Here is a 72,089-nt window from a genome sequence, read left to right as displayed (position 1 = left end):
ATGAAGTGATGAAAATAGTGGATATTGTGGTATTTTGATTGATAAATTAAATAAAAATTTTTATGAAAAATATTTTAAAATGAATTTCAAGTATTTTAAAGGGATTTAATATCATATTAAATTATTATCCTTTTAATAATTTTTTTTTTCAAATTTAATCAAAAGAATTTAGTTTTTCATGAATCTTTCAAATTGTCTTGTTAATAACTTCAAATATTGTCACAATCACCAACATTGCTCAAAGGTTAATCATGAATTAGGTAAGCTTTTTTATGTTTCTTCGCAATATGGTTCTTTAAGATTTAGAATCTGTTTGGAATGGTTTTCTTGTGGATTTCTTCTTTGGATGACGAATATTTGGCTACTGTTTTCTTGTTATTTTATCATTTGTTTTTTAAAACTTTTATGATGGAAAGTTTTTTTTTTTCAACAAAAGTTGTAAAATTATTTTTTATAATAAGAGTTGTTAAATTATTTTCTTATAATAGTGTGCAATGGTATGAAAAAGGGTGCTTGAATCTTTTATATAAGAAACTATAGAAAAATCATCAAGCATAATTAAAATATCATGTATATTTTCAATTATTACATTTATAGCATTAGTCTTCTAATCTTATAATTCTTCACGTGATTAAGTTTTACAATAAATTCAACAGTACATTTTATCCATTTATGGAGCTGCTTCCCCCATTGTTTGATTTTCACTTGTTAGTAGTGCTCTTATATATATATATATATAACTTTCTAAGAAAAATTTAATTATCTACTAATTTATAATATCAAAAGTTTTCATTTTTAACTCATAATTTTTTAACATACAACATAATTTTTACTACAAATAAGATAAAATTTAAATCATATTAATTTATTATTATACTTACAATATTTCGTTATTAATTCTTCTATAAAAAAAAACTCAACTTAAACAAAAAATATTTTAATGTTGGAAAATTAATTTATTATCTTATCAAATAATAAATTTACGGCGGGGGTTATGCCTGTAGGGCTTGATCCGACATTGTGCTTTTGAAACTCCGATTTGTGACGGAATAAGCAGAAACAAAAAAAAATTTGTAACCTCCGAAAAAATGGAGTTTAGCGAAAAGGAATTATGGTTAAGCTTTTATTCCAAACAGTTAGGGTAACTAGTTTCTGCTTATTCAGACGGAGAAAGGAGAAAATAAGCCTAATCAAACGAGGCCTTAGAGTTGCAAATGGAACTCCTTTATCAATCCTCGTAAGTTCCCAATCATTTGATAATGAAATAAAAAGAATTAAGACATCTAAGTAGGGGTGTTAACGAGTCGAATCGAGTTGAGTAGTAGCATTGTTGAGTTGAGCTTGTTTAGCTCATACTGAAGTCGAACTCGAGCTTTGAGCTCATTTAATGAGCTCGAATTTTATTCGTTGTATAAAAATTTAAGCTCGAGCTCGGCTTGATTGAAAAGCACGAACTTGACTCATTTATGACGTCCGGACTTTTGTTATCATAAAAAATTCTTAAGAAAAGAGTATATTAAAAATTTTAAAAAATATATTTTAAAATCGAGTAGCTCGATGAACTAACAAGTCAAGTAGGACTGAGCTCGAATTCGTGCTCATTTAGTAAATGAGCTCGATTATAGGTTCCAGCTTGAAACTTGATAAGCTCGGTAGCGAGTCGAGTTCGAGCAAACTCGACTCACTTACACCCTACATATACCTCATCCCCTTATCTAACCTCTATCAAAACCAATTTATTCACAATTTTGTTGAACTTAGGTGTTCCACCATCAAACAACCTTTAAGAGATTCTAGATTAAATAATAATTTCATCAAATGTACCTAATATGTTGAGAGCTTCTTATACATATCTGGTAGAACCTGCATCAAATCTAGTGTTCTTCAATGTTGCCACTATGTAAGCCATGCTTTGACAATGTCAAATGCTTTTGAGTTTTATGATTAACTATGAAGAATTATAACTCTAATTCCTTAGAAATATCAGAGATGTCACCGCTCATCTTTTCATCATAGGAAAATTCAAACACCATAAAGAGGATCCTTACTCCCTTCTAACCTTGTAACCACTTTACCACAAAATTCTATTGACAATTAAGTCTACATTTTTTTTTTTGTAGTACAAAAAGTAGACTGCATAATTCAACAATTGATAACAAGTGAATTATTTTAGGCCTATGTGGTGATGAATATTTTGAGCACGCGTGTTGCGTCAGATGAAGCGATGTTTAAAGCCTAGAAACTTTATAGTGCATAAGAAGAAGGATGACTATGATATTAGATTCGTTGATTCGTTCTTTTTTCTTTTCTATAAGTTAAAGGATAGCATTGATCACAGTGATATCATTTTAATCTTCTCTAACTTGGTGATTAAATGCATATGACTTATATTTGAGTATTATATCACATGCTTTAAGAAATTTAGGGTCTGTTTGGGGCAGTTTTCTGATTGTTTTAATTTTCAAATAATAACCATAATTTTATTTGGCAACTACTTTCTCACGGCATTTTAGAAACTTCTATGGTGAAAATTTGCTATCTACAACTATAGTAGCGATGTTTTTTTCTTCATAACAATTTTATAAAACGTTGCAGCCATCCTAAAGAAACTCTAAAGCTTATATTTTTTCTTGAATCAAATAAGGGTTTGTTTGTGACGACTGCAAAATTTTATAAAGTTTGTTATAAAATTGTTGTAGGGAAAGTAATTTAACTACTTGGTTGCAAAAAAAAAAAAAAACTTTTCACCATATAATTTTTTTAAAAAATAATTAGAATGCAACTTGAAAGTAATAGACACACGAAGTTGTAGTTTCTATCTAAAAAAAAAAGTCGTAAGAAAGATGTCCCAAACAAACCTTCAATGCATGTCATCACATGAACTTAGGTCAATCAAGCAACCACAGGCTAATGTGATTGGTTCTTGACACATGCTAATAAGAATATTGGATAAGGGGATATTAGAATATAAATGCATGTCATACTTAATATTAAAAGCAATAATGATCAAAATGGTCCTCTGACTATTTACAAAGGATCAAAATGGTTCCTCAATATTTAAAAATCCTATTTTAGTCCCTTGACTTTTTAAAAAGGGCCTAAAGAATCCCCAGAGGAATTAAGTTAGTATATATATATATATATATCCTGAGGCTTATTATGTGTCAAAACATTTTTGGTGGTAGAGAGATGGAGAGTTTAACGTCCCAACATTCTATGAAGATCCAACACACACAAATAAGAGAGATGAGTGCAACAATCATAAGAGATCCGATTTTTTTTACATGAAAAATCCATGAAATATGAAAACCATGGGGCCCTATCTAGTGAAAATGAATTCATTAGTGTTTATCTTTGATTACAAATGATGCACTTCCTTGGGGGAATGCATTTGCACATTGTAGCAAATATACATCATATAAAGCATATTACATGGTTGGAGTTAAAAGAACCCAATGCATGAGAGCTATTCGTAAGAGATCTTAGGCTTGCTCAATTAGTCGGTTGGATCATAGTCAGGCGATGATGATTAGATGGACCGTAGTCGGGTGATGGTGGTTAGATGGATCATAGTTGGGTGACTAAGGAATGAGTGAACATAATTGAGCTAATGAGGGGGGGGGGGGGGGGGGTGGGGGGGCGGGGGGAGAAAAAGGACCGTAGGAGACAAAGGTTAAGGGGATCGTAGTTGGCGGGTGATGGAGGTCAGAAGGACCATATTCAATTAGAGATGGTGGTTGGAAGGATTGTAGTTGGGTGACTGAGGTGGAACAAATGCAGTCGAGCAATAGTGATTAGAAGAACCATATGCAGTGGGAAACAGAGTTCGGAAGGACCATAATTGGACAACAGTGCTTGGAGGGACCGTATTCAAGTGATGGTGGTCCGAATGACCGTAGTCGACTAGTAACAAAGGTCAAAAGGATCGTTGTCGGGCGATGAATGATTTTAGACAGGAACCTGAGATCAAAGTGACCATAGTTGGCTAGTGATGGAGATTGGAAGAACCATGTTTAGTAGATAACTGTAGTCGAAGAGACTGTAGTCAGGCAATGGAGGTTTGAGGGACCATAATAGGGCCATAGTGGTTTGAGGATTATAATTAGTAGACGATGGATGTCAGAGGGATTGTATCCAAATAATGGAGTTCGGAAGGACCATAGTTGATGGGTGATGGTGGTTGATTGGATCTTATTTGAGATAATGTTATCAGAGAGATCTTAGTCGAGTGATAGTAGTCGAAAAGACCATTGTTGGGTGATAGTGGTTGGAGAGACCATAATTAGATGCTGGAGGTCAGAGGGACAATAATCGGGTGACAAATGTTAGATGGTTTCTAGTAAGGAGATGTAGGTTGGAGGGACTATTATTGGGCAACAAAGGCCAGATGTATCGTAGTCAGGCAATAGTGGATTGAGGATCGTAGTTGGTGGGTGATTGTGGTCTGAGGACTGTAGTCATCAAGTAATTGTGGTAGTTGGTGAGTAGGGGTTGAAAGATCGTAGTCAGGCCATGGTTTTCAGAAGGACCATTGCCGACCAAAGATGGTGGTCGAAAGAAGATAATTAGGTAAAGGTGGTCGGTGGGATCATAGTCCACAAGTGATGGAGGTCAGAAGTGTGTTATTTGTCATCTGAATTTCAGGTAACTTTTTTTCTTATAATGATAATTAATTTTGAGTTTAATAGTAATTATAAATATAAAATATTGAATGGTATAAAAAATAACCAAGGCTTCGAGTCTAAGGAGTGAAAAACAAAGTATTGGTTATTTCTCTGCATGCACTGTGGCATTGGTCTTTGCAACACCCCAGCATGGTTCTCTCAGGAAAAATGAAAAAAAAAAAAAAATTGGTCTAATGTTGTAGCACTGCTATGGTGTTAGGTCGAGACCTGAGAGATTTTGGTAGAATCTAGAAGATTCTCTATGGGCGTTGTGGTGCTTAGGATTTGTGTGTCAATGTGCAACACCAAATTAAAGAATTTTAAATATTAAAAAAATATGTATTATATATATATATATATATATATATATATATATAATTCTAAATACTAAGCACCAAAGCACCCCAATTCCTCCACATCCCCCATTTCTCATGTAGCTTACCTTGGAAGAAGAGAGGGCCATAGGAGACAAAGGTTAAGGGGATCGTAGTTGGAGGGTGATGGAAGACAAAAGGACCATATTCGATTAGAGATGGTGGTTAGAAGGATTGTAGTTGGGTGACTGAGGTGGAACAAATGTAGTCGGACAATAGTGGTCAGAAGGACCATATGCAGCGGGAAACGGAGTTCGGAAGGACCTTAATTGGGCAACAGTGCTTGGAGGGACCATATTCAAGCGATGGTGGTTCGAAGGACCGTAGTCTACTGATAACAAAGGTCAAAAGGATCATTTTCGGGCGGTGAATGATTTTAGACAGGAACCTAAGATTAGAGTGACCATAGTTGGCTTGTGATGGAGGTCGGAAGAACCATGTTCAGTAGATAACTGTAGTCGAAGGGACTGTAGTCAGGCAATAGAGGTTTGAGGGACCATAATAGGGCCATAGTGGTTTAAGGATTATAATTAGTGGACGATGGATGTCAGAGGGACTGTAGCCAGATAATGGAGTTCAAAAGGACCATAGTTGGCGGGTGATGGTGGCTGATTGGACCTTTTTTGAGATATTGTTATCAGAGAGATCTTAGTTGAGTGATAGTAGTTGAAAAGACCATAGTTGGGTGACAGTGGTTGGAGAGACCATAATTAGGTGATGTAGGTCGGAGGGATAGTAGTCGGGTGATAAATGTTAAATGGTTTGTAGTAAGGAGATGCAGGTTGGAGGGACTATTATCGGGCAACAAAGGTCGGAGGTATTGTAGTCAGGCAATAGTGATCTAAGCCACGAGTAGGTCGTTGAGCCGAGCCACAAGTAGCTCGTCTAACGCTCGGTTCATTTGCAGCCATTTATGACTCATATTGATCCCTTCGATCATGAAGCATTCATTAAATATTTAAGTGGATTATTGACATCATAATTAGGTGATATTTGGCTCGTTGGATTTGTCTTGTCGAGCCGCTCGATTCGACTATAAGCATGCTATATTTAGAGATCATTTGGTAATCTAATTGGTGTATTGAAACTTCCAAAGATGTTTTAGTACATTAATTTGGGCCCATTTGAGCTTGGATTGGACCATTTTGAATGTCGCTGGATTCATCTCATCGAGACTTTCAGTTTGACTATAAGTTTACTAAACTCAGACTTTGGATGTTCCCAAAGATAATTTTGAAAATTTCCAATTTAAATATGCGTGAAGATTCATGCTTGATCAAGGTGATAAAAAGTATCACGTCCGATAAAAAAAAAGGTTGGATAAAGCTAATGATAATGAGATGATCCGTCTAACCAAAATGGCTAAGCTCAAATATGCAAATGTGTGGCCATAGATTGCAGAATTTTAGCTCTCATACTCTTTTTCTCCAGAAATATCCCAATTGGTGGTTGGAATTTTCTTTATCATTGTGATCATTTCAGAACCTTCTTTCTCCAGTGGGCTCTTCTCCACTCTTTGGCTAGTGGTAGGAAGTGGACTTGCCACTGCGTGTACCTTCTTCTCTCCCATTCTCTCTCGTTTCTCTCTCCCTATATCTGCTTTATGGCACGTTGACAAGGTGCATGTGAACTTGTGAAGGATAGGTAATGGAGTTCTTAATGGTAAATCAGTATGCCTCCACCTCTTAATTTGCATGGAGAGACTAATCAATTTTCACGTGAGCCAAGCAAATGCACATATGCAAGTTGCTTAAATTAGAAGCTCACATGCACGCAGACCAAACTTTAATTAATTGGTCCACTACTTCAGTGGCTATTTTCAATAGCTACTTTTTTTTTCTGGAACGGGGGTATATATATATCCGCTGTCACCCCGTCAAAAGAAGCGCATGGTGGCGTAACTAATCCCTCGGTGGGCTTACCAGCAAACAACCCTACAGGTTCAGAGCCGCACAGTTATTTTCTCTCCATTTAAGGAGTCACACTGCATGAGAGAGGAATCGAATATGAGCTGGGAGGTTTCCAACCATACTCGCCCACCAACTCAGCTAAACTCGGTGGGGATAATAGCTACATTTGAATATCAGTGGTGGTACAAACATGCATAAGTTGGTAAGTGTTTTTTGGCCGAATCAGTGCATGATAAGTGACAACCACAACAACATCAGCCTAATTTTTCTTTCCATCTTTGTTCCAACTTGCTGATCTGCTTTAACTCGGCCTTGCTTTGTCACAAGCCACGCAAAGGCAGATAAGCAACCCTTTAAGAGTTTATATTTTTATTTATCTTTTTGAATTAGTCAGTTTTTCTGATCAAGAGCTAAATTTGTGCGTTAGTAGAGCTGAATTATTAGCATAAGGGTCTGTATGGGACAGTTTTAATTTTTTGTTGGTTTACTTTTCAGACATTAATCTCAATTTCGTTTGGCTATTATTTTTTTACAACTTTTTAACTGATTTTTAAAAATTTATGTGGTGAAAAGCAAATTTTGTAGCCAAAATGATGAAGTTATTTTTTTGAGAACAACTTCACAATCAACTTTATAAAATGCTATGGCCGTCTCAAACAAATTCTAAATTTATATCTTGACAATTAGATGATTTAAATTTGATGATTTTGAACTTTTTTTATGTTGAATTAGTTGTAAATTAGAACCGATTAATGCTTCGTTTGGGATAATTTTTTTACTATTTTTTTAATGCAGTTTTATAGTATAAAATTTTTTTAAATTTAAAAATTTTATACAAAAAAATTATTTTAAAAAACAGTATGAAAAAAGTCTCAAATGAAGCCTTATAAGTATCCCTATGAGTACAACCAAAAGCTACTCTTGTTTAAAAATGAAGAAATTTCTAACTAAATTTTAAATTTTAATCCATGAAATTTCAAAGAAAATCTTTGAAATTTAAGATTTATTTTGATTAAAATTTGATCAAAAAGGAATTTTCAAAGGAAATTGTCGATTTCAGAAGTGCCTAATCATGGAGAAATTATTCTGTACGGTCACCCGACGGTATAGAGATGAATCATGATGCACCACATCACTCGGTACACAGTGGTACACAACATCGATACACAAAAAAATAATGATATGACGCATCTTGATTCGCCTATGAACACCGTCCGATAATCGCACAGAATAATTTCTCCTAATCATCAAATCAATTGATCTAAATTCAGAAGCACGTGAATTACTTTAAGCATAAAAGCAGATATTCCCACCTAATTCATGGGAAGATAGTCAGTATGTTAATCAGTCATAACAGCTTACACATTTCCACGAAGATTTTTTGTTTCTAAATTCAAGGAAAAATATTACTTTATTTATTTATTTCTAAATTCAAAGTAGAAGTTGTATAAATAAATAAATATAAAAAAACAAAAAAAATGGGAAAAGTAATATTCAAAGGTCAAACTGATAATCTACAAATATCTAAGAATTTAATACAAATATCTAAAAATTTATTGCAAATTCAAAGGGTGACATCTCTAACAAAATGTTATGTTTATGTTTAATGAATAATAGTTATTTATCTCTGAATGAGAGAAATAAAATTTTAAATGTATAGAGTTCCAACATATATACGCCTGAAATCAACTCGAAAATCCTATAAGATTTGAAATTAAATAATTAGAAACACAATTAATTAAGGGTATTAAAATTAATTTGTTATCAAGATAAGTATAACCTAACTAACATAGGCTATCCACAATTTAGTTAGTTTGGTTCTTATCACTGGAAAAATTAAGATTTCATTTGGGATAACTTTATTACTGTTTTTTAAAGTAAATTTTTTGTACAAAAAATTATAATTTTAAAAAATTTTGTATGAAAAAGCTAATTTAGAAAATAATAATAATGCTGGCCCAAATAAAGCATAAATATAGCCTTACAGTCCTTAAACTATAATCTTCTCCAACATCATGATCAAGTAAATAATTAAAACCTAATCTAATATAAAAACAATTATTAAAAAAAAAACATAGATGATTATATTCTTGGGGTAAAAAGCAAAAATGAATACATAAACATCATTTTTTTTTTTTAACTATTATTTATATTAGATTAGGTTAGGATTAGATTTTTATTATTTATTTGATGATGAGGTTGAGGAAGAAGGACTTCAAGGAAATGCATAATTTTCCCCGTGATAATAAGTAAACTGATTGAATTATGGATAGCCTAGATTAGTGAGGTTACATTTATTTTGATAACAAATTAGTTATAATACCCTTAATTGTTATATTTCTAGGAAGGAGGAGAGTTATTCTTGAGCTTCTTGGAAGAGAGAGAGAGAGAGGGGAAGGGAGGAGAGTGAGAGAACTTGCACAAGAATTTAATATTTCTTTATTCATGGGCACTTTTACAACGGTCCCTCATACAACAATATATACACCTATATATAGCTACAGACCTTGATATGGTGTCTTGCAAGGCAAACATATCCTAAATCTAGACAAATATCTAACAATCACCATATTGGTCGAGATTTTACAAAACTGAGAAAGTAACTTCTATTCATAATGAACAACATAAGAAAACATTTCATCGGACAACCTATTTCTCCTCTACCTGTTTCCATGAACTCGTAGATTGCCCAAACAAGTCTACTGCTAGCTCTTTAAAGGATAATGCTTAAAGCTTTTAAATTTGATCTTATTACTATATTATTAATTTTTCTATTTGGTTGGATGTATGCAGAGCAAAGTAAAATCAATGTATTATGAGCTCCATTCTCTCCTCCATTGACAACCATGGCAGAATTACTGGATTTCTATCTAACAATATCCATTTTCGTCCATATTTTACAAAATAGAGAAAGCATCTTCTGTTCACAATGAACAACATAAGAAAACATACCATTGGACGATTTATTTCTCATCTACATATTTCCACGATTCCGAAACTATAGCGATTCAACCAGCTCTATGCACTAACTCAACGAGCAAACCTGCCGAGTCAATCCAAATTCCGCTCACGTGCGACCTTCACTGTATGTTTCGATCAAGAATTCCAGCTCACGCTCCCAAGCATTAGACCACGTGAGCTTACACCCTTCACTGTTCCTCCCAAAATTTGCACGCTTGTGTCTTGTGCTGCGCTAGCTCCCGTGCTTGTGCGAACCTGTCATTCAGACCTTTACTGATTTCTTGAACAAACAACAACAAAATGTTGTCTTCTTTGACGATAGCAACAATATCTCCATTGATTTACTCGAGCCCAGTAACAACACCTCCACATGTTTCTCTGGATCGATAGCCACCACCTATTATATCGAGCGCCAACACGTCTTCTGCAGCCTGCCTAAACTGAGAGTTTCATAGTTGCCTCCTTCTTGAGTAATCAGCGATTCGTGCCTGTGTCCCAATCACACTTCGCTCCCATCCGCAAGAATCCGCTTCTACCAGCCCGAAATGATACCTCCATAAAAATGGTTTGCCTGGTAGTTAAGATCTCATAGCCCATATGCTTATTGCGATTCGACCTGATCTTGCTTGATGTCATGATCTGCATCTTACCTACTGCGTTTAAGTGGCCACACTTAAGTTTCACCGCATCAAGATTCAAAACTTGCTTGTACTCCCACTTATGTGCCAAACCAATCGATTGTGATCCCACCACTCACGAGCCCGTCCGTCTGTTAGGCTCGCCTTTCCACTCCGGCTCCAGTACCCAACACAACTTGCATAGCCTGACCCTTCACCTCCTTGCGTGCGAGAATTATCACGTTGACCCGACTCCACTGCCCTGCTCGTGCATCTACCCATGGCAACCCATACTCACCCATCAACGACACCCGCGGACGACACCAACCAATCCCCTCTCCTACTTGTTAGCTCTTCTCCGAACACCCATGCTGGCTTGCATGCGAGCCTCTTGTTTGTTAACCTAGACCACCAGCCAGACTCCATTTTTTGCACGTAGCTCTTGAACACCCGTCTCTGCATGATCTAGGCCGCTTGGGCCCGAATGCCTTGCCCGTGTGTTCGGCCTGGCCGAATGAAGCCGCTCTATTCGATCAAGGCACCATGTCGCTCTGTGCATGCCGTACCTCCTCTCTCCCTTTCTTGATTATAAGATCACCTTCTTCCTTCCATAATATTTTCTCAACGAAGCTCTGATATCACTTGTTATGTTTTCAGGAAGGAGGATAACTCTTCTTGAGCTTCTTGGAAGAGAGAGATGGGGAGGGAGGAGTGGGAGAGAACTTGTATAGGAATTTTATATTCCTTTATTCATGGGCACTTTTACAGTTGTCCCTCATACAACAATCTATACACCTATAACAATATCTAACACAAATCTTGTATGATGTTTGAGTTGTTTAACAACACCTAAGTGTTTCAATTGATTTTTATTAATTTGATGTTTTATATTACTACTCATCTAGAGAAGAATAACTATTATTCATCGATGTTCAAGCATACTCTTCTTTATAAAGGTAAAGAAGGAGAAGATGAAGAGGCTTAATGTTGTCACTCTGAATCTATCAATCAAGGGAAAAGATGAGGAGATTTCTCTACTATCATCCATGAATTGATGAAGGAGGTGATATGAGAGGTTTCTTTGAAGTGAAGGGGGATGCAAACTGGGAGAAGGATTGATGACTATGAATGAAATAATACTTGATGCACTAGCTCTCCTCTCCCCTTAAAATAAAGAAAAGAGGCGACCAGGGAGTACATGAGATATCGAGGTTCATTGTGGGAGGAAATGGTGTGGAACTACAACATTCACGTGTGTGTGTGTGTGTGTGAGAGAGAGAGAGAGAGAGAGAGAGAGAGAGAGAGAGAGAGAGAGAGAGAGAGAGTTATGTCAGTCCAAGTGGCACTCTCCTCTTCCATGTCCTAGCTCCACCACAATGTTCAACACTCATTGAATTGCAATACGACCTTTAAGCCTTAACGAATATTTAAGTAGAAGCTAAGTATGATATAGAATAATTTTTACATATTTTACATACAAAATACATAAAATAAAATTAAAAGCTAAAAAAACAAACTAAAATCTCTCTAGAAAAAAAAAAGAGAGATAATTTTTAGTTTTATGAATTATGCAACTCACCTTGATCCGTTAATTGGAAGCTTTGGTTATAAGCCAAAAGGTCTTAGGTTCAAAGCTTACATATTGCTTGAATTTGTTTTAATTGCCCTAAATGTTCCAAAAAAAAAAAAAATCAAAATTTGTTGGTCAAGCAGGCTACATGATAATCTAAATACAAGTCTACTGCTCGCTCTTTAAAGGGTGATGATGACAACTTTTAAATTTGGTCCCAAAGTAATCTTATTACTATATTATTAATTTTTCTGTTTGCTTGGGTATATGCAGAATAAAGTAAAATTAATATATTATGAGCTCCATTCTCTCCTCCATTGACAGCCATGGAGGAATTATGGGAGTTCGCCAAAGAAGCACGTGGAAGATGCTAGGATTTACGGGATTTTGCCGAAGATGCGAGAGAGTTATGGGATTTTTCCAAAGAAGCACAAGGAAGGGAGAAATATAATTACCTTCATTGCCAGAGATCGATGAGGAATAGAACATTTGGGAGTTAGTTCTTCCATGGCTTTCGATCCGAGAGGAAGGTAATGTCGTCGAAGCTCTTTCGTGCCTTCCTATCAGAGATGAAGGGAATGTCTGTGAGCGAGCTCTTCTGTGCCTTATGATCCAAGAGGAAGGGAATGTTGTTGAAGCTCTTTCGTTCCTTCCGATCCAAGAGGAAGGCAACATCGTTGAACCGTCCTCTTCTGATCCAAACTACAATGAACTCAAAGTGAACTCTTCAGTGCCTTCTCTCGGAATTCTCTCTCAGGCATGCGGTGATTTCCTTTTTATCTCAAAACGAGCGATTTTACTTTATGCGATAATTGAATTGCATTGGAGAATTTCTAATACATTGGTATTTCACTTTGCTTTACATTATGCCCAATCAAACATCACAAAGTAAAAAAAAAGCAATGCATTTCTTGTATATTGCATTCCTTTTTGCTCCAACTAAACAACCCCTTAATATTAACCCATTCTTCACCTTGAGCTTCCTATTAAAGGAATGCTATTCTTCGCGTTTGCATAATTCAAATGACTATAATTTTGTTATAATTTTTTGAAAATTAGCTAAACAATAATTTTTAATCACATATTTTTTAATTAAAATAGAGAAAATGATCAAATTGAACCATTAATTTTTTTGATGGATCAAAATAATCTCAGACTACATAAAAGTATCAATTTTGTCCTTTGAGTCTTTAAATATGGATCAAATTAATTATTCTACTTGATCATTTAAGTCCCTAAATAAAAAAAATCAAAGGACTAAAATAAGAGTTTTAAATAGTTGAGAGTCTTTTTTATCCTTCTTAAATAATCAAAAGATCATTTGATTATTTTCTAAAAATATATTTGTAAGCATTTTTTTCTTTTTTTTTTTTTGAAAGAAATATATCATCAATGATGTGATAAAAAATTTAAAACCTGTTTTATAAAAAATGAAAAAAAAAAATATTTTTAATCATAAATAATTTTAATCGTTTTTTTTTAAATATTTGATTAAATAATAAAAAGAATACAAAAGGTCACGAAATTCAAGAACCAATAAAGTAACTGAGATTGGATTTTATTTAGGTGAGGCCTTTTTCATGCTATAAATTGGACTGTAGACAGCTGCAAAAAGCCAACTTACGGAAGTGACCTGCAGCTGTAGAAGAAGAGCCATCTTAGATCATTAAATGCCCAAATAGGATGACCTCTTCCTTAAAAATTCATATTGATCAAACGAAACATAAGTTGTCATCATTTTTATTGTTTATTGAAGCAACTTTTCAGTATAAAAATTAAATTTTTTGTATTAAAAAGCTGCTTCAAAAAATAGTAAAAAAGCTGTCCCAAATGAAACATAAGTTAGGTTCGAGTCTAAAGTCATAATCTGATTGGCCTAAAAAATCAAAAACTTATCCAATTATCATTCAAATTTAGGTTAAACTTATTGTGGTTGCATTAAATGGGTCTTGTCGATATAAAAAAGTTTATGCTTTATAATAAATGGGTCGATCGTGTAGGCTAATTTGGATCAAGCCAAGCCTGGGTCGAATATTTGGACCTATATGATAAACGGTTCGGATTTTGAATTAATTATGAGGCAAACTTGTATCCAACCAAACTGAATGGGAGAAAACGCCGGACGCAACTCTATGTCCGAAGACGAATCAGGTGCATCCACATCAGCAGTACCGAGCCACGATACCGAACAAAGAGGTGACATGATACATTCTGGTTGATCTCACGTATGGACATCATTGGGTTTTTTCTCTCTTCTTCATCTATAAATTGAACCTTTTAGTAATTTAGCTCTTATGCAGCAAAGGAAACCAGTCGCATCAACTCATTGGCTCCTTTATAAAAAGAAAAGAGGTGAAGACAAGATATCAGGTAGAACCCAGCTTTCTGCAACATTTGGTATCTTCCTCATCATTGTATCCTTTCCATTATCCTTTTTGCTACTTCTATGACAAGCCACCTCGCTATTTCTTCTGCAAAAAAAAAAACTGGTTCATGGATTTGATTGTGAGATTCTTTCCTTCTAAAAGAGATGCATGATTTGTTTGAATTAACTGCTTCAGTGATCCTTCTCTTCATTTAGAATTTCTTTGCGCAGTGATGATAACATGTAATGAAAGAAACTTACAGTAAACGAAGAACATATTTCTTCATTTAGAACAGATTCAGTATTTTATAGTTGTTATGCCAAATGATTTTAATGATTTTTACGTTTTAGTTCTCACAAATTCTACTGAATATGGATTTACAAAATTTAGCAAATCCTACTTGTAGCCAAACAGCTCCTGAATGGCAGTAAGGTTTCGTTGACACAACTTTTTTGTTGCTTCTTAAAGCAGAATTTTTGTACTTAAAAAGCTGTTTTAAGAAGCAACAAGAATGTTGCCTAAAAACTAACTGAAAAATCGTCATGACATTCTTTAAATTTTGCAAGAACAAAGCTATAATTCAAGTGTTGGAAGAGAAAGAAGTGAAGAAATCTGTTTATGATGTCCTTAGGTCTATGCTTCATATATGAGGCGAAGTTAAGTGAAAAGAGGCTTATGCTTCATTTAGGATGACTTTTTTATTGCTTTTTAAAGCAATTTTTTAACATAAAATTTTATTGAAAGTAATGAAAATGCAGTGGTCAAAAGATGTCCCAAACAAAGCCTTAGTATCTACTGTGAATGCATTTTTTTACTCTTAATTTTATATTTTTCTAGTCTGCATATTAAATTTTGATTTTTCTTCTCTTCTCCAGAGAAATAGTAAAACAAAATTGACCATTGAATTTTTTGTATCCAGAAATTTCATAGAAGAAAAGTTCTAGACGTGGATTCTTAGAAATTTATGTAAAATTAAGAAATTGTTTTGTTTTTTATTGATTTAATAAATAGGAGTTGGAGCAGGAAGAAACAACAATAAGCAGCTTTTGTTTTTTTTATTCTGAATCATTTTTTTCTAAAAAGCAAGGTTGACCCAGAAAACTAATAGGAAGAAAAGGGAGATTTATGATCTGCTGATTCGATCAGGATGAATCAGATGATATAATAAATACTAATTTTATTAAAAATAATAAAATTAGCATAATAAGACTAGGCCACTTCAAATCAGAAATTGTTAAATGCATCGGTCAATAGAAGGAAGTTCGTGGATTCTTCTCTGTATCTACAGTTACTCTTTATGTTGTTAAAATGAATGAAAATTTTTGAAAGAGCAAAATCTTTTGCCATACAAAGTCTAAATCAGATGAGTGATAATAAGCAAACATATTTAGGCTTCGGAAGAAAACGGAAAATTATGAACTTGGGCTCACAATTGTAGTCCTCATAGGCGTCGAGTTAACAAACAGGGATGGAGACGCCAGACAGAGACGAAACCTGTTCACGCGAACGAAATAACGGGTAGTGAAGAAGAATACTTTTGATTTAACCCAACGGCTAATAACGTAGCTACTTTGTCTACCAAATCAATAACAAATGATTATAGCTTAGTTGCAGGGATGAGCTGTTTTAATCATTGCATTTCATTCTCCCCCTTCCAATAAAAAATAAAAGATTCCTTTGAACTAACTAAGCACGTAATGCTCTAAACTTTTAAATCATGAACCTTTAATCCTCCCGTTTGCCATAAAAATGATTTGTTTTTTCTTGTCAGAAGCTGTTAGTGGTTTCCACTAAGAACATCACTAGTGCTTACTTAGCTGGACTGATTCTCAATTGCTTTATGCTTGGTGGTTTAAAGCCTTGAGTGACTCTGCTGTGCCACTACCACTTGTAATATTGGTGTTTGGTACAGTTTTCTGAACCATTTTCATGTTGAATTTTTGAAATCTGTGTTCTTCTTCTTTTGAGGTAGAGGATTTGTGTGATTTTTGTGATTGTTTGATGATGCAGTTCCACCATCACATAATGAAGAATCAGCAAGGACTTGGATATTTTAAGGATGGTTTTTCTCAAGATCTTCCACCACTTTTCATCTCCATAACATCTGAAGGGGTTGTGGGTTTTGATACCAATTCCAGTCCTCGGAGAGATTGCAATGTAAGTATAGAAATGTCTTTCAGATTGTATTTTAATTAGAAGTTCTTCGAGAAGTTCCCTGGTTATGAATCTGTACAGTGCTTCTGTCAGATTCTAAGGCCTAAGAACTTGTGAATTCTATAACATGGTTTTATCAAGTATCTAATTCTTTTAGTGCTCCTATGTGTGATTATAGGGGACTGAGGTTGCATATAACAGTAACAACCCTGCTACTGTTGGCAGCCCAACACTTCCAGCAACTGAAGGCCATAATCGTTCACATTCTGTTTCAATTAGCTTGCCAGCTTCACCCTCTGCTATGTACATTGACCGGTCTAAAATAGACATATTCTGCAACAATTCTGAGACAGAAGATAGCCATGAGAAGCTAAAGCATTCAACATGCACTAATTCTTCCATTCTGCCAGTAATGAAACATGCAAAGTTCCACTCTCAACCGATGCACGTTGGGTTCACATCTGCCAAAAAATTGGACCAGGTTTTGTCAATAAAGGATGAACAGTACAATTCCTTCAAAACATGGTCTGGGAAGCTTGAAAATCAGCTTTCAAACCTGCGCAGAAAGCCTCAGGATCAGATCAAGATCAATGATTCCCAGGATAGAGAAGCTGAGGCTTTACCTGCAGTAGATCGCTACTTTGATGCCTTGGAAGGACCAGAATTGGAAACACTAAAGGTAAGTAGTTTCAGATAATGCTTTTATAACTAGCTCTATGAACTTAGATTTGCTGAATTACAATTCGTCTGCTATGTTAGGCACAGGAAGAGTTAGTTCTGCCTGAAGACAAGACTTGGCCTTTCCTCCTCCGGTTCCCTATATCTTCTTTTGGTATGTGCCTTGGTGTGAGCAGCCAAGCCATGCTGTGGAAAACATTAGCCAAATCAGCATCGTTGAGCTTCCTGAATGTAAGCCCGGATGTTAATTTGGTCCTCTGGTGCATCGCACTTGCATTAATATGCTTGGTGGCAACCATCTATTTGCTAAAGATAATATTTTTCTTTGAAACGGTAAGAAGGGAGTACTACCATCCTGTCAGAGTCAACTTCTTCTTTGCTCCATGGATCGCCTGTCTTTTCTTGGCCATTGGTGTTCCACCACAGGTCACAAAGAACCTCCATTCTTCCCTGTGGTATGTCCTCATGGCTCCAATATTGTGTCTTGAATTGAAAATATATGGCCAGTGGATGTCAGGAGGTCAAAGAAGGCTTTCAAAGGTTGCAAATCCTTCTAATCATTTGTCCATAGTGGGGAACTTTGTTGGTGCTTTGCTAGGAGCTTCTATGGGGCTCAAAGAAGGGCCTGTATTTTTCTTTGCAGTTGGTTTAGCACACTACATTGTGCTATTTGTAACTCTATATCAGAGGCTTCCAACGAATGAAACACTTCCCAAGGAGCTTCACCCGGTCTTCTTTTTGTTTATAGCTGCTCCCAGTGTTGCTTGCATGTCATGGGCAAAGATTACAGGCAACTTTGATCTGGGTTCAAGGATAGCCTATTTCATTGCGATGTTTCTCTATGTTTCTCTTGTAAGTTCCTCTCTCGCTGCTCAGTTTTTTCTTACATGTCGGTGATTCTAAGAAAAACTTAATATATTACTGAAGTTGGTGATTCTGTTTTGACTGAAAATCATGGATTGAGTATAATCAATTAGAAAATATATAGCACTGACAATTTCTTTTACAATCATCAGAATCAAGTTCCATAATAGTTTAATAAACGAGAACAAGAGAATATTATATTTAAGAAGTTGTCAGCTAGCTTAGTTGATAAAGATTTTTTTTAAAATTTTTTATTATGATGCTAAAATTGAATCCTGCTAACATTTTATTCATACTTTAACACTCAACATTAAAAAAAAAAAATTAATGAAAAAACATAATCTAACATATAAAAATTGTTTTTGTAAATCTATCAAATAATTCAAACTTTGTTCCACAGTAATTTTGGAATTCAACAATAATTTATGATGCAAATTATCCCTTCCAACTTTTCTGAAGCTGAAACAAAATTTTGGAATCTTTTGCTTCCCAAAATTTTGGAATCTTTGACATATTCGCACGTATTGGTGCCGTATCAGACGCGTATCCGTGTCCGACAGGTACTCGATACAGCACGCCTTCATAAATAGGTGTATCGGTGCAACATAGCTCAGTGAGTGCTTATCAATTAATTAATGATACTATAGTCCTCAATCATCCTTCAAACAACCACTTCCTAACCTCTGTACACATTTTGCAGGCTGTTCGCATCAACTTCTTCAGAGGATTCAGGTAGATTTAAGCAACGCCATCCCCCTTCAATTTCACTCAAAAAACATGAATAATCCATCACTTAACATTTGCCCTGTAATTCTTTTTAATGCAGGTTCTCACTAGCTTGGTGGGCATACACATTTCCAACGACTGGAGCTGCCATTGCAACAATAACATACACTGCTGAAGTCAGTAATGTCCTCACAAAGACTCTGGCTATTACACTATCAACCATCTCCACACTCACAGTATTAGCTCTTCTGATCTCCACTATCCTCCATGCATTTGTGTTCCATAACCTCTTCCCCAATGATATCGCCATAGCCATTACATATAAGAGACCAAAATGGAGAAAGAAGCAGTGCTCACATCATAGGACACAAAGCTCAGATGCAAAAGACATAGAAGCTAGTGTAACTAAAGATAGTGCAACGCCCTGAATAGAAGAAGAAGGGCTTGCTCTGTGGGTGCTATAGTGCAACTCGGATCTACTTCTCTGCATCTGTAAATAAAAAGTTTATCAGGATTTGTTTCGAAATGAGGGATTCAGAAATGAAGATTGCAGTATAGTAAGTGAGATTGTATCGTTTAGTTAGTGTATTTGTGCTTTAGTGGAGGGCTGCTGTGGAGGCTGGTGGCTCCTCCACCATGTAGGAGAAAACTGAAAGGACTCAAAGTGATTCATGATTATGGTGTTGGAAACTAGAGTAGTGATGTAAATTTTAATAGTATCTATAAAATTTAATAGTATCTAAAAAAACTAGTTTTAAAACTATAAAATTTTAATAGTATCAATAAAATTTATATTGTCAAATGTTGCAAAGGATCATATGGTTGGAAGCTAAAAATATCAGCCTACAAAATGTAGAGATTGCTAATAAACAAAAAATAACTATAATTTTTCATCAAAATTGACATGATTTAATTACTATTATATCTAGTTTTATATTAATTATAAAATTAATTTTTAATTATTTCTATCTAGCAGCAGTAGAATGTCTAAAATTTAAGCTGTATTTAAAGATCAAAGAGGAAGTTTTGAGTAAAGTTGAGAGAGAATTTTTACTAATTTTCCATCCCATTTACAAAATTGCAGTATACACATACTTAGGAAGGTAAAGCAACAATTATAAATAGTGATTGTTAAACTATTATAAATTAGTAAGGATGAGGCAGCAGAGCTATGATGAAAACCTTGTTGTGTGAGAAAAGGAGTGTGGCAAACCATTGGTGAGGGGCTTGTTTGAGGACATAAATAGCCTTCTTAAGTAGGCAAACATAATAAGGGTGTTGCGGATCTTGAAAGCTTGTGCTTGAAACATGAAAACAGTTTCATGTAAATGACCATGTAGAAATGCAATAACAACATCTAATTGTAAAATTGGCCAATTAAAATGAAGTGCTACAACAATGAGGCTACCAGGCTTAAAGTTTCAAATTAATTAAGGCCATATTCTTGTTGTAGCCTAGGGCTACAAGTCTTGCTTTGTAACGAGCAATTGAGCCGGTACGTAGAATTACGCTTGAGCTTGAATATCCATTTGTAATCGATGACATTTTTATTTTGTTGAGGTGGCATTAGAGTCCATGTTCCTTGAGATTAGAGGGCATGAAAGTCTATAGATATAGCTTGTCACCATTTAGGTTGTTTAATGGTAGAGGAATAGTAGGCTAGTGTGGGGATAATATGGTGGTGGAGATCAAGTATATTACAAAGTTTAATTGAGTCAGTATGAGGATGAGTTATCATTAGATGACGTGGGGTGTTGTAATAGCCCAAATTCTTAATTATCGAGATATTGTCTTCTTTGACCTAAGAGCCTCATGACTTTGTCCTGTTGGTGTAACTTCCCAGTATGACATCCATCACAGAATTGCTCTTGGATTAACACGCTTATCTATGGAATTTCTTGATGAAATTGCAACCACTACACCAAAAGGCACGTCGATATTTAAGAGTTTATATTCTTTTACTTAAAGGGGTTCACAATCTCTTCCACTTAAGTAACAAACATCCTCATTAGCATCTTTATCTCAGAATCATCCACCATGCATTTAGGATTCTAGAGGTGGCCCCTACAAGTTCAAGCTAGTGTGACACCCATCATATAGCACTTTGTTCCATATAAGGTTTAAGAGGTGGCTCCCAAGGCGTAGCACTTTTTCTTGTATGACAGTTAGTTCTCATTTTCTAGCCGGTGTATTATCTGATATCATTTTTTATAGTTCAAAGTTTTAGCTATCGAGATATTGTTAGCTTTGGCCTAAGGGCCTCATAGTTTTGTCCTTTTGGTGTAACTTTTTAGTAGGTCACCCATCCAAGAATTTTTTCTAGATAATTACACTTAATTATGGAGTTTCTTAATGAAATTTTAACCATTATACCAAAAGGTGCCTAGATGTTTAAGAATTTAGCTTCTTTTACTTGGGTTTCACAGGTGGAGTGGGAGAAATGGAATTAGAAGCATTTTGTGAGGTGGATGAAGAATAATTGGAAGAAGAGTATGCAATAGGTGTTGTTGAATTTAAAAGAAATTGATGGTTGGGAGGTGGAGCTAGTGGGCTGTGTGAGTTTGGATTGTTGGGCATATTTGAGGCTAGGAAGGGTGGAGTTACAGTAGTGGAGTTGGAGAGATGTGTGAGCCGAGAGGTGGAGATTGGGAAAGAGTGTTTGATTCATCGAATTTGATGTGGCGTGAAACAATGATACGATCAATGGCAGGGTTTTAACATTTATAGCCTTTTTAGGATGTTGTGTAGCCAATAAAAAAAAAGTAGAGCGAGGTGCAAATTTGTGTAGTGTGTAGGGATGAAGCCATGGGTAGCACGAGTATGCATGAGGAATTTTGTAAAGCAATTAAAAAAGGAGATATGTTGATTGTGGTAGGAGATGGAAGCCTATTAATGAGATAAATGACACTCAACAAAGCTTCCTCCCAAAATATATATGCTGACAATTTAGCATCAATAAGTAAGGAACAAATAGTATCAAGAAAGTGATGATGTTTGCATTTAGCAATACCATTTTATTTGGGAGTATGCGAACATGTTTACTGGTGATGGATGACATGGTTGTTGAGAAAGATTTTAAGAGTGTTATTTAGAAATTCACCATCACCATCTATTTGAAGAGTACAAATCAGTTTGTTTGGAATATTTTTCAACAAAAGATTTGAATTAAAAGAAAATATTGATAGTAACTGATTTGTTTTTAATTGGAAAGAGCCAAGAAAAGCGTGTGAAGTCATCCACAAACATGATATAGTAGCAAAAATCATTATTGGAAACAATGGGGAATGGACCCCAAACATGGTCATGAATAAGTTCAAGTGTAATAGTAGAAACATTTATAGATTTATTAAAAGGTAATTTGTGACTCTTAGCAAGAGCACATGAGTTAAAAAGTATATTAGAAGTAAAAATACATATTTGAGGAAAAGAATTTGCTATAATATAAAGTGTGGAGGAGATGGGATGGCCAAGTCGTTTGTGCCATAAAATTGAAGATGTAATAGATGTGAAGGCGACAAATGCATGTTGAAGAAGGCACTGGATGAATAGAAATTTGGTAAATACCTATAGCGAGGGCCTTGAAGAAGAAGTTGATGTGTCTTCTGATCCTTAATTTCAAAGCCAGAATCATCAAAGGAAATAGAATAGTTATTAGCGACAGTGAGCTTGGAAATACAAAGCAAATTATGAGTGAGGTTAGGAATGTGGAGAAGATGGGTTAAGGAGAGCATACAAACAGGTGTAGGTAAAAGATCTTTTTCAGAGTGAATGATCAATAACAAGTTACCATTTTCCGCCCGAACTTGGTCAGAAACTTAATAAGGAGTTGCATGGTGAAGTGTATGGATATCAGGCGTGAGATGTGCAATAGCTTCACTGTTGAGGTACCAAGGAGAAGTAGAGTGAGGATTATCAGGATGTTGAGCATGGTTGGTGATATTGTTGTTGGCTCAAGGGGTGAATTAAAGGTTTGAGCGATGTCAACAGTGGAAGGCGAAACAACCTCTTTTGCCACAAATGTGGCATTCGATAGATGAACGCATATTTTTGCCCCTTGGTTGGACAGGATGGAGTTATTGAAACGCCTATAGCCATGAATATAGTAGAAGGTGCGACCACTTCCATGATCTCTGGTTGATGTAAGAGCAAACTAGGGATCAATGGTAATGAATGAATCTTAGAGAGAGAGGGGTCTTTGGCTTCATTGTTGGCAAGGTTAACTTCCTTATTGATTAAAAGAGAGTAGAGTTCATCCAAACTTGTATGGGTGAGTTTGGTTCTAATGACAGTTTTAAAAGCTTGGTAATTCGCTAAAAGCCCTTTAAGAATGTAAATGATTATACCCTTAGTATCGACATCAACAACAATATTGTCAACAAGACATTTAACAATAGAAAGGAAATCATTCGTTGATTGATTCTTCATCGTAAGCATGTGGAGTTCATTTTTGAGTTGAATAACAAAAACTCGACGCTCAAGTGTTGTCCAAATGGAGTGACACAAATCAAGATTGAGGATATGTGGTTGAATCGATGGGAATATGGTGGAGAATAGACTTGTATATAGAAACCATCCCGGTCGGACCTAAGGTACGACGGCCGGGGTCTTCGACACCTGTTGAAAATTTCTTTTATTTCTCTTCATCTCTCTTTCTCTCTTTCTTTTATTTTATTATATTATATATATATAACATAATATATTATATAATATATCATGTAAGAAATCTGTAAAATATATATATATAAATAATATAAAAAGAGAAAGGAAGGATCGGGAAGAAGCCAGAGACGGACAAAGCCAGGGGTCGGGCTTGGGTCGGAGGCACGCACGCGCGGAATCGGCCGGAGCAGGCGGAGGCTGAGGTCGGCCGGCGAAGGCGGCGGCTGTCGGGGTCGGAACAATCGGCCGGAGCAGGCGGAGGCTGAGGTCGGCCGGCGAAGGCGGCGGCTGTCGGGGTCGGAACAAGCTTCGTGGGCGGCTTGATGGCTTCGGCGTTGGGTCGGCTACGGCGATCGGAGGAGGGTTCGACGAGCTTCGGCTTCAGTGCGGCTAGGGCACGATGGCGGAAGACAAAGGCTGCGGCGGTCGTTGGCTTTAGACGTCGAGCCGGAGGTTAGGAGCGGCGGATGAGGCCGGTCGAAAGTCATATGCTAGATCGACGTCGGAGGAAGAGATAAGTCGCAAACCCCTTTCTCTCTTGCAATTTCTTTTATTTTCAGAGTCTTTGTGCGTGTCTTTCTTCCCGTCTGAGAGCGAGAATGTGCCTGCGTAACCGTCCGAGAGAAGTGTTTTTATGCCGTGAGAGAGGCGGTGATTGAAACGTCGCATCGTTTGGGGCTTTTAGTCGGTGGCTTCGGTCGTGAGGTGGCCGTTACAGTCAACAAGAATATTACAAAAATTGCTCTATGCTAATCTGTGATGAATGGTCGAGATGAAACCAGTACAGTTTCCAGTCTGCTGTAGTAGAAGTTGGCGGCGAGAGCATACTCCTTTAACATAGAAATTATGCAATGAAGTGGAGGAGTGGAGTTACTATTGCAGAAGTATCATCTTCTGTCACTGCTCCGCAAGTTGAGGGTGGAGAGCAAACCATCAACTTGGAACAAAGCAAGGAAAAATGGGTTTTAGATAAAGCCTTGGTGAATATGTCGGCAATCTGATCCAAGGTGGTGATATGAAGAATTGCAATGACCTTAGAAGTGATTGATTTCCGAATGAAATTATGGTCAATCTCAAAGTGTTTAGTGAGAGCATGAAAAATTGGATTGTTGGCAATGGACATAGCAGATATATTGTCACAATATAATAGTGTAGTGTCCAAAGATATAGAGAAATCTTGACACAATCGATGATGCAAAATGAGATATGTGGTTGCTGCAGTAAAGCAATATTTAGCTTAGGTATAAGACCGAGCGATAGTGGATTATTTTTTTTTTTTACACACCACAAAAGTAAATTTGAGCCAATAAAGATGCAGTAGTCAATAGACAATTTTTGGTCTTGAGTGTCGCCTGCCCAGTCTGAGTTGAAAAATGTAAAGAGTTGGAGAGAGCCTTTCTGAATCAGTAAACCATTTGTGAGAGTTTCTTTGAGATAGCCGAGTATTCTCTTGAGAAGCTCAAAATGGTAATCTAAGGGATTATGCGTATGCTTGCAGATTTTATTAACATCGAATGCAATGTCAGGACAAGTACATGTAAGGTATTGAAGTGACCCACCTAACTGTCGAAACAGAGCAGGATTGTTCGAGGAAGTTTACAAATTAGGTGGTGTGTGAGATTTGGTGGGAAGTGGACCAAATAGTGATTTGTAAGATGCCATACCATCTATTTGAAGAAGGTCTATGATGTAGTTTTGTTGGGATATATGATAACCTAAAGTAGAGAGATGAACATCAATTCCTAGGAACTGAGACAAGGGTCGTAAATTTTTTATGTGAAATTTTAGTTGAAGTGACTTGAGAAGCGTGGAAATAAATGTTTTATCATTTCCTGTGATTAAGATATTATCTACATAGATAAGAAAATAAGCAGTGATTGTTAAACTATTATAAATTAGTAAGGATGAGGCAGCGGAGATATGATGAAAACCTTGTTGTGTGAGAAAAGGAGTGTGGCAAACCATTGGTGAGGGGCTTGTTTGAGGACATAGATAACCTTCTTAAGTAGGCAAACATAATAAGGGTGTTGCGGATCTTGAAAGCTTGTGCTTGAAACATGAAAACAGTTTCATGTAAATGACCATATAGAAATGCAATAACAACATCTAATTGTAAAATTGGCCAATTAAAATGAAGTGCTACAACAATGAAACGGCGCATTTTTTGTGATTTGGCTACCAGGCTTAAAGTTTCAAATTAATTAAGGTCATATTCTTGTTGTAGCCTAGGGCTATAAGTGTTGCTTTGTAACGAGCAATTGAGCCGATAGAATTACGCTTGAGCTTGAATATCCATTTGTAACCGATGACATTTTTATTTTGTTGAGGTGGCATTAGAGTCCATGTTCCTTGAGATTGGAGGGCATGAAAGTATATAGATAGAGCTTATCGCCATTCAGGTTGTTTAATGGTAGAGGAATATCAGGCTAGTGTGGGGATAATATGTTAGTGGAGATCAAGTATATTTCAAAGTTTAATTGAGCCAGTCTGAAGATGAGTTATCATTAGGGCTACAAACAAACCAAGCCGAGCCGAGTATGTGAGTGTTCATTTAATACCAGGTTGTTCAAGTTTGGTTCATGTTTGTTCGAGCTTTATTGTTTGTGTTCATATTTGGTTCATTTAAATTAATGTGTGTTCATGTTCGGTTCATGTTCGTCGTTTAGTGCTTATTGAGCTTTAAACAAACAAACATTAACGAGTTATAAACGAGCTCTACTTTTAGATGTTCATTAACTTAACAAACAAGCTTTATCGAGCTTCCTAACAAACGATTACATCGAGCATGTTCGCAAACTTAATGTCGAGCTCTATTTATATTATTTATATTTATTAATTCTATAATCAAATATTAATTATTTTTATCGAGGTTATTCACGAGTTCAAAATCGAACACGAATTGAGCTTCTTATCGAGCTTAATGTCGAGCTTGTTCACGAACTTCAAATGATGTTGTTCGCGAACATAAATGAGCCGAACACATTAGTATTCAAGCTTGTTTATTTTAGAATTAGGCATTTAAAATATTGTTCAAGTTTGTTTGTTTAGTTAATTAAATGATCATGAACGAGCTTTAATCGAACCGAACAACGAGTAGGTCGTCAAACGTTTGTTCGCTTGCAGCCCTAGTTATCATTGGATGACGTGGGGGTGTTGTAACAGCCCAAATTTTTAATTATCGAGATATTGTCTGCTTTAACCTAAGAGCCTCAAGGCTTTGTCCCGTTGGTGTAACTTCCCAGCATGACACTCATCATAGAATTGCTTTGAGATTAACACACTTATCTATGGAGTTTCTTGATGAAATTCCAACTATTACACCAAAAGATACGTCGATGTTTAAGAGTTTATATTCTTTTACTTAAAGGGGTTCACAATCTCTTCCACTTAAGTAACAAACGTCATTGTTAGCATCTTTATCTCAGAATCATCCACCATGCATATAGGATTCTAGAGGTGGCCCCTACATGTTCAAGTGTGGCACCCATCATATATCACTTTGTCCCATATAAGGTTTAAGAGGTGGCTCCCATGGCATAGCACTTTTTCTTGTATGACACTTAATTCTCATTTTCTAGCCAGTGTATTATCTGATACCATTTGTTACAGCTCAAAGTTTTAGCTATCGAGATATTGTCAGCTTTAGCCTAAGAGCCTCATAGTTTTGTCCTATTTGTGTAACTTTTCAGTAGGTCACCTATCCAAGAATTTTTTTTGGGATGAGTACACTTAACTGTAGAGTTGCTTAATTAAAATTTAACCATTACACCAAAAGGTGCCTAGATGTTTAAGAGTTTAGCTTCTTTTACTTAGGTTTCACAGGTGGAGTGGGAGAAATAGAATTAGAAGCATTTTGTGAGGTGGATGAAGAATAATTGGAAGAAGAGTATTCAATAGGTGTTGTTGAATTTAAAAGAAATTGATGGTTGGTAGGTGGAGCTAGTGGGCTGTGTGAGTTTGGATTGTTGGGGGTATTTGAGGCCAAGAAGGGTGGAGTTACATTAGTGGAGTTGGAGAGATGTGTGAGCTGAGAGGTGGAGATAGGGAGAGAGTGTTTGATTCATCGAATTTGATGTGGCATGAAACAATGATACGACCAATGGCAGGGTTGTAGCACTTATAGCCTTTTTAGGATGTTGTGTAGCCAATAAATAAATGAGTAGAGCGAGGTGCAAATTTGTGTAGTGTGTAGGGATGAAGCCATGGGTAGCAAAGATAGCCAAGGGCATGAAAGGTGGAGTATGCATGAGGAATTTTGTAAAGCAATTAAAAAAGGAGATATGTTGATTGTAGTAGGAGATGGAAGCCTATTAATGAGATAAATGACAGTCAATAAAGCTTCCTCCCAAAATATGCTGACAATTTAGCATCAATAAGGAACAAATAGTATCAAGAAAATGATGATGTTTGCATTTAGCAATACTATTTTATTTGGGAGTATGCAAACATGTTTACTGGTGATGGATGACGTGGTTGTTGAGAAAGGTTTTAAGAGTGTTATTTAGAAATTCATCACCGCCATCTATTTGAAGAGTACAAATCAGTATGTTTGGATATTTTTCAACAAAAGATTTGAATTAAAAGAAAATATTGATAGTAACTGATTTATTTTTCATTGGGTAGAGCCAAGTAAAGCGTGTGAAGTCATCCACAAACATGGTATAGTAGCAAAAATCATTGTTGGAAACAATGGGGAATGGACCCCAAACATCGTCATGAATAAGTTCAAGTGTAATAGTTGAAACATTTATTGATTTATTAAAAGGTAATTTGTGACTCTTAGCAAGAGCACATGAGTTAAAAAATATATTAGAAGTAAAAATACATATTTGAGGAAAACACTTTGCTATAATATAAGTGTGGAGGAGTTGGGATGGCCAAGTCATTTGTGCCATAAAATTGAAGATGTAGTAGAAGTGAAGGTGACAGCTGCATGTTGAAGAAGGCACCGGATGAAAAGAAATTTGATAAAGACCTATATAGCGGGGGCCTTGAAGAAGAAGTTGATGTGTCTTATGATCCTTAATTTGAAAGCCAGAATCGTCAAAGGAAATAGAATAGTTATTAGCGACAGTGAATTTGGAAATACAAAGCAAATTATGAGTGAGGTTAGGAATGTGGAGAAGATGGGTTAAGGAGAGCATACGAACATGTGTAGGTAAAATACCATTTTCAGAGTGAATGATCAATAACAAGTTACCATTTTTCACCCGAACTTGGTCAGAACCTTAATAAGGAGTTGCATGGTGAAGTGTATGGATATCAGGCATGAGATGTGCAATAGCTTCATTGTCGAGGTACCAAGGAGAAGTAGAGTGAGGATTATCAGGATGTAGAGCATGGTTGGTGATATTATTGTTGGCTCAAGGGGTGAATTAAAGGTTTGAGCGATGCCAACAGTGGAAGGCGAAACAAGCTCTTTTGCCACAAATGTGGCATTCGATAGATGAACGCATATTTTTGCCCCTTGGTTGGATAGGAAGGAGTTATTGAAACATCTATGGTGCGACCACTTCCATGATCTCTAGTTGATGTAAGAGCAAAATAGGGATCAATGGTAATGAATGAATCTGAGAGAGAGAGAGGTATTTGGCTTCATTGTTGGCAAGGTTAACTTCTTTATTGATGAGATTAGAGTTCATCCAAACTTGTACGGGTAAGTTTGGTTCTAATGGCAGTTTTAAAAGCTTGGTAGTTCGCTAAAAGCCCTTTAAGAATGTAAATGATTATACCCTTAGTATCGACATCAACAACAATATTGTCAACAAGAAATTTAATAGTAGAAAGGAAATCATTCATCGTAAACGTGTGGAGTTCATTTTTGAGTTGAATAACAAGAACTCAGTTGGTGAAAAAAGTTGACGCTCAAGTGTTGTTCAAATGGAGTGACAAAAATCCAAATTGAGTATATGTGGCAGAATGGATGGGAATATGGTGGAGAATAGACATGTATATAGGTTTTAGTCAAGGAGAAGCCATATGTTGTAAGCGGGAATTGATAGGAGCTGATTGGTGTCCGAAACTTGATGTTTGGAAGGGAAGATGGTTGTGCCATCGAGATAGCCCGCAAACCCATTTGTGGTGAATAGTTTGTGAATTTGGGAACATCATATGGGATAATTTTCAACTATAAGTTGGAGATGTATGATGTTTTTTATGTTTGATATGAGGAACTTTAAAGAAGTTGGTATGGGTGGCTGAATTATGCTACTTTAAATGAAGTTTTGGGAAATAAGGGTATTAGTGGAGGAGTTTGTGGAGTCTACCATGAGAGTTATAAGAAGTTACGTTGTAGAGTAGATGGCTCTAATACGATGTAGAATATGACAAAATAGAGAAAGGAAAATAAGCACAAAAAGTAGTGTATGGTATCACATCTCTTGCATTCACATAAACTATTATTACATAGAGTATATATAGTTGTATTAAATGGAGTTTTAATATGATAAAGTTCTAAAGAGAATATCACAAAATTGTTCTATGCTAACCTGTGATAAATGGTAGAGACGAAACCGGTATAGTTTTCAATCTATTGTAGTAGAAGTTAGCGGCGAGAGCAGAGTTCTTTAGTAGAGAAATTATGCAGTGAAGTGGAGTGAAGTTGTTGCAAAAGTAACATCTTCTATCATTATAAAGTTGTTTGCAAGATTAACCTGAACAAGAGTTTGATTGAACTTAATACATCTAGAATAAAGTTATAATTAATTTCTACTTGTTTGGTTCTATCATGAAAATTTTAGTTTTTTGTAAGGGTCATAGCTAAGTTATTATCATAAGATAGAGTTGTGGCCAAAGTAATAGGAATACCAAACTCTTGACAAAGTTGATGTAGTTAGATAATGTTTGATGTTGTAGCAGTAGTAAAATCATGATATTATGCTTATGTAGAAGGTCTTGTAATAGTGATTTATTTCTTTACATATTAGGATACAATTCTGCCGCCCAATAATGCATAATATATTGATTATACCGTTAGATGTAGACTCTAACGATGAATAGGAAGACCAAGACTTAGGCTTCGCTTGGGATAGTTTTGTTACTGCTTTCAAAAATAGCTATCTAATACAAAAAATTTCTAATTAAAAAAAAATGTATTAAAATATTTCTTTATAAAACAATAAGAAAGATGTCCCAAACGAAGCTTTAGACTTCTTTTGGGATAACTTTATTATTGGTTTCTAAAGAAGCTTTTAATCACAAAAATTTATAGTTCAAAAAAAAATTGCTTTAAAAAACAGTAAGAAAGACATCTAAAACAAAATCTTATATAATGTTCCTGGTATGAATCAAAGCAACCACTTTAGATGCAAAACATAAAGATTAGTGATTTATGTAGAAATAAAAGAAATACAATATAAGATAAATCAAGTCTTTTGATGCTTAGATATTATAAAAAGCCAACCAAGTGACGATAGAAAGATGGATTATCATATAATGCGAGTGGATGTTCATGTTGTGAAGACTTTGTAGCTGTAGGATTTTGAAGTGGCTTGCATTCACACATGCCAACACATCTCATAATGGAAGGCACATAAGCATAACTGATTTAAATGCAAAATTTTGTCAGTTGCCGCTTCTTGGATGGTAAGGAAGAGAGAGAGAGAACATCAGAGATAAGAAACCATATCATTAATTGACTTAGAATTAGTACATGCAAGCAGTATATCATTGAAATAGATTAGGAGAAATAATTTTGTGTTGTGTCGAACAATTCACTGTAAAAAACCATAGTAAAACGCTTAAAATGTCAAAAATTATAAGAGTCAAAAGATTCAAATTGTTCCTCATTACCTTTTATTTATAGAAAGCGGAGGGTTATAAGAAATGCTATATCTATAAAATAAAAATAAAAATAAAATAAAACGGTTGTAAGTGTAAACTGTCATGGGCACGTGTAACCTATTACTTGGTTAAAAGGAGGATAATTTTGAGTAAACTTGATAATCTATATTTAGAAAGTTCAGTAGTGTCGAGTGTATATAGACAAATGTGCATGGTCGAGTTCATAAGTACTGAGCCGGAGGGGCATGTAACTAGTAGAAACTGTGGAATTAAAGGCAACATGTTTTGGAGCTTTAGGTCGACTAGGGAAGAGGTTGAGTGAGCTTGGGTTGCGCGGAAGACAAGTTGTGTGGTCGAAGAAGTATGGTAACACGAGCTAAGAGTCCCTCAAGTAGGCGCTTTTCTATAACTGAGTTGACGAGCACAAATGATAGAAGCTCGCCGTGAATGATGGGCTAGCCACTTTTGACATGAGCTTTAGTAGGCCATGCATTAAAATCTATTAGGCCCGTTTATATCATAATAGACTTCTTCAATGAAAATTAATATAGAAACTCATTTGATTTTCATAGTTGAATTAAAATAATCCCTTTACTTCTTTTTTTTTTTTCAAATGTCAACTCAAAATTCATTATATTTTTTTTCAATTAATTAATGATATAAATATTTAATTTATTTATTCAAGATAATATTTTCAAATAAAACTTAAATATTAATTTTATTTTAAATTTGTTTCTTGATCAGAGTTGAATTGATCATTTTCTTCTTAAATAATAAATGAGCTCATGATATATGCTTACATGAGCATATACCCTTTAAGAATAGTACATCATATTTATTTTTTAAAGTATCAAGTTGCTGTTGAGTGAGTATACTATTTCATCAACAACCATAAATTTTCTATTTATGTAGAAGTTAAAAAGTTCATGCTAGCGTTGAGAAGAGTTTAATAAACAATGAATTTGCTTTCATGTTAGCCTCAATAATACAAAATTGTGAGCTAATGAGAGTAGTGCTTCATAGAAGCCTAAACAACGGCGGAATCCGGGGCAAATTATTAGGTCCGGTCACCGGACCTATTTTTCGTCCGGATTCCATGCGCTTTTAGTGTGCTTTTGATATATTTTTGAAAAGAGCAGCTAATACACAATCTTAACTACATTTTAGTTGCTCTTTTGCTGCCATTTTACTGAGTATTTGAAAAGTGCTGCAAAAGAACAGCAAAAGGGCAACGAATACTCAATGAGTAAGATATTTGTTGCGTTTTTGCTATATTTTTGCAAATACTTAACAAAAAAGGAGCTAAATGAAATTAAAATTGTATATTAGCTGCTCTTTTCAAAAATACATCAAAAGCGCACTAAACGCGTATGGAATCCAGATGAAAAATTAGGTCCGGTGACCGGACCTAATAATTTGCCAGAATCCGAGGACGGGAATGATTCTTAATGTTCTAAATTTAAGAAAAAGTTTATGTAACTATGTAATTTGAAAATTTTATCTTTAAATTTCATTATAATTATATATTATAGATGCTTCTCTTTTGAATTTTAAGTTAGCTCGTTCACTCTCTTGGTCCTAATTTTGAAACATGCAGGGGGGTGCAAATTTACAAGTAACTGTTGGTGTTGCCTTAAATTTGGCTTGACCCTTCACTGTAATAAAATAGGTCAATAGAGACCACAATTTTTCATATCTTTGATCGTCGTATTCTTCACAGATATATCGGAGGTCAAAGGGGCAGCACACCCCTGAAACAAATTTTAGTTGTAAGGATATTTTTGTAATTCAAATTAATAAATAAAATGATAAATTCTATTTACTATTTGTTGGGGGCAATTGCCTAAAGACCATAGTATTTTAAAACTTTAATGGGAGGCAACTGCCTAAAAGAATAATATAACAAAGAACTTTTTTATTTTTTTTTAGATAAATGTCATGATATCTTATGACTGAATCGCTCTATTATTAAGGGATGAGATCAATAATATTATGTCCAGTGCCCCGTAGTTATCTACGAGCACCAGAAAAGATTAGAGCAGCAAGATAAATGATACAAAACTGATTATATTTTTAATATTTAGAGATAATTTGATCAATTTTTCCAGCAATAAATCAAATATTTAATGATAAAATGTTGTATTAAATACTAGTGAAAAATTAAAGAATGATTTAATAATTTTATTAATAAAAACATTATTATATTTTAATAGAATATAAAATGTTAGTTATAAAATATCGACCAAATAATAGTTTTGTTAGTTTAATGATTAGATTATGTTTTGAATTATCATAAGTAATAATATTATATATTCTACCATCACCTATTTAATATTAAAAAGAAAAAGTTAAATAATTCAAAAAATTAAAATTCAATTATTTTCTAACATTTTCTAAGTGTTAAAATCTTCTAAAAATAAATGCTTGATTTCATCCAAAGAATTTAATTAATGTGAAATTCCAAAATGCATTAAAGATAGCTATTGTTATGTACCTTTTCTTCTACTCTGTCATTAAAACAAAAGGAATCTGCATCACATCAAGACTTAAATCACAAATCAATTCTATTTTTCTACCCAATGATGCTTAGCTCGGTTAGTGGGCGAGCGCGATTGGGTACCCCCAACCCGCCTTCAATTCCCCTCGAGCGACTTCGTCTCTTAAGTGAGGCCCGTGAAGTGCGGGCCAGGAGGTGGTGGGTGTCTCTTCTAGGTCAGCCGAGGATTAGTCACGCCGTCAAACGTCTCTTTAGGAGTGTCAGCGGGTGGATACCCCGTTCCTCAAAAAAATATTTTCGGACAAGAAAAGTCATTTTTCTCTCATGATTTCACCCCATTTATAAGCATTTATGTAATTTTCCAAAAAAATAAACTCCAAATAGGATAAAACCCAGCAAGAAACTATGCTAAAAATGTATAATTCTTATCATCTTCAACCTCTTCTTCACAATTTCAACCGCAGAATTACCAAACACAACAGATTTCTGCTTTAACATTGATAGATACTTTGCCTCTCACAAGAAAGACACCAATGGACATGCTGCACCTAACCAGTTTCTTTGGTCCCCATAGCTCAAAGGCAGACCACTCATTCATGAAAGCAGTTCAGATAGTAAGAGATGAATGAGAACAATCTAGATAAGCAAAGCTAAGCAGTGCCCATTTATCAACTTGCTCATTAAGGATGGTGAGACCACCAAAGAGAACAAAATTGCAAGCAGATGAGACCAAACAGCCAACTTTTTCTTTGTTCCCCTCTTCCAATTCTTCCCATGTGGCCAATTTGTTCAGATATCAGCCCAATTCCTTCTCCCACCACTCTCTTATAGTGGGGATGCTCATTTCAACTTTCTGTGCTTGGGATGTTTTAAACATTTTCTGGAGACAAGGAACCAGGCCTTCATTGTCATGTCCTCTTACTTTGTTTTGTTCTGCAAAACTCAAGCTATCATCATAAATGCTAACAGCGCTGAGAGAGGCCTGCAAGTGAAAATGCCAAATCTTTTATCCTTTTCACTTAATTGTTTTTGGGTTCATATTGTTTGGCTTAGTGTCCAAGCAAAGATGTTTCATGTCTCAAATTTTTAGGAGAATAAATGGTTATGATATGTTTATTGTGGCCATGTGCATTGTTGCATGCAATATATATCTATCAGTGGAAAAAAATATCTAAACCATGTTCTTGCTTCTACCTATGTTTATGGGATGTTTAGCACATGAAGATTGATACACATCTTGATCGGGCACGATCTTGATGCAAATTTTGAATTAAAACTTTCAAAATTAAATTCAGGACCATTTGAAATTCGAATCCTACAAACTTATAGTTAAACTAAACGGCTCGATGAGATAAATACAATGATACTAAAAGTGATCCGATCTAAATCAGAATGAGCCCGGATCAAGAGCTTGAAGCATAAAGAGAAAGTTTGAAATATTAATTGTAGATTAAATGGCCTCCAAATTTGATGTGCATATAGTTGAATCGAACATCTCGGCTAGATGAATTCAAAGAGCTTAAGATGATTCAATATTTACAAAATTAAGGAAAACACTTAAATGTTTAATAATGTTTTATGATCAAGGAAATCAATATATACCGTTCAAAATTTATGAATTTGCCACTCTTAAAGATCTACAAATAGACTCACTCTTTACCTGAATGAGAAACTTAGAACTTGGATTTTGACATGAGATTCAAGGGTGTTGTCAACCCGTAGGGTCCAATGGAAGAATTAAAATCTGAACCTATCCATCCCATCTTTAATATAGAATATACCAGAGTTAACTAATCCTAGCAAACTTGACTCTATCAACTCCTATTCAGCCGGTCCTTTACATTTTTGTGAAATAACAAATACTTCACATAGTGAACAATGAGATGCTAAGTAGGTTATCCCAAAATCCTATTACAGAAGTCAATGCCCATATTTACATTATACAAATAAAAAGGTTTTAAAATATTTATAAAATAATAAAAAATAATGTTACGTTAAAAAACTTAAATAAAGGGATTACTAATACTTATTGGTTTGAATTATTAGAAGAGCAATATAGGTGTAGTTTAAATTTGAATATGAATCAAAAATAATTTTTCAGAACTAGTCACTTGAACTTTAGCATTGTAAGGATTAATATGCACTTTCTTTTGTACTTTTACATGGGTGTCAGAGTATACTTGTTAATAAAATGTTATACATTCGCATAAGCATCTAAGTATATTTGTTAATTGAATATTGTATTTGAATTTATTCCATTTAACAGAATATGCAACATATGATTATTGATATGCACATATCCTGGTATGCGCTTATAACTCCACTTTCACTTATGTATCTCATGTTCAACTCACCAGCTTAAAGTAGATAATGGAGACCTAGCCTGATTCCCCTTATAATTCCACTTCCACTTTTAACTCCTTTAAACCTCTCATACATGCACAAAATAGATGGGGATAGAAATAGAAACAGAACATAGTAGAGCATAATAGAGTTTCTAGCCCATATACCTGAACATGTAGTGCACTTTAACATCTCCCACATCAGAACTTTCATCATCACATGTTATGCATATGTAGATATGAAAATTTTAACATGTATAGTCACATTTAACATTTACAAGAACATGTATAAGTACTGCATGCATGACATTTTAGAGATTAATACATGTAAAATTTGCATACACACTTAATAATTGCTATTTGAAAAATCATTCATAAGAATTCTCTAAAATATCATTTTAAAACTTTTAATGAATTGTAGTTAATGTCAAAATGTCATATTCAATAGCACTACTAAAAAAGTTATACAGATGAAATCACCCATTAAAATTTTGATTTTTTGCTATTAAATTGAGCAAAATGAGACATTCTATAACAGATCAAAAATCACATAGTGAAATGCTTATTAAACTCATTAAAATCATATTTATCACATAACTTTTCATACAAACAATAGAATTGAAACCATAAATAAGGTATTGGAAGCCTACCATGTGCTCGACATTTTTTTTAATAGATATATTGGATAAAACCCGCACTTTGGCCTCCTAATTCACCTCATTACTTTCTCTTTCTTCCTTCTCTCCTCTCTTCTCCTCTTCAGCAGCTGAGGTGAGGGTGGTGAGGTAAAATGAAAATAGCTTTGAATATTTGTATATAAAACTCATTTTAGTGCCTAGCGCCATGGTGTTCCATCATGCAACATCACTACACTTAATTGATATATTCTAAGCCATCAACACTAACTAAGACTCCCAATGACAACATAGAGATTTATGCTAGACTCCTTGATCTTTTGACTTAAGAGAGTACGCCAAAACAAACAAGCAATACTACTTAAGGGAATTTATAAATCAATTTATTTGGCAATGGTTGAGAAAGTTTTAAGAAGTATGTCTACAAACCTAATTATCATCGTGTTCATGATCAACCAAAACATTTGTTCAATATAACTTGAAATAATTTGCCCTTGAGATGTAAGAGAAGGTTGAATTGGTAAAGTATGGCTACATTCGGAGGAAATTTCTCTAGATAGGCAGACTTGTGAAAGAAAAAGAATAGAAGAAAATTTTAAGAAGCCAAATAGTCAGAAGCATTACAGATGTATTGCAATACCTTCTTTTTTTTTTTTTTTAACATTTTGGTTATTGAGTTGAAGCTAAATAAATACAAAGTAAAATTATGAGAGATTTGAAATATATGAAAATCGTTATTTTTGTGTATTTGAATCACCAAATTTTAAAACATTACATTGTTGCCCTTTTGCCCACTCATGCCCCCTTCCCTTCTCCTTTGCCCACTTCCACCCCCTCACCTCGCATAGTCCTCGCCATCGACCCCTCGCAGCCCCCTCTCCTTCTCCCCTCATTGCTCTTACCCTCAACCTTGTGCTCCCTTTTACCTCGCCCTTGCTCACTCATGTCTCCCACTCATACTGGGTCACCTTTGTCGCACTACAACCCAAGTATTATAATATGCGCCACTTGCTTCAAGTTAATGCATTTGAAATCATCAAAATAAAAGGTGCAAAACATTTTAATCATAAAAATGGTGATTGATGAAAAGCTTTGGCTATGCAAATTTTCAATTAATCTCTACAAATGATGATATGGAAGATTCACATGGAGAAGTGTGCAAACACCAATCACTAAGCAAGTACACCATAAATTCTATCTCCAAATGGGAGACTCTCTCTATGTGGTTTGAAGTTTAATGAATTATTTATCTTAACGCGGCTGTGGACATAGTAGAACTTATCAAAAGTGTATTTATGATATTTAAGTCCTCATATTCCTGCTTTTTTCCCCAAATTATTAACCTACCATTACTTTATTTGGTGTTTATGCTTGTCATTGTCTGAATGAAGTTGCTTTCCATGACAAGGCAAAATGTCACCATAGTTTTGTCTTTCCCTTCTTGTTTTCATATAAAATTCCATGAAAACAACATGGTTAAAAATCAACAAGCAAATCTTCCTGTCACTTTGCTAGGATAACATTCAACTCTAAGCTTTTTTTTTCTTTTCTTCTTATGTAATTTGCAAATCATATGAAATTATTATAGTATCATGTTTTTTTCTAGGAGATATTATTCTATGTGGAGACCGGACGTAGAACGATGTTTGGAGACCAACCAGAATGCACCACGTCAGCGGTACAGAGCGGTGCCGAGCAGTACTGAGCCACGGTACCGAATAAAGGGTGATGCGGTGCATTCTGGTTGGTCTCCGAACGGCGTTCAGCATCTGCACAGAATAATTAATCGATATTTAGACAAGTGAATTTATTACTTGGGCCAAATGAAATTTTTTGAACAGGTTATTGGTGAGTATGCCCTGAGCTAAATGTTTTCCAAGCAACATAAGAGCTCTAATCATTTACCCAACAAATCAAATTGTGGCAGAATAAAGAGATAAAATTAAAATAAAAAAAAGATGTGTTTACAACATTAAAAGAGTGACAAGCTCCTTTCAATTATAAGATTAAACAAACATGAAGAGCTCTCCCTCCCAAGAACAGCTAAGAACCTACAAGAGCTTTTTGTAGCTCTACAATAATCTAAGGCAGAAGAGAGAACAATTCTATTCCTACAACTTTCTCATCTCCTCTTCACTAACATCTCACCATTGTTTTCCTTCAAATATCAAACTATCAGAGAAATATCAATGGATGGACCAAAATAAACACAAATTTGAACCACAACTCTCTGTTCAAGCTGAATTAGCAATAGACTTCTTGCAATGGAGGACTGCATCATGAATAGAACTTTCAGATGGCACATCGAAAATCCGATTCCCCCGCCGCCTCTCGATGCTCATCCTTGGAGAACTTTTCGGCGAATCATCAAAGCTCAGCGGCATCTTTGAAGAAACCTTCTTCAAGTTCAAAACCTTCTTATACAAGGGAATAAGAAAATACAAGTATTTCCTTAACATCTTCACAGGAGACTTTGTGTTTCTCTTAAGCAAAGGTAGCTTTTGCTTATTGTGACTACTTTTCATTGTCATGGTATCTGATGAAGTAAAAGATGGTGATGAATTTGTTGAGACTGAATCATCCCAATTCTTGCTTAGATTGATTGAACCATCATTATTCTTCGAAGTATTTATAACTTGCACAGGAAGAAGATGACCATTGAAGAAAATTTGATCAGCATGAACCACAAGTGAGCCGTCGCAGCTCGGAAGGCTGAAATCAAAGTCGATTGAATTGGTCCACCGCAACGAAAAGAAATCCGGGTCCATTTCGATGAAGGAGCTTCCATCAAGTCCATCAAAAGAGCGCCGGAGGCTTTCTTCAAGAAAGTCCAAGGAGTGCTTGATGTTGCTAAGCCAATTAAGGGAGAAGCTATCATTGGAGATTTGCTGTGTGGTCTCCATGTGAGCTCCCTATTGGAATATTAATGGTCTGGTGAGGATGAGGAACTTGCTCTTTGGTTGAGGAAGAGAAAAGAATGAGGAGAAGAGAAGGGGGGTGGGAAGGAAGATATAGCAAGTTCTTGAGGGAAGAGGACAAGTAGGTAGAATTAGCAGAGTTCCAATTGTATTGAAGGAAATTACCATTGTACCCTTATGCTTCTTTTAAACCATAAAGTAATGCAAATTTTTTAATTTTTATTTCAATATAAGCATTTATTTCAATTCATCAAGAAATTAATAATAATTCTATTAATATTTAAATAATAAAAAATTTTGTCAGATTGTAAATTTTTCTTAACCCTAACATGAATTCCTAAGCATTTGGTCAATATATAACAGAGAAAAAAAAAAAACTCTAAGTTTGTTATCTTGAAATTGTTTATTCACTAATTCATTTGGTCAATATTTTGTTAATTAAGAACTCTGATGTTTGCAAAAAGAAAAAGTTTTTTATTTTTAAGAAAATAATTGTAATTTTCAACAACTATAAATAAAAAATTATAATCTAGCAAATTTTTTTAATTTGAAAATCAATTTTAAAAATTTAAGATTATATCTTACTACATCTTTAATCATAATAATATTCAGAGGATAACTATATAAATTATTTATTGTTAGGGACTGTTTTGGTTAATATTATAATCGATCAAAATTTGATTTTATAAAGTAATAATACTTGATTATAATGTAAACACTTATTATTCAAAAAATTCATATAAAATCAAATCGCTTACATCACTAACATTATATTATGTAAATTAAGAATTAGTAATCAACTAACCTCTTATAAACTATATGCTAAATGACTCTTTCATAATTTAATTACATAAGCATTGCTGCAAAAAAAAAAAATATTTTTTTTATAAATTTATCTGTGTAAGGGCGGCTATGACGCAGATTCTTTGAACTCTTTCACCAGTAACCTGGTGAAGCAGACAAATTCAAGCCCGCACACAGAAGTGGACACAGTAAACAACTAATGTTAGTATCATGACGCAGGATTAAGCTTGTACAATATGTAATTATGTATGTAATATTTTAGTAAATAATTCCTTCCTTAGTGATAAAACTTTTTGTCTGTTTTCACATTAGACCAGTTCAGAGAAAATTAAGTAAAGGATTTTTTTTCTTAGAAAATTTAGAAAATTAAGTAAAGGCCTTTTTTTATTTAGAAAATTAAGTAAAGGCTTGTTGTGCCTTAATTGATGTTTTAGGGTTTGTCGGAGACGGCCGTAGTGTTTTTTAAAGTTGTATGTGAAGTTGTTTTGAAGAAAGCAGCTTAATTACTCTGGTTTAGGGCTGTCAAAAGCGGGTTTTAGGTCGGGTTCATGTCGAACCTGAATTTGATCCGACACTTTTTAACCCGACCAATTTCTGCAAACGGGTCGATTTTTTGGTCCCGAATCCGACCTGCTTCGAGTTAGGGTCAACCCAAACCCTACCCGCTTCTTTTATGTTTTACTAAAATATTTTTATTTAAGTTTTTTTTTTCTTATATATATATTGCCAGGAAATATCTTTGGCTAAATCGAATTAAGGTAAGATTTATTTCAATCAATTTAAAATAAACCAACCTTAATTCAGTTTGGACAACATGATTTATTATTTTTTGAAAATAACATTTATTTATTTCATAACAATCTTCTTAAACCCTCCTAAATCAATTAAAAATGAGTCAAATTGGGTTGAGGTCAGGTTTTCGAGTCAATCCGAACCCGACCTAGTTTTACAAACGGGTTGAAATCTCTAACCTGAACCTGACCGGATTCAGGTTCGAGTCAGGCTCAAGTCAAGTTTTTGGGTCATGTCAAATATTGACACCCCTACTTTGATTATAAGAAATAACTTTCAATTATAAAAAATTCTAAAAAAAAAAATAGAGAGAAAGTAGGAGGAAAGAAATAGACAAATAAGTTACTATAATTTGGAATTTTCCGTAGAGAGGGGGCTCTCAAATAAGTTGCAATGTTAGTCTAGCCCTATCTTTCCAAAGTCAACATTGTCCCCATGTAGCTTTCACTAGCCTATGATTTCATAAAGAAAATTTCATTCTAATATAACCAATAGCTCTGGTCTATATAAAGGTATGTCATAGCTAAAATAAGGGGAGACTCAAAGAGAGAAAAAGGGAAGAGAAATACTTAGAGTAGCATAAATGAGTGACTAGAGAGAGAGAATTCAAGTAAATAGAACATGTCTTCTTCCTTATTTCATAATTTTCTAATTTTTCTTTAATAAAATAATAATTTCTTGAATTCTAAAAGAAGAATTTATATTTCTTAAATTTAGGGATGTCAATTCAGGTTCATAGGTTGAGTTTGGATTTAACCCTAACTTGTCATTACCCAAATATGCTTGACTCAAATTTGACCCATTTATTATATAAATCAAATATTTGACTCGAAACTGACTAGACCCAAACCCAACCCTTATAACTCATTTATAATATGGATCATGCAATTTTCTTATCAATATGACATTATTAACATGAATATCACTAGTTTAACCCAATTAACCAACTCAAACCTACCTAATTTGAACCCAAATAATAATCAGATTAATTTTGAGTTAATTTTGACTAATTCAGAATAACTCAAAGTTGAAGTAAATTAAGACCCAAATCCAAACGAAATAGTAATAAAGTCAACATGAATCCAAAATTTTTTTTTTAAGCTGGGTTGCCAAATCATGTCATTTATTGACACTCCTACTTGAACTCAGCTGTTTGACTTATTAATCAGACATCCTTTCGATTTCTAGTAGGTGATTTCATGCAAAGAATAGGGTTTTACGTCCCAAATCCCTATCAAACAAAAGACAAGGAAGTGAAGAGTACAATGAGTACATGTTCTCTTCATCAACAATAACATAAAGAGAGAGGCTAGGTCTACTACTACTCACAAATGGAGAAAGGGAAGCTTGAACCGATCTTAGGAAAAAAAAAAAGTCCAAAAAACTTTAAGGAGAATGTTTGTAGTTGCTTTCATGGTGCCACCCTTTTTTGTTGCACACCAACAATAGATCCATTGACTTTTATCTTCATTAAATTTATGCTTCGACATCCATCATTTCAATAAAAAAAGGTAGACATAATAGAGCTATGTGATCTTTGAGAATAAAGAGTGATTGATCTGATTGTTGTTCAATTTTTACAGTTCCACCATCCTCATAACAATTTATGTCTTTAATCACATTATTGAAGAATAATTAATCGACATTTTTAATATTTTTATAATGTAGTGAAATTAAAAAATGCCGGCATCATTTATTTTTATATTATATCAAAATGATATTAAAATTATGTTATTTTAAATAAGTGCTAAAAAAATAGCTTGATTGAGCATTTAATTTACCAACTTGGGATTTACTTAACTAATCAAAACACAAAATATGATATCTTTAAGGATTGGTTTGTGACAACTTTCTTATTACTTTATTTCTTAGATCGCAATCACAGTCAATATGGCATAAAATATGACATATTTTTTAGATCACAAAATATTATATTCGGTGAAATTCAATATATATTCATGTCAATATGTGTGAAATGATTAAAACTATAACATATTAAAAGTGATATGGTGAAAGTTTGCTAAAAATCGAGATATGATAACAACTTTTGTACATTCTAAACAAATTAAAATTTATAAAACATAAATATACAAAATCATTAAAATCAGAGATAAGGTAACCTACCTGGAGATGAGCAAATTTCCTAATTGGGCTAACTGACAAAACAATTCTATGACCCCCAAACCCTAAGTTTCTCTCTCCTTTCTCATATCTTTTCTTCTTAAATTTGATTTTTGTTCCACTGAAAATTTAGGAGTTTTCAGAGTTATTGGAGAGAGCTAGATTAGTGGAGAACTATCAAGCAATTCCTCATTATAAGAAAGACATGATTACAAAGAGAGAAAGTGAAGAGATGGGTAGGAGAAGTGTTACTGAAAAGAAAAGTTTCATATATAGAGATTTTCAGTCAGGATCTAAGGTATATGTTGTAAGTATTCCAAAGTGTGTGCATTGTAGAAGAAGGCATTAGGGTTAGTGTGAAATCCCTTAAGTAAAAAGAAAAATAAGACTTACCACACATTAAAGTTGTTAACCTCTTTATTTTTACAAAGAAAGCCATTTTAACATTGTACTTATTAGAAAGCCAATTCTTTTAGCTATAATCAAAAGTGCTCACCATCACATAATTAACATTAGTTGTACTCCTTCGGAAAACCATTAATCCAAAAAATAAAACCTTTATAAAATATTATTTCAGTATTTAAAACTGCCTTTTGAAAATGACATCACCTCCATATCATAATTGTGAAAGTGGCATTTTTTAAAAAAAGCCCATATCTTTTGTAATGTGTCAATTTTATATTATCCAATAATTCATGATTAAAATAATATTTAATTAAATATGTTTTGTCTATGCATGAAGAAAATTCTTTGCAAGAAGAAGTTTATACTATGATAAAGAAAACACTTCTCTCTTAATTTCTTCCCAATTCATTTAAGGAATTTGGGGTTTAGTTATTGAAAGAGACATATTTTCTTAGTAGTGAGGACATCCAAATCATAACAACTCCATCAATATTGTATATTTATATCCATGCTTCTACTACCATATTAACATCAACACTTGAGCTAACATATGTAAATATATAATTAGAATCATCCCTCTTAAACTAAGATCCTAGATTAATGATACATCTCATATATGGAAAGCTACACTTAACAACTCCCCATTATTATTCGTAATTAAATTAGTCTTATGCCTACCTACAACTCCCATTTCATGAATTATGCCAAGCCTAACACAAATCACAACATACATAAAATTATCAAATACTTTGTATATGATATCCTAAGATTACAACAATATTTTTCACTTGTCTTAGGTGATTTTTTTTTTTTGATGCTTTAAAATAGTCATCGTAAGTAGGGCTGTCAAAATCTTGTCACGGGTCGGGTTCGGATCCAATTCCGACCTGGCACTGTTCGACTTGACCCGAATCTAACCAGTTTTTTTCAAACTGGTGGGTTTTTCGAACCCAAACCCGACACTCTTCGGGTATGGGGCAGCCCGAACTCGACTTGCTTCGGGTATGTTTTACTAAAATGTTTTTATTTAATTTGATTTATTTAAACCTAAATCAAATTAAGATAAGATTTACTACAATCAATTTAAAATAAACCAAGCTTAATTAAATTTGGCCAACATGATTTATTATTTTTTGGAAATATCATTTACTTAATTCATAACAATTTTTTAAAATCCTCCTAAATTAATTAAAAACATGTCAAATCAGGTTGAATTCAGGTTTTCAAGTCAACCCGAACCCTACCCGATTTTAAAAATGGGTTGAAATCCCTAACTCGAACCTGACTCGTTTCTGGTTCGAGTTGACCCGAACCCGAATTTTTCTGATCAAGTTTGAGTGGAGTTTTCAGGCTGTGTCAAATATTGACACCCCTAATCGTAAGACTATTAAATTGATTGAACCCTAGTAAAGGGATATTCTCCCTTCTAATCTCCATCGAAATTAGAGTAGAGTTGGATAAACAATGTGATAATCAATGGTTGACACTTTTTGAACACGAACATGTTCCCGACTCTAACTTAACACTTGTTGAATCCATGCAAATAAATACATATTCTACTTAAGATGAAAAACACAATAGCATAATCCATCTAGTCAATAACCTCCCTAGCTTGATATATTGTTATCAATCCATCTTTATAGTCATGTTGCTAATATTAATAATGATTTATTACTAGAAAAAAAAAGTTAAATATAAATATAATTCCAACTTTTCAATTGTTAAAGAGAATTGCTTGTTTATGAAATTTTATCAGCATGCAACTTGAGGTCAGCAAAGGCTACAAAACATCATTTTCCTATCCCATCCTTAATCAACTTTTTAATGCATTAATTAACAGATTCATCATCCTTCTTATTCTAATTATTTAAACAATTTATTGAGTATTATATAAAAATAATCAACATTATAATAACAATGATCATTTTAATTATTGAGTTGACTTTATAAATCTTCATTATCACTCTTATAAAGTTAATAGACATAAAATAAAATGCAGAAAAATAATTTGAAGATAAAAAAAAAATTATTAGAATTAGATTTGATCCCAATTATTTGCATAGATTGTCACTTATTCTTTGAAGGTATGGGATCCAAACTTTAGAGTTTTTTTTCTTCTTGTAATTAAATTCTGAAATTTAAATCAACCCTAATTAAATAAATGGATTGTGATAATTTAATAACAAGGGAGTTAAAAAAAATTAATTACAAGTTAATTAAAAAACCCCTCATATTTTTCAGTTTTGTCAAATTCATAATGGTTTGATCATCGCATGCACAAATGCATGAATTCAACACTTCAAAAAATAAATAAATAAAAAAGGTGATAGTTTTATAAATAAAGAGGATTTGAGTGTTATAAACGCAATTCCTTCTTTTCCTTATAATAATAATAATAATATAAATAAATATAATGAAATAAGGAATATATAGCAATAAAAGCAGCAAAGTCCAAACAAAAACAATAATTCAATTCATAATAAGTAAATTTCCACAAAATAAACAAAATCTAAACACTTAAACAAATCGGTAAAATCTAAAACGATTGATGTGCATATCATTAACACTATTCTACAAAAACCATTATTTCTTGATTTGAAGACATTACTGAAAATAATACAAAAGACAAACAAGACTCATTAATCCATTCAAAGTAATTATTTTCTTTTGGGACGGCTTCCTTTAGTATAATAATTTTAGTTCATAAAATTTTTGTACTAAAAAAATTATTTTAAGGCTTTTTCTGAGACGTTTTTTTACTGCTTCTTAAAGCAGCTTTCTAGTAAAAAAAATTAAAAATTTTGTACTAAAAAATTGCTTTCAGAAGCAGTAAGAAAACCGTCCCAAACAAAACTGAAAAAGCAATAAAAAAATCCTCCCAAACAAAACATAAGCTGAACCACAAAAACTATCAGGCCAGAAACATAATAATTAACAAAATAAAAAAAAAAAAATTTGCATAAATATGATTTATATTCAGCTGAAGCTGACTGTAATAAGTAAAATACCATCATTTCATGAGATCCAAAAATACAAAGCCATTCCAAAGACTATGCAAAAGCATCGAAGCCAGCAGATTTCTAGACCTGGCAAAGACAGCCCCCATCACCATCCCAAGGAACACCAACGGTAACAATCTTTGAGCATTGAAATGTGCCAAGGCAAAAGCAATTGCACTCACTATAATGGCACACCAGAGTGGCATGTATCTGGTCAATGATGGCAGAAGAAAGCCACGGAACACAATCTCCTCCCACACAGGAGCACAAATTGAGACAACCACCGCGTACAAAGCCATGGCCACCGGATCGCGAGCCATGATCGATTGTTCGACGTTTGAAATGCCGACGGCGGGGGAGGTCAGAACGGGAACAAGGTTGATGTTAATCTGTGACAGAAAGTTGACAATTGGGAAGAGGAGACAGCCTAAGCCAACATCTAGGTGCCAGGAGCCTCCTAAGTTGAAGCAGAACCAACCGGGCGGAAGGGGACGAAATCTAGCCAGACAGCCATGGAGAATTGCAATGCCGGCGAGCCCTTCAGCGATATCAGTGAGAAGGCTGTACAGGGCCTGACCTCTGTGGGTTAGAGACTCTTTACTGAAACCAGCTGCATGTGCCAAGAATGGGACTATCCAAGATCCAACAAACCAGAAAGAAGCAATCCATAGAAGCATTACCTGCATAACCACAGCATTATTTTTTTTTTCTGGTTTAGCTTGCTAGAAAGTTGTATTAAACTTCATTTCAGATTCACCCTGTAATTGGTTTATATGGTTTAAACTTAACTAAAGCTCGTGAAGGGAAAAAAATTTTGACAGTGGAACTATTGAGAAAATGAATCAAATAGGAGGTCATGTAAACCAGAGAATCAAGATTTAAGTTAAAATTCTGGATGGCTGAGAAAAAAAAAAAAAAGAAGCCTAGTTTTTCATCCAACTACCTTTATAATAATGCTGTAGAAGAGCTAGATTTTTTTTTTATATATAGAAGAGCTAGATTTAAGTTTGATTATACAACAAAGATGTCATTAAACTACTTAACAATTTAAAATAATGAAACAATGTGGCATAAGAAACTGCTTACCTGGACAATGGTTTCAGCTTTCCATAGAACGGTCCAAGGCTCATCATGCAGCGGGAATATTTTATTTATGACCTGGATAAAATAATGTTAAAAAATAAACTAAAACTAGAGATAGAGAGAGAGAGTGTGTGTGTAGAATACAAAGAAAAGGCATTATACGACCTGGAACCTAAGTAGCTGAACTCCAAATAAAACAACTAATCATGCGAACATAGTCTCATAAATAACAGGGCGTTGCATGAGTCTGCATGATAAGATTATTCTGTGCGGACACCGGATGGTAAGAACCGTCCTGTTTTGTCTCTATGAACAGCTCACTACACTTTTAGTGTTCACAAAGACAAACCAGACGGTTCTCCCCATTCGGTGTCCGCACAGAAAAATTCATCCTGCATGACAGCTACATGCAGGGGCGGAACCAGCCCTAATTTTCAGGGGGGGCAAATTTATAAGACTTATATGTTGGGGTCCAAGGGGGCAGTGTCTTCTGGCGGGGTTCGACCTGTTGGGGGCAATTACCTAAAGACCATAGTATTTTAAAATTTTTAGGGGGGGCAATTGCATGAAAACCCTTGTAATAAAGACTAAAAAATAAATAAAAATGAGTAAAATACCTAAAAAATCAATATAAAAAAATTTTAAAAAAATTTTGAGGGGGGGCAACTGCCCCCCCTGGAACCTATTGGGTTCCGCCCATGGCTACATGGACGAATGGTCCAGAGCAGAGGGGACTTGCTGAATTCCAAATGTGATTGGAATATGATCATATGAAAAATGATTTGCATTAAAGCTCCTTTATGCTCATGCTTAGAGGAACGCACGTCATTTGGATTCACATATGGATCCATTTCACTCGCATTTATGGTTTATTCTCAGGCATCTAGAATCTTATAAAAGTTTAAGGCAGTAAGCCAAGCAAGCCATGCCCTGATGAAGGTACTAATACATTATCAACAATATTTATGTCACTTCTGATAATTTATAACCATTTAGATTGGTAGGAAACAAGCAATATTTAAAAAATATTAAAAAAAAAAAAAAGGTTACAAGGATTAATGAACCGCGAAGTGGTCAATTCAAGGCTCAGATGCCTTTAGATTCACAGAACCTTCTTCATTAAATCAGAAGCACCTAACTATCCACTGAGAAAGCAGTTTGTACAAATTAAGTGGAATTAATAAAGGAACCCCCTAAGATATTTTGAAGACCATGATGATAAATAAAATCACCCAGATTTGAGTAGTAGAATATTATGGAGGATGAGATTAAATGTATGTATAAGAAATTAAGCATAAATGAAATTCTTTCATTGCAAATTTACAAGCTCCTTTTAAGACAATACCTTCAAGAACTAGCCTACTACATACAATGTTCAACAAAATCTCAATTGCTTTGTCATAGATCAAATAAATTCCTCATTTTGTAAGGTATCATCATCATCATCACTAGCCTTATACAACCTATACAAGCTTTATTAATTGCCCTTCCATCAAGAGAGAATTATGCAAAAGGGTAAATGTTGATGAGAGGATCCCTACAATAAGCAATCACCATCATCATCATCACTAGCCTTATACAACCTATACAAGCTTTATTAATTGCCCTTCCATCAAGAAAGAATTATGCAAAAGGGTAAATGTTGATGAGAGGATCCCTACAATAAGTAGTGATTGCTACAGATAGGTGATTGTAAATAAATAAATCAAGGTAAAAAAAGTGTTATATCCATAATCAACATTACATTCACATCTTTCTAAAATAAATCTTATAGCATATATTCAAAATAAGATATCTTATGGTAGGTTGCTTGCAAACTAGCATAGTCCTGATAGGTGAAATTAATTCTAAAGTGAATGAAAATTAGAATAACAAAGAAAAACATTAAAAGATGAGGGGATTCTAGTAAATAAAAAAATGAGTATATCATTAGCAATTTTAGGCTTATAACATTGTAATGAAGAATCCGTGATGCTTAAGGTTTATAATTGATACGTGGTTGTTACAGTTTCCGATATATATATAGTAGAGTCATTTGGGAAGTTCAAATGAGAAGGCCCCTTTAAGCTTATTTTATAATTTTTTGTAAAATAATAAAGTCACAATAAATCTTAAAAAGATAGACAAAGGTGTGCTATATAAGTGTATTGCCCATAGTGTCAGTCCTAAAGCCAAAAAGGAGGCGCACATGCACAGTCAGCATAATGCTTTCCCCAATGCATGTTTCCGCATAAATAGAAATTCGATAGGCCAATCTTTTAAGAAACAAAACAACAGAAAAGCATTACTAATCAGGCCTTACATGATAATGAAAATCTACCACGCACGCTATGAAGCTAACAAATAGAAAACAAAATGTTTTATTTAACTTACATTATTCGGATTAATTATATACTGCAAATGAGACTACTCACTAAGTGCTAAAAATTTGACAGTAAGCTAGAAGGTGATGGAGGTGTCAAAGATTTTATAGAAAGATAAAAATAGCAATGGTGCATACAACCATTATGTAAACAAGATATAAATACCATGCTGATGTAATTACATTTAGTCAACCACACATATTATCGGCAATAAATATATTAATAACATGAATGTTGACCTCAATACTCACTTGGCAATCAAATGCTATTAAATACAATACAACAACATCAAAATCAAGCCTTTATCCCACAACGTGGGGTCATCAAATAGACAAATACTATTAAATAAAGTTTGAATACAAATAGCATATACAATGTCACACAAAACAAATTTAACACATCTCAATCGCAATCAATGTTATTCAATCATCGCTATGTTTCGAGAAATGGAACACGACAATGCATTTAGAGCATTGAAATTACCCAAAAAAGAGTTTCATATTTCCCTATATACCATACAAAAGCAAAACACATAATTTGTCTGCAAGCGAAGTAACAGCAAGAAATCAATTTGAGCAAACAACAAGGATGCATGAGAAGGAATCAATAGACTAAAAAAAATTATCTGTTAAAAATTTCTACCACCATAGCTCGTATCCCAGAAATCTATAGCTCTTTGTACTCACATCACATAATACCCCCCATATCCATATGGTCATTCAACTCTATTTCAAAAAGTAATTGTCTAAGAAAATAAAGAGGAGAAAATTGCAAAACCCCAATCTCGTCTCTCTCATTCGCGCCATCCATTTCTCCCTCTCATCTTCGCACTCCCAATGAGCGCAAGACCACAGGGTCCCAAAACCCTAGTGCCTCACCATGTCTCATTCTCTTCCTCACTAAACCTATCCTCTGGACCACTCACCCTCCCACAACCTCCAAACTGCCAAATGACCTCACCAAAAAATATGCAAGTGTATTGTACAATATTAAAAAACGTAAGTGTAGCGTGAATTATGAAAATGAAATGCATAACATACCAAAAGATGTGCACAACACCTCAAAGAAAATTCAAATTGTTAAAATCAACTTGTCAGCCTGATGCTTCGAAAAATGTGCTAAATGTTGAACTCAATATGTGAGAATGCTATGCGGACCAAAAATAAATTAAAATGAAATCCTCCCTCCTTGAAAAATGTGCAACTGCATCAAAAAGTGCACAAAGCATCACGTAAAATTATCAGAGAATGTGCAAGTACACCGTACAAATATATTGAAAAGTATACAAATGCATTGCACAAGTGTACTAAAAAGCATGCAAATGAACCTTGAAAAGCTTAACAACACTTTGCAAATGCATTGAAAAACGTGCACGACGCATCAAACCATCAAAATCAATGTTGCCTACATGTGCTCTAATAACATGCTAGTGTCTAAATCTTTATGTTTGAATACTACACGAGTAAAAAATAAAGAAACTCAAATTCAAACAGTGTGCGATTGGCTTAAAAAATTTGTAAACCCTCTATTTAAATAAAATTCATCAAAATCCATGCTCGATTATTTTGAGCAAGCCACCCTATCAAATAGGATAAGTTATCAAGTCTCAAATTTAAAGTTTAATCCTATTCATAGGGACTGGAATCAACAGGCCTTGTTTTAAAAAGATATGTTAACTTTACTCTTGCCATTTGATACAGCACACTCACACTATTATGACTTGAGAGCCAAAGGTCCAATTGCGAAATTCATGAGGATCATTGTTTAAAATTGTGCAAAACGAGGCAAACGTTGAGAGACCAAGAACACCTCGAGACACACATCTCAATCATATGATGTGAGGCATACACCTCAATTAGGGTGAGGCAAGCATTGAGGAGCGCCTCGTTTCACTATTATGAGGCATACGCCTCACCAATTTTATTCATTATTTTTTATAAAAGCTTAACCAAAACTAAATTGACATCTTCATTTTGGTTCGACTTCGCCTGCATTCCCTCATCATATAGCCCTAGGCCCATCTATGATTTGCCTTTCCTCTTGTGTTGCTATTTTGGTTTCATGTGAAGTAGAATTTCGAAAAAAAGGAAGCTTCTCCGCTTCCTTCTACGACAGAGTTGTTAACGATGCATTAGAAGCCGCAATGGGTGCTCGACACGAAGGTAAAACCAATTGAGTTTGCAACTTGAATGTTATTATTTAGGGGGGAAATCTCAAAGGATATATCCCCTTCAAGAATTAAGTATATGTTTATCTGCATGGAGAAAATGTTTTAATTTAGGTTGATATAATTTGTTTGAAGTCTTGCAATGATTCTGGCTTTTTTTATTTGTTATGATTGAATTGTGCTATAATTGCATATAAATAAAAGCTTTATTTAGATCTTTGTTACCCTTTCGTGCTTGAAATTGTTCATTATTAATTGAACCGTTGATTGATATATTGTTAAATTCAGAGAATTGGAGAAGGAAAAAACTTCTTAATTTCATTATACAAAATTATCCCTATTTATAGATATATACAAGATATTTTAATAAAGAAGCAAATAAATACGAAATCATGCATAATTGCCCTAATATGATCCTTTATAAATCAACCACTCGAATATGGAAGGAGATTGGCATGATCCAGGAGAGCAACTCATGGATCCCCATCCTGGCCGTGGGATCAAGGGCCAAGGGATAGTTGTGATTTAAACATATATTAATAGGAATTGATATTATAGTGGACATGAAGTGGTTTTTCATATCTTTTAAATTTTGTGGTTATTGGTATGAATTTAATGGAAAAAAAAAGATAAAAAGAAATATGAAGTGGGAAGCAAAAAAGCTATAAAACTATATTTCTTTTTTGGTGTTGATAGAAGATATGTAAGGTATTTTGATATGCCAGTTAAGGCTAAACAGGCCCAAGGGTCAGTTCAGCGAGTATACAGGAGGCAGAATCCATCTGCCTCCCTTGGCTTGGCCCGCCCATAAGGTGGGCCCCACTTGTCCATTGGATTTGAAATTTGAAAGGAGGGGCGGCTAGGGCTTGGGAGAGAAATTAGATTAGGAAAGCTTTTGTATTAAAGAGGATGAGAGGGATTAGGGGAGATTATATTTTGATTGATTGGAATTAGGGTTTCTTGGCGACTTGAGCTCTAAACTCTCTTGTCAAGAGATTTGGGAGAGACGATCCTCCTCTCGAATTGATGATCCCTTGTATCTTTGTTTTGTTCTTGTTTCCCTTTGTTTTCTATAAGAATTACTATCGTTTGATTGTTCTTCCACTACAATTTCTTCGTTTTCTCATTGTTTTACCGATTATTGTTAGGTTTGCTTGCGAACTCAAGTATTTCCTATCAAATTGGTATCATACTCAAGTATTTCCTATCAAATTGGTGTCATAGCAAGTCGAGGGACCGGTGAAGGTCTGTTTTCGGCAAATTTCAGCGATGATTTTTTGCCCAGAAAGGGGGAAAATTGCTATTTTTGGAATCCCAAATCAAGATTTTGTGAATCTACAAACCTACGGATTGTGATAGCGGCCAAAAAGGTGGATGCTTTGGAGGAAGGCTTGAAGGGGAGACGAATCAAATTAAATTTAACGGTGGAGGAAAGGATTTCCTACATGGAAAGACAAGTCATCGATCTCCAGAACATGATGAAAAAAAATGTTTGAAATTCAAAACCAAACGGCGGCTTCCGTGGCAAAAGGGGTGGAAGGAAAAAGTACAAATTCTGAAATTCGTAGGGAGAAAGATGAGGTGGAAATCATGGAATGAGAAAGAAGAAGACCCCATCTGGAGCCTGTCCAGAGGGAAGAAAGAGGAGGTGGATATGGGGAATCCCAGGAGGGATACTATGGTCGCCGAGGTGTTGATTTTGAAGAAAGAAGAGGAGATTTCGAAAGGGGTTTGGGCTATGACAGGGCAAGGGAAGACCGGGAAACGTGGGGAGGGCTTAGCGCTTGGAAGGGAGAAAACTATGGGAGAATAAGGGGGAATAGTGGCAATCAGAAGGGGATACCCACGATTTTATTTCCACTCAGGTCGTCGACCAAATGAGAGTGAGATTGTGGATACCGGTCATTACGGAGAGATGATGGGTACGGGAAAGGTGGAGAAAGGTCAGGGGATTTGTAAAGGAGTGCTACTGACTATCCAAAGGATTCAGGTGAGTAAAGATTTTCTTCCATTGGATCTTAGGAGTACAGATGTCATCCTGGGGATGAAATGGTTACAGACTTTGGGAGATATCAAAGTGAATTGGGGAGTACTCACAATGTAATTGATGGTAGATGGAAGGAAGGTGGTGATTAAGAGAGATGCGGGGCTATCCAAATCCATGGTTTCTCTTAAAACTATGGAGAGGGATATACAGTTCGAAGGCGGAGGAAATTTGATGTTGCTGCACAGTTTGGAGGGAGCTAGGTTGAAAGAGGGAGGAGACATACCCCTCTCCATACAGTCGTTGATTCAGCAGTTCAAAGAGGTGTTTCAGCCACCTCAGGGATTGCCACCGCAGAAAGAGCTGGAGCATGCCATCGTGTTGAGGGAGAGAGTGTCACCCATCAGTGTACGACCTTATCGCTACCCTCAGTTCCATAAAGATGAAATCAAAAAGTTGATTAGAGTGATGTTGGAGGCAGAAATCATTACACCCAGCATCAGTCCCTTCTCTAGTCCAGTTATATTGGTGAAGAAGAAGGATGACAGCTGGCGATTTTGTGTGGACTACAAAGCACTCAACAAGAAAATTGTACCTAACAAGTTTTCTATACCAGTTATTGACGAGCTGTTGGATGAATTGAGTGGAACAATGATCTTCAGCAAGATAGACTTGAAATCAGGATACTATCATATCTAGATGGAGGATGTACCCAAGAAGGCCTTTAGAACTCATGAGGGACACTATGAATTCCTGGTGATGCCTTTTGGCCTCACCAATACTTCAGCTACTTTCCAAGCACTTATGAATAAGGTTTTCAAACCCTATCTTAGATGATTTATATTGGTATTCTTTAATGACATCCTAGTCTACAGCAGGACAGAGGAGGAGCACTGAGAAAATTTGAAAAGGGTGTTAGAGGTGCTGCAGGAACACCAGCTAAGGCCAACTTGAAGAAGTGTTATTTCGTACAAGTCAGTGTATAGTACTTGGGCCATGTTGTATCAAAAGTAGGGGTGGCAGCAGATCAGTCCAAAATTGAGGCAATGCTAAAGTGACCAATGCCTAAACTTCTGAAGGAGCTGAGGGAATTTCTAGGACTGATAGGTTACTACATAAGGTTTGTAAAGGGATACAGCACCATAGCATGGCCACTCACTGAGCAGTTGAAGGATGATTTCCTATGGGGGGAGGTGGCCACATCAGCATTTGAGACCTTGAAGAAGGCGATGACTACGGTACTGGTCCTAGCTTTTTGCCAGATTTCACTCAGATCTTCATTGTGGAGACAGATGCGTCCGAATGCGGGCTGGGTGTAGTGCTTATGTAGAGTCGTAGGCCCATTGCCTATTTTAGCCAAGTGTTGACTGCTAGAACCAGGCTGAAGTCAGTCTATGAGTGAGAATTAATGACCATCATTTTGGACATCCAGAAGTGGCGGCCTTACCTACTGGGGAGGCATTTCATTGTCAGGACAGATCAGCATAGCTTGAAATACCTGTTAGAATAGCGGATGGTGACAAAGAAGTATTAGAGATGATTGTCCAAGTTGCTAGGGTACGATTTTGAGATTCAGTATAGGCCATGAGTGGAGAACAAGGCAGTAGATGCCTTGTCCAGATGTATGGGAGAGCTGCAGACAGTGGCACTATTTGTTCATTTGATGCTTAACTAGGAGGCCATCAGAGAAGAAAGTGCTAGATATGAGGATTTGGGGAAGACCAGGTCAAATTTACTGAAGGAAGATGGTAGCCACCTGGGGTACTCATTGGAGGGGGGATAGACTGCTATATCAGGGGAGGTTTGTGATTCCCCGAACCTCGATCCACATCCCAAACTTACTTCATGAGTTTAATGAAAGCATTGTTGGGGGTCATTCAAGCGTGCAGAAGACATACTAAAGGCTAGCGTCAGAGCTATACTAGAAGGGGATGCATAAAGATGCAGAGGAGATGGTAGCCAGATGTGACATCTGTCAAAGGAACAAATACCTAGCTATGTCACTAGGAGGACTACTACAGCCGTTGGCTCTACCGGGACATGGGAGGAGATATCCACGGACTTCATAGATGGGTTGCCCCGTTCAGAAGGTTTCACGGTGATTTTAGTGGTGGTGGACAAGCTGAGAAAGTATGCACATTTCATTCCCCTTCAACACCCCTACACAATAGTGACAATGGCTTCAACTTTCATCAGAAAGGTGGTCATATTACACGGAGTACCCGAGGGATAGTTTCAGATAGAGATAAGGTATTCCTCATCTATTTTGCGAGAGAGTGTTCTTAAAGCTCCGACTGTATAGACAGAAGACAGTCGCCAACAGGAGGAATGAACAGCTTGCTGCAAAGTACTTTGGGCCTTATGAAGTGCTGGAGAAGATCGGAGCAGTAGCATATCAACTGAAAGTCTGAAACTATCACCAACAGTGACTATACATCCAGATTTTCATGTATCGCAATCAATGTTTAAAATTGCGTATTCGGGTATTGAGACGTTTTTCATTCGTGAAGCGAGGAGTAAGCCTCAAGGCGTTTTGAGGCGTAAGCCTCAAAATCAAAAGATTGCGTGAACGTAAAATGATAAATTTGTTATATAGTAATGAGTGAATAATATAAAACATAAAAAAACATAAGATATGAAGTGAAATCAAAATATCTCAATAATAAGACAACATGAAATATAATTCAACTCAAAATTCCATCTTTCTAAAATCCCAATATTCTTTTCATTAACATATAATTCTGATTTCCAAAAATAAATAGCAGACATATCACATAAGAACTTATAAGTCATCAGCACTGTCATCACTAAGGGGTTCTTCATTTGAATCATCATTATGGCATGAGCCAAGGCGGGCCTCAACCAAGTTGAGGCGCAAGCCTCATAAAAAAAACTCAAGGCGTAAGCATCGAGACGTTTTTTACTGGAATTGCGCAAATGAGAGCCTCCTATTGCGCAATTTTAAACCATGATCGCAGTTGAGAAAGGTCATTAGTGACTATACAGCCAACCCCGAGTTACCAACGACACTTACTGAGGATTTAGAGGTAGTTTTGGAACCCTTAGAGCTGATGGGGGTTCGCCAGAAAGAAGATGGAACTAAAGAAGTGCTGATCAAATGGAAGAATCTTCCTGACAACGAGACCACGTGGGAGCCATACAAGAGGGTTAAACATCAATTTCCAGGTTCACCTTGAGGACAAGGTGATTCTTTGGGAGGGCGGTATTGATGGGTCGGTTCAGCGAGTATACATGAGGCGAAATCCATCCGCCTCCCTTGGCTTGGCCTGCCCATAGGGTGGGCCCCACTTATCCATTGGTTTTGAAATTTAAAAGGAGCGGGCGGCTAGGGCTTGGGAGGGAAATTAGATTAGGAAAGCTTTTGTATTAAAGATGATGAGAGGAATTAGGTGAGATTATGTTTTGATTGATTGGAATTAGGATTTCTTGACGACTTGGGCTATAGACGCTCTCGTCTAGAGATTTGGGAGAGATGATCCTCTTCTCGAATTGAGGATCTCTTGTATCTTTGCTTTGTTCTTATTTCTCTTTGTTTTCTATAAGAATTAATATCGTTTGATTGTTCTTCTACTACGATTTCTTCGTTTTCTCGTTATTTTACCGATTATTGTTAGGTATTATGTTCTCTTTCAGAATGAAATGAGGACGAGTAGGGAATGGCGAAAAAAGAAATTTTGAGTTGAACTTGATGACTTGGTGCTACATGATTTTTTTATGCAATTTATATATTTTATGTTGTTTTGCACATTTGCATGCTTGGATTTTAACTCTATTTAATGTAATTTATCACTTGTCACTTGCGTCTTCTGCAATTTTGTATTTCATATATGCATGTCAATCAGTTACTTTATAGTTCAATAAAAAATTAATATGATATCCTTTCACATACTATTAAGTTATTATATAAAAAAATACTTTTAATCTTCATTTTAACTTTACGCAAATGTTTTGATTTTGAGGCTTATTCCTCAAAACTCCTTGAGGCTTACGTCTCGCCTCACAGATAGAGTATGTCTTAATACCTAATTGCACAATTTTAAATCTTGATAATGATATCTTGTTTTACATTCTAAAGGAATTTTACTTTAATATGCAAACTACTGAAGTCACCTTCCTATATGGCAATTCATAAAACTAATCTAAGAACATGATCCTTGACTAGCAACAAAGAAGAGTAAACAAGGCTCAAAGTAACAAAATAAAAGCATTCAAAATACTGATGATAGCCGTGTTCACAATAAATCTCAACTGAAGGAGACTATTTCTAAAATGCCCTCAAATCTTAAAGAAAATTTTTTTGAGGCCCACATTTCTAAGAGAATATATCAAAACCTTAAAAAAAAAAAACAAAATATAACAATGCACAAGCAAATCTACCATCCTAAGTTTAAATCAACAACCATCAATTATCTGCAACAGTTAAGCAGGACTAACAAATTTTAGATTAATCTCTGGACAAAAATAACTAATATTTCATTATTTTGTCAAGCGTATAATCATGATCACTCTCAAAATATCTCATATCAAAAAAAGTGTGGCATGTGCCCCCTTAATTAGGTGATTTTGATGTCAAATGGTAACACAAAGTAGCACTTATGGTTGGATTTCTCTTACAAGATAATTGTCACAAAAAGCCACCATTATATTACGGTCACAACAATAGTCTTAATGTTTCCCAATAGTTCTAATTCTTTGGAATATGAATCATAGGGTGCACTTGATAAAGCACAGAGCCTTTTATCTACTATGTTCGACTTAAAATTATCTCATTATATAAATATTCACCCTAAATCTATAAGATTTCATTGGACGACATAAACTATAGTTGCTACAAAGGAACATTCGATTAAGTTGAGTCGACTAACTCTGCTAACAAAGTTGATTGAAGTCCATAATAACTAAGTGCAATGAAATTATGGGATATTGATCGGGTTCATCATTATTTCTCCATCATCCACTTTAAGCTAATGATGGTAAATCTCCTCAATCCTATAACCTAAAGCTACTGCTACTACACACTAATCCCTTGGCGCCTATTGATTAAACAGAATTGAAAGTTGTTAAATTCAAAGAAGTGGAGAGAGATAAGGCTTAATTTTATTATACTAAACTATCTCTATTTATAGATCTATACAAGATGTATTACTAAATAAACAAATAACTACATAATCATGCATAATTTCCTTAATATAATCCTTCCTAAATCAGCTACCCATATATAGAAGGAGATTGGCGTGATCTAGGTAAGCCTCCCACGGATCCCCATGTTGGCCGTGGGATCAATAGGTCAAGGGACGGCTGATGAGCTTCCTATGGAACCCAGTGCTGGCCGTGGGATCAAGGGCCAAGGGACGGCTGGGATTTAACACTCCTCCTCAAGCTGGAGAATACAGATCTATCATTCCCAGCTTGGTAATCAATACTAAAAAGATGGAGTTATCAAGTCCCTTGGAAAAAATGTGTGCAGCATTGGTTTCATCCTTTTACTGCACCCCATGCATCTTGGTTTCACCTTCAATAAACTCTCACTGCTCTTTCTTTAGGAGATGCACCTCTACATCAATATCATACAAAATTTTATGCATTGTTGTACTTTGATCAAAAGAATCAGCAATGCCATCATAAAACCTCTGATCATCTAGCCACCAAATTTTTTATCTTTTAACCAACAATTATGTCATCCAAGCCTTTCCTATACTTCCGTGGTCTAGAAGCCTCCTGTACGTCTTAAGCATGCTTCCATCTTGATTTTATTTTATCAATATCTTTAACATGGTTATGATTTTTAACCAAATCTTTCACTGTAGACTTTCAAAAAAAGAGAACTTCCTTTAATTTCAATTCTTTGTCTTCAGCCGCAGCATCCTTAACTCTTTTCTACTTAGTCCCAACCGTTTGCTTGTTTTCCAAGAATCTCACTCTAAATTTTCTTTGAGATCCATTTCTACCTCCATTACTTAGAAGCTTTTTGTCAGAATTATTCCAAGCTTTTTTCTTATTACCAACTCAATAATGATCATTACTAATTGACAATTGCAATGAAGCATTTCTTCCTCCTTTGCAAGAACTTAGATTTGACCTTCTATCGGACTTTATTGTACATAAATCCAAGCTATGTTCAATATCAACTCTAGATTTACCACTATGATGGTGAAATTTAGCCTTCTGCTTTACAACCATGGAATCACCTTTCTCATTCTAAAAAGATCCATTATTCGTCCCTAGTTCGAAAGATCCATCTGCAGCAGCAACAGATTTTTCAGGATGAAAATTTTTACCTTCCTGTTGTGCAAATACCTGAGGCGAGTCGTCAGAAAGGAACCGCTCATAAAATTTATGGTTAGCTTCATGATTTTCACCAGAAACATTCATTTCATTTTGTATCAAAGTGTCAGGTTTCCCCTGAAATAAAGAAACAATAATTTTATTGTGATCACTTAACAGAGCACTATTTCAATTAAATAATTTAGCCAAATAAGTATTTATCTTCAAGGAACATTTAACAAGCACTTTCTCAGCTAGCTTCTTGACTGTGTGCAGAATATTCTTTTCAATAACTTTCACACCATCCAACAAACATAGAAGAAGTTGTACATAAATACTTTCATTCTCCTCCAAAACAAGTGCCATGATAGCCTCCATTGAGGAAAAGACAGCATCAGAATACTTTGACCTTATTGTCTTCAAGAAATGGTGAAACAATTCAAATATCAATCATCACAATCAAGATCTAACATCAAAACACAGGATCAGACCTTTGCAACATTTTCAAATATTGAAACTCTCTTCGGAAATGAACTGCTTGAGATCTCATCTAAATTGTAGAAAGCTCCAATAATCATGTCTGAATGCCCCAGAAAATCCTTAGCAATCAATGCTTTCATAACAGCCTGAACAACAATCAACATTAAAGTAGATAGAGATTGCTCCATTCTTGACAATAAATTTTCAATTTCATCAAGAAGTAACAAAGTTGTTGTAAATCAAATGGAGGAGACATAAGCTTATTCCTAATATCTTTGCCACATCCTCCAACATTAAAATGTGCACGAGAGAGGCCGCAGGTACGAAAATAAGGGCTCCAAGCTCTCGATCCCTTGTTGGCACGCAAGACCACCGATCCAAGCATTTGGCTCTTCCCAAGCACGCACAAAGAAAAAATCATGCACGATTCCTCCTGGCGCTCGATTCTACTTCTATGTAGGTAAGAACAGAAGCATAGAGGCTTGACCTCCTTCGCATGTACGAGAGCTCCTGTGCGCTCCCCTCTGCTCGGCTTCCAGGAAGAGATGCATAAAGCAAATAACCAAAAGGAATGCCGCTCTTCTCTCGATCGCACGCAAGGACTAAGACAGAACCTAATTATGTCGTTCCTAGGAGGAGGTCGTGGTCATTTTCCAAACACACGTAGGAGGTCATGCGCTCGACTTCTCTCACTTCTGCTAGGTTGACTCTAGACGTCACACGCAAAAATGAAGACTAAGCCTAATGTCGTCGTTCCCAGGATGATGTGGAACATCCTACATAATAGTTTTCCTTAGAACTAGCTTATCATAGTTTGTTATAAGTTTATTACTAATAGCTTCTTGAATGTTCTTATTAGCCTTTAAATATGCAAGTATTGTAGTAGGAAAGGCATTGATGAATATTATCCTCTTTTCAAGCTTTTAAGCTTTGTATTTGTCCTTGGATTGGGAATCCCTTCAAGTAGGTTTGTTTCTTTCGACGATCCACCAACATCATAGGAGGTCCTAGCTGCTGGCATGAAATAGCGGCACAAGGGTTTGGACCACTCAACTCTCATTCTATCTCCAATGGAAATGAAGTATGCTTGCTCCTCTTTATTTCCTTCTATTCGTACATCCTAGCGATTCCAATAATGAAGACCGATGGAAGGACCAGTATTTCTCAAAATTCCGTCAATAATAGCAGGTGTGAGAATCTGGCTCTGATACCTTGTTAAATTAAGAGAATTGGATAGAGAAAAGGCTTAATTTTATTATACTAAACTATCCATCTTTATATATCAAGCAAGTCTTACGCACAGACTTGGGCGTCCGACAAGCAGATGTTCGCACCGGCTGGGTGTTGGCTTTCATTCATTTGGAGGCCAAGCACAGGTGCATAGGCAGAATCGGGCCGGCCTTTTATTCGAACGAATAGGACATGTGTTGTACAGGGTATTGAACCTGAAAGGGTCTGAGTCACGAGAATACAGAAGAAGCGGAGGCTGGATCAAAACGGCAGACGAGGGCATCAGATTCAGGCAAACGGGAGGTGTTCCTGACTTGCAGGAGACGAGCATGCTTGGGCGTGCGTGCTTGCAGGTGTTGAAGCGGACGACAATCATAACCGGACAGAAGCGTCGGGTTCACGTGAGTTCAATCGCAAGCAAAACGGGAGCAAGGGGTTCCGCGGCATTGGTTTCAGGTGTGGAAGCCAAAGACGGGCGAGGTCAATTTGTTTGAGGGTGTCAAAGGAGGCTTGAGGATTGCAAACAAAGCATGAGTTTTTTTCTGCTTCCTCCTTTTGTCGATTTGAGTTGTCAAAGGCAATTATTGTGTCGAAGAGATGCATCATTTGACGATCCATTGCTAGCGGTTGGACAAGTTTGGAGGTTATTTCATGAAGAGATGTATCTCTTCAATTCAAAAAAAACACATTATAATAATGCAATTACTTTTGCATGTAACAATAATATTGTGGGTTATATGCCACAAGGATAGAATTTCATTAAATCAAAATTATTGCAGAGGGAGAGGTCGGCTATTGAAAAGTAACTTGAACCTATAAAAGGGGCACGAAAAAAGAAATGAGTGAGTTTGGCATGATGGATGGACTAACTATCCACAAAGACAACTTATCAATTATATGGTAGTATCAAAAAATAATCCAATGTTCATTAAACTTGTAAATTGTGAGGGTCAATACAAAGATAGATTTTTTTTTTCAATTTGATTAGAAAATGATAATGATGGTTGGCTCTTCAAATATTATTTAAGTTATTACTAATAATGGTCCAGTTTGTTAGGCAATTGGTTTACCTCTTGGGCAAACATAAACTCATAATTTTTGGACATCATGTATGGTGTATGCCCTCAATTTTGCTTTAAAGAATATTTGTGATGTATAACAACTAGGACAAATAAGATCACTTACAATAAATATTATTAGATCACAATGGTTGTTAGTGATGCTATTTTTATTAAAAATTTTATTATGAATTATTCTATGAGGCTTTCTATCTTAAGTGGTTTCTCAACTTTGAAAATGCTTGATTGGGGTTAAAACTCGTTTTGCTTCAGCTATTATGATGTTGAGAAAATTTAAGTAAATTAAAAATATACTTTAAGTAATAGCGATAAGTGAGAAATGGTCATATTATCGCAATGAGGATGTTGGAAGGGCTAGATATGTGAAAAAAAAAAATTTAATGATTTATAGTGGGATAAAGTTTATTACATTATTTTTTTAATGATCCTAGTTACGATATGCTTAAAGTTGCAAGCATAGATAAGCTTGTTTGCATTTGATTATGAGATGCTATCTAAAGTAAAAGAAGTGATATATAGAAATCAAATAAAATCAAATGATGAAGATTCAAGCTTTTGGAGTGTCATTCCTAATATTTTGAAAATAGGTTGAGCAAAAGTAACACACCTCTATATTGCTTTGCACATTCTTTAAATTCAAGATAAATTACAATTTGTACTTTGTAATATATTATCATTTTATAAAATAATAATTAGCCATATTTATTTTTATATATCCTTAAAAGATATTCAAGTAAATAATAGCTTCATGAAAATAAACTCAATGTGTTTCTCCTCATAATATTTGAAAATTCCATATATCTGAAAAGCTAGCTTGAATATTATTTTCCAAATAAGAAGAGACAAATGATAAACATGATGCTAGCTAAATTTTTTAAATATCTAGAGGAACTTGGAGATCAAGAATATTTGCATATAATAGGTGGAAAATGGATCCAAAAATATGGTGGTTGATTTATGGAGCTTCAATACCTTTACTTTAAACTATTGTCATAAAACTTATTGGCCAAGTTTTCTCTTCCTTTTCTATAAAAGAAATTTATTTAAACAATCCATGAAGAGAAATAAAATCACTTCATGTTGGGTTGAAGATTTAGTTTATATATATACTAATCTTCATCTTCTAACAAGAAAGACGACAAATTATATAAAAAGTTATAGCAAGATATGGGATGTTCTAGGAAATAGATTTGAGTACCTCGATAATAGGAATTTTATAGATTGTAAATCTTTCTCAGTTTCCCTTGACAAGCTTGAATTGAAAGCAATGTTATTCAATAATGATGATATTAGAAGTCAAGGAAAAGTGCATGACAAAGAAGTCAATCCTATTATTCTTTTTAGTAAATAGTTGGCTACTCGATCTTGAATCTTGATGTTATACAAGACAATTTATACTTACTTTTTCTATATCATTGACTAAACAACTATTTATGGAATCTGCATATTTTGAATGTTAATGTTAGAACTAAATGACTTAATATTTCTTTATTATTCTTAATTTTCTATTTATTTACTTTGTGTATTATTTTTAACTTTTAGGATATAAAAATTATGATATTTTATGTCCAACCTATATCTCTATCATATATTTTCAATAATAGATGTGCCCTATGTATATGCATCCTAGACTTTATCCTTAGTAATAAGAACAAATTTCATTCATTTCCTTCATGCATTCTTATTTGATGATAACCAATTCTCGAATTAAGTTTCAAAAAAAAAAATATTAGCCTCAATCATCATATCCAACATATCATCCAATCCACGCAAAAGAAATTGATACTGAATAGAAATCTTATTAAATGCTTAATTGTTGTCTACATCTTTAGAATAGCCCAACAACAACAACAACATCATCAAGCCATTATCCCACTATGTGGGTTCGGCTACATGAATCATTTTTCTCCATTGTGTACTATTAAGAGCTAAATTCTCATCAAAATCTAACAAAAAGTCATTTCTAATATTTTTTAGCCAAGTCTTTTTAGGTCTACCTCTACCTTTCTTAATATAAGTCAAATCTAATACACCTACTTTCCTAACTGGGTCATCAAAAGACCGTTGTTTTATGTGACCAAACCATCTAAAGGCGACTCTCTCTAATCTTATCTTCCAATTGGAGCTACTCCAACCTTTTCAAGTATATGCTCATTTCGTATCCTGTCTCTAAGAGTAAAAACACTCATCCACCTAGCATCCTCATCTCTACAACACTTAACTTAATATTATGCTTCTCTTTTAATGGCCAACATTCTGCACCAAAAAGCATTACAGGTCAAACCACCATCTTATAGAATTTTCCCTTAAGTTTGAGCGGGGCTTTTCTATCACACAACAAGCCCAATGCATTCCTCCACTTCAACCATCCAACTTGAATTCTACTAATAATATCCTCATCTATTTCACCATCACTCTGAACAATAGACCCAAAATATCAAACACGTGTACTCTTATTAATGACTTGATCACCCAAAATCACAATCCCCCCTAGATCTCTTATTACTAAAATTAAACTCCATATACTCAATTTTAGATCTACTCAAATGAAAGCCTTTAGACTCTAAGGTTGACCTCCATAGCTCAAGTTTACCTTCAACTCCCACTCTAATCTTATCAACAATAAGAATATCATCAGCAAAAAGCATACAACAGGGTACAACCTCTTGCAAATGTCTAGTGAGAACATCCATGACTAAAACGAAAAGAGATGGGCTTAAAGCTAATCCTTGATGTAATACAACTAAAATAGAAAGATACTTGGTCAAACCATCTTGTGTTTGAACACAAACATATCCTTAATAACTTGAATATAAGCATTATTAATCCCTTTCTTTTCTAGAACTCTCCATATATAGCACTTCTTTTAGAACTTTATCATATGCTTTCTCTGAATCAATAAATATCATATATGGATCCTCCTTATTATCTCTATATCTCTCCATCAAACCTCTCAATAAATGTATAGCTTCCATAGTAGACCTACCCGACATGAATCCAAATTGATTTTGAGAAACATTAGTATCACACCGCAACCTATGTTCCATAACTCTCTCCCATAGTTTTAAAGTATGACATATTAAGTTAATTCTTCTATAAGTTGGACAATCTTGCGCATCAATTTTATTCTTAAAAATATGAATTAACACACTCATTCAATAGTCGCTAAGAAAAAATTAATCCTTCTTTAGACTCTCCTTTTCTAGACCATGATACGTTATGAGATGATTTCTTCAATTCATTAGAAGTGCTAGATTCGTTTGCAGATAAAGCAAATGCATTTTAAGTTTAGTAAGCTTTAAGACTATTCTCTTTCCATTGCTTTTGTACACATAAGTATTAGATTTTTCAAAATTAGTTGCACATAAATCATATATAAAAGATCAACAAAAAATAATATATATAACATCCATGCAAGAAATATCTACCAAATTTTATCAGTATGGGCAGTAGGTTGAATTGAACTAAGCATCTTTGTGTTACATAAATCCATAACATTCATATAACTTTTAAGTAGTTATAATAATAATCTTAAAGATTGTATCATCATGATTAAAATAAATTTGAATTATAGATGTGCTTCTCCATTCAAATTCATCTTTAGATGTGACAATAATGCATTGCATAAAAATTAAAGAGTGTTCCATTAAGGTATCTTCAAAATTGCTTATTTTTTAATCAAATCCATTATCGCTCTCATTAATTTCAATATCATCTTCATCCACAATAATATGTAAATTCCTAACAAGAAATTTATTTGCAAGGTAACTAGTCATATGATATTTAAAACAAGCTTTGCAAAAAAATTGGAACCACATACAATAGCAATCGGTTTTTCTTTATTATTCTTATTAACATTAGTGTTATTTCTTTGAGATGTAGTAGGTGCAGTCTATTAAGCCTTTTTTTTTAAATAAGATATGTTTCCATTATATATAAAAATTTTCTTAATAGTAAAAAATTCAACATTTGTTCAAAATCTAAAGCAAGTTGAAAAGCTTGTTCAAGGGATGGAATTTAAGGCATCATTTCTCTGTCAAAATCAAAACTTAAAACAGATCTAAAATGTAGGAGTTATTTTTGGATTACAATTACTTCGAAGTGCATTGCGATTCCTAAAATTTGTTCATATATTAACTAACATTTTTTCCTCGTTTTAATGAATTAGATTCATCAAGTAATTGATCATGGTATGATAATAGAATATATTTTTTTAATAATTCTTTCATTTCAACCAAAGAGATTCTAAGTTTTCAAACAATCCTCTCTCTTTTTCCACACTCATTCAATACATGTTAGCTTGTCAATTAATTTCAATTTTACAAATCTTGAAATTCATAAATTTCTGATAAATTTATAATAAAAAAATCAAAAAAATTAAGAACCAAATCAAAATCCTGTTAGTTGCTAAAATCTCGCCATACCCACCCAAGATAAATCAAACAATCAGCAGTTGATAACAACAAGCAGGATAGGCCAGGCGCTAATTTCCCACCCACAGTCCACCATAAGAATCAATAGAACAATATAATCATAAAACTAAATGCCAAAGGATACCAATAACCACAAATCTTCTGTAAGAATCCCTAGAGTATCATATTCAGTTTACCAAGAGATGCCAACCACCACCAAAACAGCAATAAAATAACCTAGAAATACAACATAATCATGGAAACAAATACCAAGGGAAACCAGCCATCGCCAAAATGGTAACCACGGCCCAAAGCAAGAAAAATTATTACGTCCTCTGACCTGACGTAGAGCTACGTTCGGCCGCCAATAACATGTCGCCACATGCTCTTACTCTTTACCGCGCGGCCCGACGACTTGACCCGTAGCGGAACCCGGGAATGCTATGTTCGCGGTTTTCTCGGTATTGCTCGGTATTTGCTCGGTATTTGATAGGTATTGCTTTGCAAAAATGAGAAATACCGCTATGTGAAGACTAATACCATGCAAATACCAAGTTGTACCGAGTTTTTCAACAACTCAGTACAACTTGGTATTTGCTCAGGATTTGCTCGGTATTGCTAGAGATTTGCTCGGTATTGCTAGGTATTTGCTCGGTATTGCTAGAAAATCCTGTTAGTTGCTAAAAATCTCGCCATACCCACCCAAGATAAATCAAACAAACAGCAGTTGATAACAACAAGCAAAATAGGTCGGGCACTAATTTCCCACCCACAGTCCACCATAAGAATCAATAGAACAATATAATCATAAAACTAAATGCCAAAGGATACCAATAACCACAAATCTTCTGTAAGAATCCCTAGAGTATCATATTCAGTTTACCAAGAGATGCCAACCACCACCAAAACAGCAATAAAATAACCTAGAAATACAACATAATCATGGAAACAAATACCAAGGGAAACCAGCCATCGCCAAAATGGTAACCACGGCCCAAAGCAAGAACAATTATTACGTCCTCTGACCTGACGTAGAGCTACGTTCGGCCGCCAATAACATGTCGCCGCGTGCTCTTACTCTTTACCGCGCAGCCCGACGACTTGACCCGTAGCGGAACCCGGGAATGCTATGTTCGTGATTTTCTCGGTATTGCTCGGTATTTGCTCGGTATTTGCTAGGTATTGCTTTGCAAAAATGAGAAATACCGCTATGTGAAGACCAATACCATGCAAATACCGAGTTGTACCGAGTTTTTCTACAACTCAGTACAACAACTCGGTACAACTTGGTATTTGCTCAGGATTTGCTCGGTATTGCTAGAGATTTGCCCGGTATTGCTAGGTATTTGCTCGGTATTGCTAGAAAAAATTCGGTACAACTCAGTATTTGCTCAGGATTTGCTCGGTATTGCTAGGGATTTGCTCGGTATTGCTAGGTATTTGCTCGGTATTGCTAGAAAAAACTAGGTACAACTCGGTATTTGCTCGGTATTGATAGGTATTTGAAATATATCCAAAAGGTGATGGGATGTTGTTCGGCTCATCAAGGATTTAAAAAAACGCACGTGCGAGAACCCAAAAAACAGCGGGTTGGGTCGGCGTCTTTTCTTCATGCTACGTGGCGCTAAGACATTGGTGGCCGAACGTAGAGGAGCGTACGTTCACTGGACCGAATAAAAGTTCCCAAAGCAAACCAAACAAAAATTATATTTGCTCGTTTGACAGACATATTTTCTATCTTTCATTGTACATGTTCATATCACCTAAATCTATCTTCAATCATCTTATCTTCAAAATATGACACTAATATTTTTTTCTAATAAAATTATTTGTTAGTTTATCATTTTTAATGTTTTTCATGCATCCATCTTAGCATTCTCATTTTTGTTAAACTCAACATAGATTTCAATGACTTTTTAATAGCCCAATATTGGAATCCATAGAATATCGCTAGGCTAATTGTTGTTTTATAAAATTTATCTTTAAGCTTACATAATATCCTCCATGATTAACTCTGAATCTATAATTTAAATATGTTAATTTTGTTTGACATATGACAAAATATTTGTGCTACAAGCTACTGATAAATATAAGATGTCTCCTTGCATCACCAATGTTTATAGTTTGTGTTGGGTTAAAAAACTAATGGCCCAAATTGCACCTAAAAATTAAAACATATGAATATGATAAATTTTACCAGATTCCACATTGACAACGCCTTGCAAAACCTCACAAACCCGTTTTCCAGTAGAAGAGTATCAAGAAAACCGACCAAGAAAAATTTGCAAAAGCTTCACACTTCTGAAGTATCAAGATCTAAAAATAAGATGAGATGTTGCCAATTTGGGACTCTAGAAAACAGAACAAGAGGATCAAGCTTTACCTTTTGAATGACAAAAATCCAATGTTTATCCTGATTGCCCAAAGGATCCAACTTCGGCTTATCCAATTCCCCATCTGGCCTAATCTCAAAAAATTCAAATCCATTTTCACTCAAAGAGTTCTTCTCTTCATCGTTTTTGAAACAGGAGACAAGACCCAGCCTCCATTTCTACATAGAAAACAACAACAAACAAAACAAAAAACAATGAAAGCATGCATATTAAATCAATATTCAGAGAGAATGGATAAAGTAAAGAGACCTCCTTCGAGTCTTCACAGAGTGAGATGGCATGAAGGAGGGGAAAGATCCGAGCTTTCACTGGGAAGCTGCAAGCTTTACTTGACAGCCTAAACAAAGGGGGAAGAAGCCGTGGGTTCAGTGGCCGTCCAGCGAGGCAGCGCCCGGCACCGGACATGGCGACAATTGTTCGGCAGACTGAAAAACCCTAGAGTTTAACGGTGGAGGAAACCCTAACCCCCCATCATCACTCAGCTCCGCCGTAGGAATCAGCATAGCCCGACAATGACTGAGTGATTGGACTCGGGAGGAGAAGAAGATTGTAGTCAATAAAGGATCATTCGAAGGGATAGAGGCAAGCCAACATAGACACGGATGAACTCAAGACTGAGAGCGAGGAAGATTAGCTGCGGGTCGAACAGCAAAAACAGCATTAGGCAGAATCATTTATATTTAAAAAAATGGACCAGCACTTGTTAGATGAACATTAAATTATAATTATTTGCTAAAAATAAAAAATATAAGTCATAATTTTATTATCTTTTTTATATTTAAATGATATTATATAAATAAAATTAATCAAGCATTAATTTTTAAATAGATAACATTTAAATGTTACAAAGAAATTTTTTTTCTCTTTAAAAAAAAGAGCATTTTATGAATACAATACAATCAACAAAATTTATTAAAAAATATGATTTATTTCACTAATTACTTTTATATATGATCAATATTACATATATCTATTTTGGGTTTATATATTTAAGCTTGTATTTTCAATTATTAAATGTTATGTTACATATTAACTTTAATTCAATTTTAAAAATTACACTTGTGTACCTTATAATTAAAAAACAAATTAATTAAGAAATTTAAATATGGGATGTAAGTGCAATTTCACAAGATATATGGAAGTTATTTATAATATTGACTATCTATAGAGTAGATAGGTGTAATTAATGCTATTGCATTTTATAAAATTTATAGCAATAGAGATTAAACTTTGTCATAGCGAAGAAATATAAAAACTATTTGGATGGACCAGGACATCCATATTTGTTAATAACTAGTTCATATCCTACATTATGGGGAAAACATAAGGGATAAACTAAGTAGGTACAAAGCAGAAAATTAGTGATCTTAATGAATGGGAGATCCATCTCCATCTTGTATTAGTCAAAGAGGTAGGCCTCCATGACATGACAGAGGAAGTGACATTGGGTCTCTCCTCTTCCATCAGAAGGCCTAGTCATAATGTCACATTGCTGTAATCTTTTGTCTAAATTTTTTATAGTCGCTAGATTTGCATCAGGAGGCCTAGTCATCATCGAAATTCTCATCACTTATCTTAATTAGAAAAAAGGGACAGAGAAGGCATGCACTTTGGAAACTATTGCCATGTAAGCACTAAGATCCAAGTATGATGGCTTTTGTAGTTTAAATGCCTATAAAAAATCACAAGAAGATTAGAATGCTTAGTGTTTTCCCCATCATTGCAACATGGCATACCTTAATCTACCTCAAATTCCATTAGATCTAGGCAAAATG

The 72,089-nt window shown here is 34.8% G+C and overlaps 3 protein-coding genes across 7 annotated transcripts; 1 reads left to right on the top strand and 2 right to left on the bottom strand.

The window, feature by feature from the left end:
- The first annotated feature begins 14,372 nt into the window (after positions 1–14,372).
- On the top strand, positions 14,373–19,603 carry LOC110112799 (S-type anion channel SLAH2). 5 transcript variants are annotated; one of them, XM_020845133.2, is made up of 7 exons: positions 14,374–14,466; positions 16,234–16,368; positions 16,473–16,619; positions 16,795–17,295; positions 17,376–18,146; positions 18,859–18,890; positions 18,985–19,603. In XM_020845133.2, the coding sequence occupies exons 3-7, from the start codon at positions 16,488–16,490 to the stop codon at positions 19,310–19,312; spliced, it is 1,764 nt and encodes a 587-aa protein (XP_020700792.1). In that variant the 5' UTR covers positions 14,374–14,466; positions 16,234–16,368; positions 16,473–16,487; the 3' UTR covers positions 19,313–19,603. The 5 variants fall into 5 exon arrangements, with proteins under 5 accessions (XP_028552974.1, XP_020700792.1, XP_028552972.1 ...); XM_028697139.1 differs by having other exon boundaries at positions 14,385–14,466; positions 16,237–16,368; XM_028697138.1 differs by lacking the exon at positions 14,374–14,466 and adding an exon at positions 14,474–14,601.
- A 19,117-nt stretch (positions 19,604–38,720) lies between these two features.
- Positions 38,721–39,792, bottom strand: LOC110112790 (probable membrane-associated kinase regulator 6). The gene has a single exon (XM_020845117.2). The coding sequence runs from the start codon at positions 39,700–39,702 to the stop codon at positions 39,034–39,036; it is 669 nt and encodes a 222-aa protein (XP_020700776.1). The 5' UTR covers positions 39,703–39,792; the 3' UTR covers positions 38,721–39,033.
- A 6,978-nt stretch (positions 39,793–46,770) lies between these two features.
- On the bottom strand, positions 46,771–70,959 carry LOC110112789. The gene is made up of 4 exons (XM_020845115.2): positions 70,564–70,959; positions 70,305–70,472; positions 47,925–47,996; positions 46,771–47,518 (listed from the first exon to the last, which is right to left on the bottom strand). Exons 1-4 carry the CDS (start codon positions 70,717–70,719, stop codon positions 46,850–46,852), a joined length of 1,065 nt encoding a protein of 354 aa, XP_020700774.1. The 5' UTR covers positions 70,720–70,959; the 3' UTR covers positions 46,771–46,849.
- Between the last annotated feature and the right edge of the window lie 1,130 nt (positions 70,960–72,089).

This window comes from Dendrobium catenatum, unplaced genomic scaffold (genome assembly GCF_001605985.2).
Source record: "Dendrobium catenatum unplaced genomic scaffold, ASM160598v2 fragScaff_scaffold_880, whole genome shotgun sequence".
Taxonomy (NCBI): Eukaryota; Viridiplantae; Streptophyta; class Magnoliopsida; order Asparagales; family Orchidaceae; genus Dendrobium; species Dendrobium catenatum.
This window is presented reverse-complemented; position numbering and strand designations above follow the sequence as displayed.

Excerpts from the sequence above, each read along its gene's own strand:
- LOC110112799 (XM_020845133.2), top strand. The coding sequence starts at position 16,488 with ATGAAGAATCAGCAAGGACTTGGATATTTTAAGGATGGTTTTTCTCAA. Across the intron at positions 16,620-16,794 it reads GTCCTCGGAGAGATTGCAAT|GGGACTGAGGTTGCATATAA; the intron begins GTAAGTATAGAA and ends GTGTGATTATAG. Across the intron at positions 18,891-18,984 it reads AACTTCTTCAGAGGATTCAG|GTTCTCACTAGCTTGGTGGG; the intron begins GTAGATTTAAGC and ends TTTTTAATGCAG.
- LOC110112789 (XM_020845115.2), bottom strand. The coding sequence starts at position 70,719 with ATGTCCGGTGCCGGGCGCTGCCTCGCTGGACGGCCACTGAACCCACGG. Across the intron at positions 47,997-70,304 it reads GGATTTTTGTCATTCAAAAG|GTCATAAATAAAATATTCCC; the intron begins GTAAAGCTTGAT and ends TATTTTATCCAG. Across the intron at positions 47,519-47,924 it reads AAGCTGAAACCATTGTCCAG|GTAATGCTTCTATGGATTGC; the intron begins GTAAGCAGTTTC and ends GTGGTTATGCAG.
- LOC110112790 (XM_020845117.2), bottom strand. The coding sequence starts at position 39,702 with ATGGAGACCACACAGCAAATCTCCAATGATAGCTTCTCCCTTAATTGG.